At 37.2% G+C, this 60,948-nt stretch overlaps 1 protein-coding gene across 1 annotated transcript; it reads left to right on the top strand.

The window, feature by feature from the left end:
* The first annotated feature begins 25,386 nt into the window (after positions 1 to 25,386).
* On the top strand, positions 25,387 to 60,171 carry CPB1 (carboxypeptidase B1). Its single transcript, XM_026015727.2, has 11 exons — positions 25,387 to 25,488; positions 25,598 to 25,673; positions 32,488 to 32,612; positions 40,416 to 40,515; positions 40,603 to 40,704; positions 41,548 to 41,649; positions 44,257 to 44,367; positions 44,457 to 44,547; positions 45,223 to 45,425; positions 57,718 to 57,802; positions 59,823 to 60,171. The coding sequence occupies exons 1-11, from the start codon at positions 25,418 to 25,420 to the stop codon at positions 60,008 to 60,010; spliced, it is 1,254 nt and encodes a 417-aa protein (XP_025871512.1). The 5' UTR covers positions 25,387 to 25,417; the 3' UTR covers positions 60,011 to 60,171.
* Positions 60,172 to 60,948: the final 777 nt, after the last annotated feature.

The following is a 60,948-nucleotide window of genomic DNA, read 5'->3' on the forward strand; positions in this document are numbered from 1 at the left end:
TCAACATGAAAGTCAGGAAGACTGGGGAATGTTTCAGACTCAAGGAAACTAAAGAGATCTGAAAACTATATGCAGTGCGTGATTCCATGTCCATCCTTTGCTACAAAGGGCATTACTGGGATAACTGGCAAAACTGGAATGGAGTCTGATTAGATAGTAGTAATGGATCTTTGTTCCTGATCTTGATGTTCCTTGTGGTTATGGAGAAGAATCTCATTGTTTGTAAGAATTATACACTGAAATAATCGTTAAGTGTAGGGCATCACTTACTCTTAAATGTATCAGAAAAAAAAAGTTCTTTATCCCATGCTTACAAGTTTTCTCTAGGTTTGAAATTGTTTCTTACTTAAAAAATTGAAATGTTAGGGGTGCCTGGGTGGCACAGTCAGTTAAGCATCTGACTCTTGTTTTAGCTCATGTCATGATCTCAGGGTCGTGAGATCTGGCCCCATGTGGCACTCAGCGTGGAGTCCACTTGGGATTCTCTCTCCCTCTTTCTCCCTCTGCTCTTCCCTCCCATGCTTGTGCACATGCATGCACTCCTCCAAAAATATATATATAAATAAGTCTTTTTAAAAACTGAAATGTTAAAAAGTAAAATAGGCAAAGCTTATAGTGAATGAATGTTTGGAACCTAGAACAGAAATTATTTTAAAACAAGGGGACTTCAATATAGACAAAGAAAATAAGGGAGAGATTTCAGAGTTAAGGATTGATATTGGCTCAGAGGAGGATAGACGTACTATTAGAATTTTTTAGAATTATTTAGAAATTTTTAGAATTATTTAGAATTTTTAAAGACACACCAATATTGAAAGGTAAAAAAGTAGAAAAAGCACGAAAGGGCTCTCCCTTTGAGGAGCCTGCTTCTCCCTATGTGTCTGAATAAATAAAAATCTTAAAAAAAAAAAAAAAAGAAAGAAAAGAAAGCTGGATAAAGAATAAAGCCATAGAAACTGAGCGTTATTGAAAAAAAATAAGTTAGCAACACCATAGTAAACATCCTTGGATATAAAATGCTACATACGTGTGTGTGTGTATGTATGTGTGTGTGTGTGTGTGTGTGTGTGTGTGTGTATAAAATCATGTGCTTAGGGATCCCTGGGTGGCGCAGCGGTTTGGCGCCTGTCTTTGGCCCAGGGCGCGATCCTGGAGACCCGGGATCGAATCCCGCGTCGGGCTCCCGGTGCATGGAGCCTGCTTCCTCCTCTGCCTGTGTCTCTGCCTCTCTCTCTCTCTGTGACTGTCATAAATTAAAAAAAAAAAAAAAAAAAAAAAAAAATCATGTGCTTAGAATCCTTAGAAATGGAATAACTGTGCTAAAGTTTATGAAGACAATTTCATTATAGATGCAATAACTTGATTTGTGAACAAGCAAACTAAAGTTTTACTTTACAAACTATTTTGTAAAAATTTCTTACCTGTGTATCTCTTAAACTCCACATTGCCATGCTCCACCCTGTCGATAATGCCCCAGCCACGCTATTCGACTAGCTCCTGGACCGTGACAACCTCTTTCTTGCCTGAGGCCTTTGCATATGCTGTTCCCTCTGCCTAAACTGGTCTGGCATTTTCCCCCACATCCCATAATAAATGCTCCTTTCAGCCTTCCCCCAATCCGCACCCTCCCAAAGGAGTCCTCTCTTAATTCTTCTTTAGGTAGCCTCTCCTGGAAGATCACCTCCCAGATGATCAGCTACACTCTGCAGAGAACTTTCCACAATTTTCTCTCCTAACACTGAGAAGTGTAGTGTCACCTTCTCATATTAATTTTTACAGCCAAGTCTTTCTCCTTTGACACACTATATTCAATTTTTTCTTTCATAAATCAACCAGCTAAGTGCTAATAAAACATGTAATAAAAAGGTAAATGGCCTCTGTATTAATCTTAAGTACTGTCACCTGTAATATGATTTTTAAAACTATATTCTCAAATTACATAAACCCTGTGGGGCTGATTGTCAATGTCTTTCACACATAAGAAAGCCTCATTGTGGCTGTCATAGGACTTATGCAAAATCTGTTTTCTTCTCTTAAAAAAAAATACCTTATTATAAAGAGACTTCTGTGAAATTAGTGTAGGTGAAAAACACACACACACACACACTAACAGTCTTTGTGACCTCATTGTAAGCCTAGGAGAAACACTTTCTTATAGTGCTGATATACCTCACAGGAACTTCAGAATATCCAGTTTCCTGTTAACAATCATCTAACACTAATCAAAGTTTTTGTCATTCATGTCTTTGCCATTTCCAGTAGGAAATGACCTGGACTTCCACAAAGCACCTGGCTTTAAGGGTCTGGTGATGGCTGCCAGGCGTGAGCTGGTGAATTATTAACATCACCAGACGTTACCATAGCACTTTGGATTTTCAGAGTGTTTTACAATCCTCTTCTAAGTCATAACTCCTAGACCTTGTGAAAGAGGCAGCTTCTGTCATTTTTGCTTTGCAATTTGGATGCTGATCCATGGAAAGGTTAAATAGCGTTTCCAGGGTCACCACGAGTTTTCCTGACAGGGCCTACTTAATCATGTATTGCCTCTGACATCAGGCTCTGGGGAGAAGGCAACTGAAGAGCTGAGAAGCCCTGGGCACCAGTGAGAATGCAACAATATAAGCACAAACTGGCGACGATGTGCTTCTCATAAACCGCTAAAGACAACTATGCCACAAAATGGCCAACTATGTCCTATTCTTGCTAATATTAAATAACATCCTCAAAATCCCTGAGGAACAGCAAAACTATAAACTGATATAGAACAGGAGAGGGGATGAAAGGAAGTAAACTGACTTTGTAAGTATGTGCCAAGATAAACTAATTTTCTATTTATACCTTGTTGGTGCTGACATGGCAGTTTCTATTTACAAATACTAATGTAGACCTGTTGTATGTGCTTGGAAGCTTCCGACATCGTTTGGTTTTTCTGTCCAAGGGTCACAATAGAATCTTATTGTCAAAGGAACCCTCTCACTTTTCAGAGTAATGCACTGTGTTCAGAAAAGTTAAGTGCCTTGTCCAACATCACACAGTTACCCACTATTCCTTGCCCCCAACTCAATGCTCTGTGCCCAAGCCATGCTGTCCCCCTCTGGCCTTCCTCTGATGGACATTACTGATTACCTTAAATATATGGAAAACAAGATCCATGAAGACATTTTAATTTGGGGGAAAGGCTCGAGTAGAGGAAATCAATCAGAAACAAGAGCTACTAGTTAATGCTGAAAATACCATGAAATCATATGATCTAAAGACCTTTAAGGAGAGGAACTCATCCTTGCTCAGTAATCATCATTCCCTGTGTCCTTCATCCTAAGGACATGGACAAAAAGGAGGTTGATTAGCTCTGGAGGCAAGCTATGATCCCAATCCTAGGTTCTTAGCCCTTATAATCATTTGTTTAATCGGTCTGCCTTTTGCACAATTAAAGGTACAATAATGGCTAGTTCTCACAGAAAACGAAGTAAAAGTGTACAAATCAAATCTCTAGTCTTTACTCTGTTATCCCAGATACTAACTTCTTTCCATTGTACTGTGGCTCATGAATACAGTTGATCATAAGAACCCGGCAGCTCTTGGGAGTCAATGCTGCTTAACCTGGAATAGAATGGATGTCAAGGCAGGGCCTCAGGCTACTGAACAGATTTAACAGATTTGGACCTTTAAGAAATTCTTTTCAGTCGCACCATCCTCTTAGTCCAAGCATGGCCCTTTCACTCCTGCCTTCAGCAATAAGCCACAGACTTTTTACTATGGGATGTGGGAATTTGGTTTCCCTTAGCCCTGTGATCACGACTTTCCTAGCATGTGAGCAAGTTCACTGCCTCTCTGCTAAGTTCCCCAGCTGGTCCCCACAGAACCGACTTGGCACCCATGGCAACATAGTTAGGCAGACCACATAGTCTCCAGAATAAGGAAATGTTGGAAACAGATAATATATTCAGCTGAGCATTCTTCCTGGCAGTACGAGTGAGAGCCTGATTTGGATCTTAAAAGCTTAGTGGCAACAAAAAATGAGCATTGGCCTGGAAAATCTGCTTTCTCTCAGGCAAGACAATGTAGGTAATATGAAAATAAGTTTGATGTTATTTGCTGAATCTATCTGCATTTAATAAGGGGGGAGGAGTGTTACACTCCCAAAGAGGCCACTTGCACGGAGTCATTCAGCTCTGCATCCCTTGTGTGCAATCCAAAGCTCTTTGCATCTCTGACTGCTTCCCAGTACCTGAGGGTCAAGTATCCCACTGACAGCTTGGAAATAGAAGCCAAAAAGATTTGGAGCTGGTGTGGGTGACTGTCGAGCACAGATGGCCGGTTATCAATGTAATCTGTGTATCTGGGAGGCAAGTGCTATAAGGAGGCAGCTGCTAAACCAAATGAATCAAGCCATAGTTTTTAAGAAGAGAGATGTGTATTGGAAAAGGACAGAAGTTATGGATGCATGACTGTGCAGGGCTATGATCTATGGTTAAAAATCAGGATTATATGCACTAATTGAGAGTTCCCCAAAGAACAACCCTATCCTATGGAGGGTCAGAGCAATAATCTATTTCCAGGGCAGGGGATGGGGTGGGAGGAATGTCATGAGGAGTAATTATGCAAGTTCAGCTTTAACTTTCTAGGTTCATTGTTTTCCTGATATACAAGACTTTCTTATATTACTACTGATGCTCTGTGCTTTAGGATAAGATAGCAGGTCCAGGTTTAAAGGATGGTATTGACTTGTCATTTTCCTATGGAGGGAGAAGAGGAAATGCTTTTACTCCATTTATTGATCAGTTAGTTCTGTGACTTAATCTGTACAGCTGGGTAAATTCTGAATTTTCTATCTATGGTATAACCCATAATGTTTGTGGAAAATGAGCCAACATTACTTTGTTCTGGCTATGTGAGCAGCACTGAACTCTAATTGTGTTGCTCTATCTAAACCCCAGAATGGAAACTGCCAAGATCAATTCATTTTGATAAATCAACTGTTTCTGATGGCCATCTACACTGAACTACAGCTGCTGCGGGTTTTTTTTTTTCTCTAACAAAATGATTATGAAGCAAGTGTGTTCCAACTATTATTCACATTGTTTTACTGAACTAATGAATTGCTCTGGGAAGCCTGTTACGAAGACTTTTGATCAATTATTGCATACAAACTGGTTAAAAGAAAATACATCATAATTAGGCTAACAAATCTGCTGTGATGCTGCCTCTCCTGATGAATGAATTCTTTGGAAGTGGGGGAGGGGAGGCACAAAGGGGTACTTTGCATTTTTCTATTTATTGGTTTTCATACTTTATAATATGATGGATTAACCAACACTGGCTCACAATTGCTCTTTGTCCAGAGTTTAATGAAGAAAAAAATACCTTTTGGTTCCTTTAAAAGAAAATCTTCTCCTAGACGTGTGAGAGGAATAAGCATATGGTCTCCAGCAATACTACTGAGAACATTCACGTAGATCAAAATGAGGAAATGCATTTCAGCTGTCACTACCATGTCATTACAGCCCCTCTTCAACTGCATTTATGTTGCCAACAAGAATCCTCACCAGATCAAAATGATTGGAATCAGGCCCAAGACAGCTGTGGCCTAGATAAAGAAAACCAAATGATTTTCAGTCTCCTAGATACCGAGAAACTAGATATGTCATCGATGGGCAGTTAGTGATCTTGTTCTATACTTCAGTACTGCTCATCTGAGTGTGACACTTTCAGTAGAGTCCTTGGACTATCATTGTTGGTTAAAGGAAAAGATTCCCTTTTCTTTAAAGCCTTTTACTGCAAAGTTGGGGACTTAGACACCAAGTGATACAGAGAAAACTTCAGGGGTGCATAAAAAGACCCAACAATCCAATCAACTACAATGCCTTTTCTTCTAATAATTTCACTATTCAAAAACTGAGGAGGCATTTTCTGCAAACATATTCTAGACTAGAGACATCCAAATGACATCTGGAGCCTGACTATGGATTTCTTACAATTTGACCTTACATATTACATAAAAAGAGGGAAAATAACTACATGAAGACAAAGTCACCAGTCAAACCTCTCACAAAAAGTTTTGAACAATAAGAAATTACTTCTTTTATAGCCACCTATATTTCAAGACACTGTTAGCATTATGCTCTATGAGATACACAGATTACATTGATAATTGGCCACCTGTGCTCAACAGTCACCCACACCAGCACCATGTATGATATAATTTGAACAAGTGAGATGTCTTTGAAGGACCAGTTAAAAGAATGAAATCAGGGCAGCCGGGGGTGGCTCAGCGGTTTAGCGCCGCCTTCAGTCCAGGGCGTGATCCTGGAGACCTGGGGTCGAGTCCCACATCAGGCTCCCTGCATGGAGCCTGCTTCTCCTCTCCCTGTGTCTCTGCCTCTCTCTGTGTGTGTCTCTCATGAATAAATAAATAAAACCTTTACCAAAAAGAAAGAGTGAAATCACTAGTAATTTAGATCAGTGCCTTCCAACCTTTCTCATATCACAGTATACTAAAGTTAATGTTTGTACAGACAAGGCTGTTCGAGGTCCTGCCACGCTGGATGGAGACTGAGAGCATAAATAAATACCTTGGGCACACTGTAAATTATTCCTGTGGGAAGCTCTGCTGTCCAGCAGAGGTTCTTAACTTTTTTTGTACCACAGATCCCCTCAGTATCTAGTGATGCCTAAAGAACCTTTCTCAGAATAATATTCTCTAAATACATAAAATTCATAGGATAGAAAAGGAAACTGATTATATCGAACTACAGTTATAAAATATCTAAAAACAAATGTATGGGGCAGCCCGGGTGGCACAGTGGTTTAGCACCGCCTTCAGCCCAGGGCCTAATCCTGGAGACCTGGGATCGAGTCCCGCATCGGGTTCCCTGCATGGAGCCTGCTTCTGCCTCTGCTGTGTCTCTGCGTCTCTCCCTCGGTCTCTCATGAATAAATAAATAAAATCTTTTAATAAATAAACAAATAAATAAAAATAAAAACAAATGTATGATGTAGTATGTGTGCTTTTTTATTAAAGCAGTACAAAAGAAGATCTAGTGGTAAATCCAGTAACTACCATAATTTCAAAGTAGTTAAGAATATAATACTTTAAGATATCTATAATAATTCCATCATGATATGAAAATATTTATTTCTATGAAAGACAATGCCATTAATGATGCTGCTAATACTACAGTGATTTATGGCCTATATTCACAGTAGAGGGAAATGTCAAATTGTTAGAAGTAAGAGAAAATGAGGATGTAATTTTTTCAAATCCTAACTCATGGTCCCATTGAGTTTTCTCCATGGATCTCAGGGTGAGAATCTTGCCTTAGAAGAAAGGGGGATCCCTGGGTGGCTCAGCGGTTTAGTGCCTGCCTACAGCCCAGGGCATGATCCTGGAGTCCCGGGATCGAGTCCCACATCAGGCTTCCTGGATGGAGCCTGCTTCTCCTCTGTGTCTCTGCCTCTCTCTGTGTCTCTCAAGAATAAATAAATAAAATCTAAAAAAAAAAAAAGAAGAAGAAGAAGAAGAAAGGTACAGGAAGAAGAGCCTTCTCTGTTTCTTTCCATTCCTCTCCCTTTCCCCCAACTTGTCCTCAATCTCTTATTCCCCTCCTCTGTGCCCTTTTTCTGCAGTTTCTACTTCTTGTCTGTATTTATCCGTCCTTACTTCCTCCTCCCATTCTCTTCCTTCATTTCATTTTCTTCTCTCACTTTTCATAATCCACTTCTTAGCCCCCGGAGGAAAAAAAAAAATCCACTTCTTAGTATACTCAGTACATGATCATCAGGAGCAGGCCCTTGAATTAGTCTGTTCATGGCAAATAGATAAAGTTTGGGCAAAAGGGGAAATGTACCATGACATGCAGCCAAAATATAAGATGGATGCAGCTTGCTCCAGGCCAGACCTCTTCATAATAAGTAAAAGAAAGAAAGCAACTTCCACAGCTCAGAATGAAAATGGGCAATTATTTGTTCACTTTAGTCAATATAGAATCAATAAAGTTATCTAATCTCCAAAGTAGAAAATTTACAGGCATGATTTTCATCACTTAAATATCAAATCCTTCTGATAGATATTAAGGTTTCATTAGTTACTCCAATATCATAATAGAAATTAATACTAGCAAGAATAAAAATATTTCTGGACAGTCAGACTGTAAGGAAGCTTACAGTCTTTTAAGCTTATACTTAAAATTATTATCCACATGCTCAAATGCACAACCATAGACTGGCACTCAAAAATATAATCATACTTCACACACACAATTACCACCCTGCTCCTCAAATAATATTCTAGAAACATCTTATATGATTATTCTCTTAGAGGCCACTGAATTTTCTGGTTGGCGTTCTGGACCACTGCTGAGTAATCCAGAAAACCATTAAGTCACCCAATAAGTAGTTAAAAAAAATACTGAATAAATATGGAAACAATAGGAAAACAAGAGGCTCATGAATGAAATTTATTTTTAAATTGTACTGAATAGATTAGACTTACCAATGAGGCAGGGGAATTCATTAAATGTTTAATATTTCATTTCAATAAAGCACATGTAACAGCATTTCATGTAATTTTGTGTAAGACCATCTGAACTAATTTTGCAACAACAACAACAACAACAACAAAAAACCCAGCCACCTGGGTAGAAAACTGAAAAAAATAACAATAATTCATAAGGATGCCAATTGGTGAAAAGCACTTAATACCATGTCGTCTAGCCAAAGAAAATGAGAACTATTCCAATTACTTCAATGCTCTGACATGAAGCTTTTTGCATTATTTTATTCATAATTCCTCATGAAGAAGAGCCAATCAGGAGGGAGGCAGAAGCATCTGTGTCAAAGTCACAACTAAATTTGCATGCTTCCTTCTCCTATGACTCATTCCTTCCCAGACTACATAAGTGTCCCGGCTTGTTGTTTCAAGTACAAATAAACATGATGTCTCTGATTCAAATCTTGGCTCCTGACCAACTGTGTGACCTTAAGCAGTTACTTTTTCCTAAGTCCCAGTTTCTTCAAATGTAATATAGGAGTAATTCAAAGAGCAATTATGAGTAACAGTATAAGCAATCCACATTTAATTGTTAGTTCTGAGCCTGGCACAGAGTAAGTTCTCAATAAATAATATGGTGGGGGTGCCTGGGTGGCTCAGTTAGTTAAGCATCTGCCCTCGTCTCAGGTCATGATCCCAGGGTCCTGAAATATAGTCCCACATTGGGCTTTTTGTTCACCAGAGAGCCTGCTTCTCCCATGCCTCTGGCCTGCCTCTCCCCATGCTTGTGCTCACTCCCTCTCTATCTGTGTCAAATAAATAAATATATTTTTTTAAATAATAATAATATGATAGTCTTCAGCTGATCCACTCAACTGACATAATATATTCAAACTATGAAAAGGAAGCAGAGCTAAATTTAGTGTAATGTGGAATGCCTTTTACTTGTATAGAAATCTATTTTGTTCCTCTTATATTTGGTGAAATATATACCAATGGCATGCAAATGCTATGCCATTTTTCACATCAAAGTTGGCAGAAGTATGATTTTAATTTCAAGCAGCTCTTATTGTGCCTAGGACTGTATCATCTGCCTTGATGTAACATAAAGAAAAATCACATCCGCCTGGAGAGAGAACAGCTATACCATTGTTTCTGTTAGAATAAATGAAATTTTGTGATTTCTGTAGTTTGAAATACAAAGTTCATTGGCTTAGCCTGAGGATTTCCAAAATAATATTTTTTTAAAGTAATAGTAATCTTTAAAACTAGGAAAATGATTAAAATTCCATCTCCTTTATTCATCCCACTCAAACATAATATCTATAAAAGCTTTGTGTTGTGATAATAATCCTTTACTATTGCCTCTGTCTCCTTGTTCTTTTCATTTATTCATTTCCCATTAATCGTAAAATTGAAATAAAAAGAGAATGAATTTTTTAAAGTCACTTTCCATTCTGGAGCTTTGTTAATTTCTTCTAAGTGCACTTTAGTGCTGTTTAATTTGTATCTAGGGGTAGTGCACTATTACGGCACTATTTGCTTATTCCTCCAGATAGAAGCAATTAGTTGGGCTAGCCAAATCCTCCACCTGGCCACCATCAGCATATGCATAGCACCAGGAGAAAACAGGAGGCTGAGTGTTCCTTAGGGCCTGTTTCCTTTGGTATTCAAAAGCCCCACTTCCTCCAGTGGGCCTGCAGTTGTAGAGGTATATTTATGGTATTTAGATCTCTCTGATCCTAATCCCAGCAGACGATGAACATAGCTATATTTCCATTCTAATGTTTCAGTACTAAATGCAGTTTTTCTATTTAAAAGCTAAACGGACAAGGAATCTTTAAAGTGCACTTACTAATTTGGCATTCATTGATGTTTCTAGGGGGTCTGTATGTGCATGTGTGTGCAGTGTAGATGTGTGTTGTTAACACCATCAAGCAATTTTCTATGACACCATCTGGGTGTCCTACAATTTAACTCAATTCTGAGACTATCTACCTGGAGATAGCATCAGATCCCAATATGGTTCTAGTGCTAATGGCTAGGTTAAGGGCTTAGTCCCACAAGACTGCCCCTACACCAATTCTAAATCCAAGCTGTCACTTGTGCTTCTGGCCAACTGGCTATAGACCAAAGGTTCCCATTGCCTCCTGCCTTGGGTTCCATTAATTTGCTAGTTCTGGCTCACAGAACTCAGAGAAACTTTGTACATATTGGATTACTAGTTTGTTATAAAAGAATATAACTCAGGAACAACCAGATGGAAGAGATGGGCAAGGTAAGTGGGAAGGGCCTCAGAGCTTCCATGTTCTCTGGGCAGGCCATTCTCCCTGAATCTCCACTTCTACACCAACCTGGAAGCTCTCCAAACCCTAACCTTTGGGGTTTTTATAAAGGTTTCATTACATAGGCATGATTGATTAAATCACTGGCCATTGGAGATTGATTCAAGCTCCAGCCCCTCTCCCCTCCAAGAAGGTCAAGGAGGTGGGAATGGAAGTTCCAATCCCCTAATCAAGCCCCTGGGCAACCAGTCCCTATCTTTAGGTGCATTCCAAACACCTATTTAGCCTAAACACAGATGTGGTTGAAAGGGGCTTGTTCTGGTATCAAGACATCTTTTATCAAGACATCTTTATCACTCTTATCACTTAGGAAATTCCAAGGGTTTAGGAGTTTTGTGCCAGGAACAGGGACAAAAACCAAATAATATTTCTTATTATAAATCACAGTACCACAATATGGAACTCAATATTTGCTAATATTATATAAGAAAAGTCAGAAAAAACAGGAGTGATCTTGGTGTGGCTCAACCAGGATTATAAATGTCCACACTTTGGAAAATATAGATACTGTACTATGGTAAGATTGTCTTTATAAGGTCCCTGGACAACTCCATACCCCTTTAAATCAGAATTCGGTAAGTCTGAAGTGTAACTTGATATACACCTATTTTGAAAATGGCTTTTCTCTTAGATGATAGCATCACTTGTTTCTAGGCTTTCTTCTCAACACTTAGACTAGCATTTTCTCTAATTTGTAAGAAATTTCACTCCATAGTTGTCACCTGAAGTGTGCTTGTTGTGATTCAGGAAAGTCTGAATTTAACAATTAAATATGCTTTATCTGGGAATCTGGTAGCCAAGCAAGTAGCCATTTTCAACTAAAGATCTATCATGTCACATTCAACTGAAGCAAGCACTAAACATCTAACACAATATCAACAATGTTAAAAATGTGCAAGAATTTTAAATGTGTAGGACACAGCACAATATTTTTTATTCTGTATGAAGTGCTTGTAACTAAGCTCATATTTTTATTTTTGAGCAATATTTATATCTTTCTCCTTAGGTTTCAACAAGAGGTACACCTGGGTGGCACAGTGGTTTAGCATCTGCCTTCAGCTCAGGTCATGGTCAGGGGGTCCTGGGATCGAGTTCCGCATCAGGCTCCTCATGGGGAGCCTGCTTCTCCCTCTCCCTATGTCTCCACCTCTCTCCGTGTGTGTCTCTCATGAATAAATAAAATCTTTAGGGGAAAAAAAAAGTTGTCATCCAGGTTCAAAAGAGCTCATCTTGGAGGTTTTGGAACTTTCACCTTAGAGAATGATTCTTCTTGTTCTTGAGCACGTCTTTCCTGGTCTTAGAAGCTGCTAAATACCAAACCTACAGGTTATTCAGGAAAAATGCCCACCAAGTTATTCCACCAAAGAAGCAAAGGGAAGCCCCAAAGATCTTTAAATCAAGTAACCAAAAGTTGCAAATTTCCTCTCCTAAGGCAAATTAAGTTTCCTTAAATTAGTTGGCAAAATCATCTGCTAAATAGCTTCTTTACCATGTACAATTTAGACTGCTGTTCACGTTTGTCATCTAAGTACCTGGCTTAGTGCCTTACACATTGAACATTCTACATAAATGTCTTTGGAAATAATAAAAGGCTAGTTTAGTGATGACTGAATGAATACCATATTCTGAATTTTAATCGATTGCTCCTAATTTAGCAGAAATGTCCTGAGAAGTGCTGCTAATATTATTTTAACATTCATTAGAAAACAGTTTCCCTCTCCATACTATCAAAAATGTGCAAATGTGGAGTTAGGCTCTACCTTGCTCTGCAGTGTAAGAGGTAAGGAAACAGAGCAGATCACGGGGAAATTTTTCTAATCTCCTAAATTCCCTGGTAAATTAATAAAATATCCTGCATGTTTTTCTGGATTTAGAAATGTTTTAACTTTTTTCCTCTTGGTCCCTTTAAGAATCTATTTAAATCCTAGTTTTTCAAATGTGAAATGCCCTTCAACCATAAAAGGACAAAAAGGGAGGGGATAAAATGATACACTCAAGGACACAGTTTTAAAGAATTAGATTGCTACATCACCTCACAGCAGACAGTCTGGAAATGACAATTGCTAGGCTTTTTGATGGTATTAGCAGAGTAGTAAATATAATGTATATGTCATTTTTATTCCAGACAGGAAGACTGGAGGTAGTTACCAGTGAATGACAGTAAATTGTACCAGATGCCAAGTAAATTTTAACAGCCTTTTAGCAGCACTTCTCATATTCACATACTCATTAGTATTTTAATTTTTAGGTATATAACTCAAGGTCTCAATATAACCCCACGTAAAAAGAAAATTTCAAAGATGTCTATAGAACAACATCCTGCTCTTGAGACAAAAATCCATAGTTTGATCAAGAAATTATTCTGTCTCTACCCAACAGAAATGAAAACATATATCTACACAAAGATTTAAATGTGCATGTTCTTAGTGGCATTATTCATATTAACCAGAAAGTATAAGAAACCCAACTGCCCATGAACTAGTGAATGTATAAATAAAATGTGGCCCATTGAGACAATGAAATATCATTGTCTATCGATGATGGATGCTACAATATAAATGAACCTCAAAAACATTATGCTAAATCAAAGAAACCAGGTGCAAAAGACCTATTTTCTATTATTCCATTTGAAATACCTAGAAAATAAAAATTTGAGAGATAGAATACAGATCAGTGATTACCTGGAACTGAGGGCAGGAGCAGAGATTGTCTTTAAAGGGGCCTGAGAGCTCTGTCCGGGGAAATAGAAAGGTTCTACCTAATTTTGAGTTTTAGTGATAGTTACACAACTTTGTAAACTTACTTCCTCATCAATTCTTAGTTTACATGACCTCTCAGTAGTTTGGGCCCTATGCTTGATACTACAATGCACTAAGATCTGGAGGGACGTTGAGATGGGTGAATACATTTTGTACTTTTACCTCTCCAAAGACCCCATTCACTTCCAACAGCTTACTGCACATTTCCACTTGGATAACACATTGGCAGTTTACATTCATATACTGTATTTCATCAAATCTAAATCACCACCATTTAGAAAATCATTAAGAAAAACGTCACCAATTCAATTATGACATGGTATTCATTGTAAGGACCACAGTTAATTGAGACATATTAAAATTGGGTGGGCAGGGTCGGGAGGTTTCCAGGAAACACTGTGCCCTGAGTTCAATGAACTATAGTAAGGAGGTAAAAGAGTCCCTCAGCTGGATTTCAGAAAGGAAAGTATTTCAAGCACTGAACAAAGGGATGAATGTTTGAAAACATTTGGTCTGTTTGGACAACTATGGCATCTGGAATGACCAAAGACAACTTGAAATAGATCTATTATCAAAAATATCTGAACACTTAAGCAGGCTTTTGACAACTAACCATAATCTACCTCTGAAACGTACTTCAGCATCTACATTCCAACTCTCACTAAAGCAGAGTCTCATTTCAAATGAAAATGCACCATTCACTACAGTCTTGAAAGTACCCTCTTTTAAAATCACCTAGTGAGCAGTTATACACTTTTAAGAACTCCATAACTCAGGGCAGCCCAGGTGGCTCAGTGGTTTAGCGCCGCCTAGAGCCTGATCCAGGAGACCTTGGATCGAGTCCCACGCCGGGCTCCCTGCATGGAGCCTGCTCCTCTCTCTGCTTGTCTCTGCCTCTCTCTCTCTCTCTCTTTCTCATGAATAAATAAACAAATAATTATTTAAAAAATTCTTTAAAAAAAAGAATTTTTTTTAAAAAAAAGAATTCCATAACTCAGAAATTAGCAAATTATATTAGCTCTTTAAAATTCTAAATAAGGAGTTTTCTTTTTTAAATATGTGTTAAGGATGAAAGGATTAAAGAACGTAGTAAGGACAAACGTCTAGTGCTTGCATAGATTTTAACTAACAGTATTAAACAGGCCAAAGTCCAGAATGTTCCATAGTCTATGGGAAAATGTCAAGGATAACAAAAGTCATTTACTTGGATCATAAAGTGACAATAATTAGCAAGAAATGAGTCCCTCTTCTTCACTTCACTTTTGGGAGATAGTATCATAACTAACAGAAAGGAAGGAGACATTAGTACCCAGGTCCTTGTTGTTCCTGTCCCAGCTCATCTTCACCTGGAAAGGGTAGAAAGAATCAAGCCCAGGAAAGATGAGGAATAATAAGAGGCATACAGTCTATTTATTATGGTCACAGCCTCCAGGCTCAGCTGGACTGTGCAGGGAACTCAATTTCCCTGAGGGACTAGAAGGAAGCACTTGTAGATGTTTAGATGGAATGAATGCATGGCATATTGAAGAAATCGAAATAGCTCTATTCAAGAAAAGCCTCTCACTCAATAACTTCTGCCCTCTTTGTAGCCAACTTGTCAGTCTCAGCTTCCACTCTTCAAGCCATGCTGCAAGATTTCTTCTAGCCTGGGTAAAGTTGTTCCATTTCATCTCACAAAACTGCAGCTGCCTATAAGGCTGCCAAACTCTCTCCCTGTTCTGCACAACTCCAAGAATAATCTATTGGAGCAAGCATAGTTTTCATGCTAGCATGTAAGTACCTCATTGTTGCTGATACTGTCTTGTAATTTAATGCTTTAATAGGTTCTTAGGTATGTTGGTGGAGCCATCAAAAAGTTATGACCAATGTTATAATCTACTACACATACAATTTTTCCTGATTTGTTTCTCCATCTAAGTCTACAATCTTACTAAAGCTCAAGGAAACCTTAGCTAGATTTGGAAACAAGCTTATCCTATCAGTGGGCCAATGGTTCTCCATAGGAGAAATTTAGCCCTGAGGAGACATTAGGCAACGTCTAAAGACATTTTTGGTTGCCACAACTCAGAGGGAATAAGGGATGTTACTACTGGCACCTAATCAGTATTCTCAGAGGATAGTACGAAACACCTACAATGCACAGGACAGCCTGAACAACCGAGAATTATCCAGCCCAAAATGTCAACAGTGATAAGAATGAGAAAACCTGCAGTAGTCTAACAAAATCTTACTACTTCCATGACTATAAAGTCATTTCTCATTTGACATATATTCTTGGTGTATAGAGTTATACAGTACCTGCCTTCAAAGATTTAATAATAAATGAGCCAGAATACAAACCTGTACTGCATACCTCCCATGCATACATTTATTTTTTTAAGATTTTATTTATTTATTTGAGAGAGAGAGAGGCAGAGGGTGCAGTAAGCAGAGGCAGAGGGAGAAGCAGGCTCCATGCTCAGCAAGGTTCCTGATGCAGGGCTCAATCCCAGGACCCTGGGACTATGATCTGAGCTGAAGGCAGATGCTTAACCCAATGAGCCACCCAAGCATGCCATGTAATGCATACATTTAAACCACATTCAGAGCTCATCAGCCAACAGATAAAATAATGCATGTTAAAAACACTGTTGACTTTTTAAATATTATTTTTAATATTATTCCCAAAATACGTGTAAGCTATTAATATGAATAAATCACAAAAAATCATTTAATAAGTGCATGAAAAAGCAGTCACTAATGGTTTCTATGCATAATTTTCATCTATGAATCTGTCTCTAGATTGTCGGCTCCTTTAAGCTTTATTTGCATTAAACATCATATCCCCTCACCCAACCAGGAAGAATATAAGGAGTGCTTCTGTCATATCAGGAGGTCTGAGCCACACACCTAACCCTACATGGCTGGAGTACATATTCTGGATCTGCCTAATGCCCATCATGATGTTCCCACACGGTGGTATTGATTTATGTGAACAGTTTCTTTGTTGGATAACATGCTAAGTAGAAACATGAGCAGATATATGGTTTTAAAAATGTGTATAAGGGAGAGAGTGAAAAAGGAAGAAAACTGGGAACAAAAGAGAGAGAGAGAAAGAGTCTGGCTTTTTTTTTTTTTTTTTAATCATCAAGGTTTATGCCAGAGATGTTGAGGATAATTATTTCAACTGTGCCCTTGCTTTGCCTCTGAAGCCCTGCCATTTTCCACAGTTTGTGACCTGCTCCTGTATTTCTCTTGATCAACTTGTCTGTCAGTTAAAATTTGCCATCAAACAAAACTTTTACCAAATGCTACCCTTATGCCCATTGGACTTAAACCAGCTACTCTTCCCCACATTTTATACTCTGAATTAAATTGTGTGTGAAAATTACCTTTTATTGACTTTACTGAGAGCCTTATACAAACAACTGAGGGCAGATTTCAACTGCCCACTGCCAAAATAGCCCTCTGTCCCATCTGTTGGATGCACATATCATTAAGACTTTTATTAGCCTCAGAAATAGAGAATTCATTTTATGGTGTTAGCTAAAAATCTACAAAAGTCCTTGAAAAGCAGCTCTTATTCGTCCTGGTAACCACTGCAGCAGAACAGGTAGGAATAGATATCAAACTAGGTAGGAATAGATATCAAAAGTTTAAAATGCTTCTAAATGATAGCACCAAAAGGTAATTTCATGTCCATAAATTCATACTTTATATTAAACTTCCCCCCAAAAAGTCTGTATACTCCCTCCAAAAGTGGATACTTTTTAAAGTTTAAGTGTTAAAGGAATATTAAAAAAATTTCCTCAGAAACATTGGAAAACCTTAATGTCTTACAGAAACCACTATGCAGTAAAGACATGTCATAAGAGTCACCAGCAGAAGAAATCAAGAACTTTCTTGGCAATGAAAAAGTTGTAAAAGGCTTAACCATTAGAGGCCCAGGGAGAAGTAATGACCTTTTACCAGAAGAAGAGAATAAAATCATGGAAGCCTAATATGGCTGTTTACAGTTCTGCTTACAATTACGCATTAGACAATTTACCCCTTGTGGATGAGTTCCTAAAGCCTGCTGAGATGTTGCACTCGGAGAAACGAATACATGCTGTTTTTTCTTCTGTTGTGGTTCATTTTTATTAAAACAAAAAACTCACAACAACTAAAAAAAAATCACTTTTGCTGAATTTTACTGTTTCCAAGAAGACTGATATCATGGATGAACATTTGTCCAATATTTGTAGTAAGTCCAACAGTAAAAGACAATGGCTTATACATTCATGCCCAGTCAATGTCCTATGGGCTGGAATTCATAAAACAAAGGCAGCAGATGGCACACCTAATTTTAATTTGCTATTTGATTTATCCTTGTGTTACCATTCTGAAATGCAGACACTGAATGTTTCTAACAGTGTTCGAAAACACAAGACCATACTTTGAGCAAGTTTATCTGATGCTGGATCATCAATCCTGAAAATGAAAACTATAGCCCAACCACAAAGGCACTCTCCTCAAATTAAGGAGGACCTGTCAACAGCCAATACTCCACGTATCAGGAATGGCATTTCATATAGTTTGGAATCACTACTCAGGGCAGTAAAGCAATACCAGACACCATCAAAAGGAAGAATGTGCTTTCGATTCTGCTGGTCTAATTTGAAGTTAGCAGGGACATTTCATGTGTTTCAGTCTTACCTTCCAATATTTTCCTGAGAAAACTGGTGTTTTGTTTGATTAATGTGATGACTTTTCTTTGTAGTTTCTTCTCTCGAACACTGTACTACCATCTTTGATTGCCCATTAATATGTATGCAGATCAATATTCTAGGCTACCACATTCTAAAATGAAAACTTCTTGAGCCTTATGTTACTGCTTCTGGCAGCTGTCAAAATAATTCCTGCTGACATCATGTTTAACCGACTTGCCTCCAAGTCAGATCAATGTTGGGGAACAGCATGCAGTGCTGCAAAATTAGGTCATTAATTGTGAAGCAACCTCAACCCTCCTTGCATTTGAAGACCAAAACTTCGAAGGCAAAAGAAAACTGAATAATCAAAGATTCTGAATCTTTTTTAAAATTTCAATCAAGGTGTCAATTTAGGTATTTAATTCTCAAAATGCTTTGGAAGGATTTTATTATTTTAAAGAATGGTGATAAGATATCTAGTTCTTCAAAGGGACTATAGAACATTCCAACATTAAAATATATCCCTCTTAAAGAAAAAAAGAAAAAAATATATATATATATATCCCTCTTAAAGGGTGAAAATCCAAGTGCTAATCCAAGTACTGATTATCTTTCTAAGCACTTAAATGCCAACTTTTTCAAATGACTCCAGGAGAATCTACTGTCAACCTACCCTCAAATGTCAACCAGACTGGTCGTCATACGGTTAGCCTATCAAATGACTTCATAGTAATATAATAGAAACACAAGAGTCTCAATGAGTTAGAATCTGGGAACAGAAAAAAACAATCTGGTAGTTAGAACCAGACTGCCAAATGACAGCATCAGCTGCATTATCTGTGTCTCTGGAGGCTGCCCTTCCAAACTAATTTTAAGAATAAATTGAAATTGAACTGGAGCCATGCAAAGTAGAACACAGACATTTTTGAAGATTCATATCAGGTAAATATTAAACAGCTTGTCAGAAAATATCGATATTTCTTTTTTGAAATGATTTTATGCTTTTATTTCTCTACCCATATAGCATTTTATATTATTAACATTTATTTATTAAAATCTTGCCATTTCCTCAAAAAGTTTTGAAGAACTTTAAAGTGTCACAGCATTTTAAGAAAAAGGTAATTCCCCCACTACCTTACAAACTAGCATAAAACAAACATTTCTTGTATTTGAATTAAAGGTACAAATGTACATCTTCTTACAAGTTTGTTTCCAATAAAGATGTTAATATAGAAATACAATGTTTAATTTATTCATTTAATAATTAAAAGGCCTTGGAATTTCTTCCTAAAAATCCATAATCTAATACACAAATATCAAAATATTAAGATGGTCTATAAGAATTAACAAAGATAAATGTAGGTACAAAAACAGGTTGATTTATTTGGCACCATTCCAATTTACCTCCCCACTCTTCTGTCCTGATTAATTGCCCTCAGCAAGGAGCTGGAGCCTAGTTATGCTGTTTCCTTAATTCTTGTTGATGGAGTGTTGACATAAGGATAGAAAGAGAACCAACTACCTTTGAACTAACCCATTCTTCAAGAGTTAATCAATCATAACCTGTCCATTTTAATTATCTCCCAAATTCCAAATAGAAATATGTTTGCAGTTTCCAAATATTTGCTTGATTAAAGATGTTTTCCTTGTTTCAATAAGGAATCTCAAATTGATGAGTCAGGTGGTAAGATTTATGGGATGAAATAGTCCTGTTTATCTTTCAGCTTTCAAAAATACTGGTCTGCAATTCAGTAACAAACACTATTTCCCCCAGAGATATGTAGACAATACCCATTAATGATGATAATCATGTTTAAAAACATATATATAAACATATATCAACATCAGTAGATGCCAGAGAGAAAACCTGCCAAGAAAATGTTTACTAGCTTCCCTCTTCATATCCATAAAAAAGCAGTTTATTCGAATATTAAATATAATTACACAAAGCTAACAGGCCATTGGTGCACCTGGATAGCATTTTCTGGTTGTTTTTGCCCTCCTTGGGGCAATACCAAAATATCAGGTCATCAATCAGTTTTACCCATCAAGTTACAGGGAAATTCTAGTTGCTTCACAACCAACCAGGCAGTTCAGTTAAGATAAGGATTTAGCAGAATTTTCCCTAACTTGACTGAACTAATCAGTTGTCTTAATTAGATGCAAACAAAAGCAAAAGCTAACTCTTTCTGGAGCTTTCAGGAGCTTCCCCTCTATCACCTAAAATCCCATTGTAACATCAGAATGGAAACACCAAAGTTCTCCTTTCATTGTAAATTGTCTAGCAATGATGATAGAATATGATAATGTTGATGATGATAATAGAAGATTTCTGAAAAAAATAAGTTTTATATAAAATTTCTATTTAATATCAACAGACACAAATACATGTACAAAGTACTTGGACTCCCCCAAGTCTTTAAAATTGTTTTCTCTCACTTAACAGAAATTACACATTCCCTAATTTATCTCTCTCCCATGTATCTTTCAGTCCGTTAACAGTGAAGAAGAGTTCTCACCCACTGGTTCTATACAGCATGCAAGCTGAGAGAATGATTTACTCAGAATCATCAACTGACCCAATTGTTAAACCCATGCTCTAAAACAAAGAAGGAAGATGTCAAGAAAACTATTCCTTTAATATTTGTGCCTAACCACTTGCATGTCTGGCACAGCAGGGTTTGAAGAGCAGAAATCAAGCCCTTTTCATCTCTAAATACTCCATAGCACTTAACCTAGTGACCTTAACGTTGAAATCACAATAAATTCTTTGGCCTTGTACAAAACACACCAAGAATCCACAGAACCAAACTTTTAAGTTAATGTGATTCCATTTGTGAACTCAGTCTAGAGTTTCCCAAAATGTGTTCCCAAAATCACTGGTCCTAACTGATGCGTTTGAAGAAAGATGTTTCACAGCCACATACTTGAATGTAGCAACGGTCCTAAGTCTTCCAATTCTACCTAGACTTAACAAACCTGGCACTCTATTGTGAGATACATTTGGGAAATGCTATCAGAGTTCCTTTTTGATGATTTACCATACATATTAAAGACTCTAAAAAGCCCTACACTAAAGGAGCTTGTTTGTTTTAGTATAAAGCAAACACATTTGACCTCAGAACCCTTTCCTATTTAACACCATGGAATGTGTTTGGAGAAATGCTTTTCCAGAAACTGTAAGACATCATATAGGATGAATTATAACACTATGGGGCAGTTTACAGACTCTCCAAAATCTCATGCTGTTACATGAAACACAAAGAGACACAAAGGTGCCTCTGGGCTTATTAATCACCAAGCTGTGGATTAAAAAGAATTTAAATATATAAACATGAGATTGGAAGCAGAAATTTCAGTATCTATGAAAAAATTATTACAATTAACAAAAACAAATTTTAATTATTAACTGAACACCCTAACTGCCCTCCACTTGCATTCACAAAGCATCAACTAAAATAAACTGTCTAGTATGCTTAAAGTTCCAAGTACAAGACCACACATCACCCACAAATGATTGTGTCCCCTTTTAGTGTATATCTGTCATTCTTTTTAACCATCCAGATCTCAACTCCTTCTCTAAGTGTGGAGAATGCTCTAGGTAAAGAGTTATACAAGGCTCCCACTATGAAAGTTAAAGTTTGAAATCTTACTTTCCCAGCCTCTCTTGAAGCTAGGGCACTAACATAAGATCTTGACTTTGACTTGGGAGCTGGTGACAAATATAAGTGAGGACTGCTCAAGATTCATCCTGGGAAGCATGGCAAAAGCAGAAGTAATAGCTATATGAGATTTTTTGCATGGGGTGTATGTTAAGGTTCTAAGGGTAGTCAAATGACTTAGGTCTGGCCAATCAGCCCATCCCATCATCCTGACTACAGAATTGCCTCAAGGATACAGAAGTGAATGTGCCAAGTCAGCCCACTGAGATTTAATCTGAAGATCTGGGTTAGAATTTTTGAGAAGAAACTATCTTTCCAATAGAACTGTCAATTAAGTAGTATACAAAACTGAACCTATTAGTGACCATCTTGTTATCACATGGTGGAATTCACCAAAAAGAGAGATCTGGGTAAAATATATATCATCAACTGAACTTGTGAAGCCAGCAGTACTGCTGAGCACTTCAGTTGTATGAATAATGAGTTTTTTCTTTCATTTAGACCAGGATTGTTATGCGTGGTAGAAATGCCTTAGACTCTCTCTTTGCAGGCCATGGTAGAATTTGTGCAGTAGCTAACAGATCCTGTTGTAACTGTAGTATTGCCTCAGGGGAAGCGAAATAGTCAATACTGAAACGGAAGAAGAAAGCTACCTGGCTTTCTAAAGCAAACACTGATGGTTTATGGAACCTGTTCAGCTGGTTGGGTCTGATACCCTGGAGAGGAATAGCTGAGGCCAATGTTACAGAATGGTTTCATCATGCTGCTTAGAGTCCTGTTGATACTAACCTTAATTAAATGTCACATTAGATAAAATGAATTTGGTCCTAGCCACTGTCAGTCAGATTAATCAGGCCGACCAACAGAGTAGCATGCTCATGAGAAAATTCACCAGAAGTCAAGAGTGTAAAAGGGTAGGTATTGTTGAGAGAATTCTCCATGGATCCCTCTGTTTCTGCACATCCTGTGACAGCTTTTATTCTGGACTATCTTTTCAAAAATGTTTACATAGCAAACAGCTTGGAAGATAGAAATGACAGCTCCCTTTGGGGCAAGGGAAAGTTCTGTTAGCCTTCTAGGGCAATAAAGCTAATATCTCCTCTAAGGGGTAAAGGTTGAGCAGATTTGCTAGCAGCCCCCTCATGAGATTGAGAGTTTCCTAAACTCAATATACCTCAACTGTGACACAAACCTCTGTACCCAGTATCCAGCTGAGATACGGTCACATCATCCCCCATGGGACTGGGAAATTAGAGGAGTGACACAAAAGTCTTCACTACTGGGACACTTGGGTGGCTCAGTGGTTGAGCATCTGCCTTCCTCTCAGGGTGTGATCCTGGGGTCCCAAGATCAAGTCTCACATCAGGCTCCCCACGAGGAGCCTGCTTCTCCCTCTGCCTATGTCTCTGCTTCTCTCTGTGTCTCTAATGAATAAATACATAAAATCTTTTTAAAAGAAAAAAAAAGTCTACACTACCTCCTATGTCATGCATAATAAAGCCTTTTGATTCTGGCCCAGAAGTTTCATGTCTTTTGCCAGTATCTATGAATAACTTTGTGGCAGAATAACTTTATATCTTGTAGGTAGGATAAAATTTCAGACTCTTCCGTTTTTTGACAGAGACCTAAATTAATGTACAGAGACAGCATGTGTATGAGTTGAAAGACTAAATATTGTAATTATACCAGTTCTTCACAAATTGATCTATAGATTCAGTGCAATCCTGATCAAAATTCCAGCAAGATATTTCATAGAAATTGATAGGTTGATGCTAAAATATAAATGTAAATGTAAAGTTTTTGGAATCAAACTGGGAAAAGAACAAAGTTGGGGGATTTACATACTATTTGACCTTAAGACTTACTATAATGGATAAAAATCAAGACATCATAATAGTTGTATAAAACTAGACAAATACATCAACGGAACATAATATAAAGTCCAAAGTTACACCACACATATATGGCCAAATGAATTTTGGCACAGAAACCAAAGTAATTAAATAGGTAAAGAAGACTTCTCTAGATATAGTACTGGATCTACCAGATATCCATTGTTGAAGATTTTGTTGATCCCTGCCTTACACCATATGTAAGACCTAAATGACAAAGCTCTTATAAGAAAATGTAGGTAAATATGTTTGAGACCTTGGGATAAGGAAAGATTTCTTGGAAAGAATATAAAAGGCATGAACATAGACAAACTGAAGCTTCATCAAATTTTAAAACTTCTGCTCATCAATAGAATTGAGAAAATGAAAATGAAAGCCACATACTGAGAAGAAATGTTTGTGATATATATTTCTAATAAAGCACTTGTGTCCAGAGTATATAAAGAACTGCTACAATGCAATAATATAAAGCCAAATAACCAATTTCTTTAAAAAGGCAGTGACGTCAATAGATGCTTCACAAAAAAGGATTTACAAATGGTCTATAAATATACAAAAGATATTAATATCAGGGAATACAAAATAAAATCACAATTATAAACCACTGCACATCCACTAGAATTGTCAAAATTAAAGACTAATTAATACCAAAATGTTGGAGAAAACGGAGAGCCACTGCGTACTGGTAGGAGCTTAATATGGGACAACTACTGTACAAAATGTTTGGCAGAATCTTATAATGTTAAACCCTCACCTACAATAATATTTAGCAATTCCACTCAGATCTTTACCTCCTGCAAAGTGAAAACATGTGTCAAAAAAAGTTCTGTACAAAAATATTTATTGCAGCTTTATTCATAAGAACACAAAATTGGATACAACACAAATAGCCATCCACAGGAAAATGGATAAACAGATTGTGGTATATTCATAAAATGAAATGTTACTTATTATTAATGAAGAATATTATAATAATGCAAATAAAAATATTAATATATCTCAAAAATATTATCTTGAATGAAAGAAGCCAGACACAAAGAAGTATTTATGACATAACCTTATTTACACAAGTTTTGGTATAAGCAAGATTAATGTACGAAGCTAGAGATCCAAATAGTGATTGCCTGAGGGGAATCCAGAAAGAGACTGGAAAGGTGCTCAAAAGAACCTCTTAGAGTGATAGAAATGTTCTATACCTTGACTGGGATCTTTGTTACATGAGTGTACGCATTTGTCGAAACTCATCAATTGTTACACTTAAATCTATATAATTTATAGTATGTCATTCTCAATTCAAAATGAAAAAAAAATACTACTAAAAAAGACTACAAAATGGATTTTATTTAAAACTCATTTATCACCAAACTATTCAAGGTCTGACACCCACATTAGATAGGCTGAAGTTGAGATTATTTGCTCTGTATTCACAGGTGTTGAGAGAGATATCCTCCCAGACTTTACAGAGCTACCAAGGCAACAATGCCAGGAAAACCATTAATCAAGATTTGATAGTGCCTATCTGCAATCAGAAGAAGAAAACAAAGAACACTTTGGATTATAAAAGCAGGTAAAAAACATCCAAAGGACCTAGTCAGTCAGTCACAATGTTGGCGTTCTTGATTCTTGTGACTTTGGCCCTAGCATCTGCTCACCATTCTGGTGAGCACTTTGAAGGGTAAGTAAGAAACTCTTTAAATGAGCAAGTCCTCTTCCTTGCTGTCCCCCAAATTTGAATGCATCACCCAACTATAAATTGTCTCTTCTTCTACTATCTCACCATTCAGTGAGAAGGTGTTCCGCGTCAATGTTGAAGATGAAAATCATATCAACTTGCTCCATACATTGGCCAGCACCACCCAGGTAAATAACGATCCTGTAATATAGGTTTGCTTGACACTTTAAAATCTTAGCGTGCACTGTGACTCCATCAAAGGAAGAATGACTAAAATACTAACCATAGCAAGAAATAACTTGAAAAACATTCAATGCCACAATACCTTCTTTTTCTGCCTAAATTAGATTGCCATAGCCCTATAGGATTATAAATCCATGGCAACTTTTTAAGGAGCTGACAGGACATGACAACTGGATGAGTTGGAATTGTCGCAAAGGTCACACAACATCTAATGTACAGTCATTTCCCTTCTAAGGCAAAAGTGAAAAATGATCAACTTGGATATTACTGAAAAACTGGGCTTCTGTCCAACTTGAAATTCATTTCCACATCCCATGTATCATCTGTTCCCTTTGATTTTCTTTCATTCCAAATCAAACAGCTTGAATTTTCATGACCTTGATTCAGGCCCTCTTAATGATATGACATGAAGGGTGGGGGCAAAAGAGGTAAAAAGCCATGAGTGATTTCCATATTTTTCTTTTACTTTCAAGAAACCAAAATCTCTATGCTACGTAAAAAAAAAAAAAAAAAAAACCCACTGTATATGGCATGAGAACTGATATTTTTAATTATATATCTAGTTAGCTGGAAGCTATTGCTGACCACAAATAGTTCACTTGGGCCAAACATGTATCTTCATAAAATATAAACCAAAATAATTTGCTAGTCCCTAAATATCCAGCTATTTATATCTATCCATCTACCTTTCTATCTTTTTATAGAATTTTTTTCTTTTTGCTTTTAAGATATGGGAGAAAATGGGGCACCTGGGTGGCTCAGTGGTTGAACATCTACCTTTGATTCAGGTCATGATCCCAGCATCCTGGGATCAACTCCCCACGGGAGCCTGCTTATCTCTCTGCCTACGTCTCTGCCTCTCTCTCTGTGTCTCTCATGAATAAATAAATAAAATCTTTATTTAAAAAAGATATGGGAGAAAAAAGAAGGTACAGTATCATAATCTGAAACATTCGAAAGTTTGGAAATGAAAGAAAATAAAGTCATTTATTCTAGCTTTCCCCTCAAATCTGGAATTTACTCCATAGAAATACCATCTCTGGTGGCTAGCCCTAATATAACCTGTTTGAGTATCTCCAGGGATGGCAGGAATACTGCTTTTCAGGGTAGAACATCTGCCTTATTAGTCATTCTAATTGTTACATGAAGCTGAAAGCAACCTTCTCTTCTTCTCTTTGGTCCATTGGACCTAGCTAAGCCAAGTATGTTCTCACCTCTAAGATTTATTTTTTCCAGGCTTTCGATAATTTCTCTTAACACTGGTATATAGACACCTGATCATTCTGGTCACCTCTGGATATAGTTCAATCTTTCTGTCTGTATCTCTTTTTTAAAATGTGGCTTTCTGAATTGACAAAAGACTTCTAGGTATGCCCTGATTAATACATATTACAGGACCATTCCCTGTCTTCATCTATAAAGCGCACATTTATTAAAGGGGCTTGAGATTCTTTTCAACATCTTGAAAATTATAGAATAATTTTAGTTTATAACAAACCTATTGTCCCATCGAAACCATTAGGTTATTCTTCTTTCACACGAATCACCCTCAAACAAGGTATTATTTTTTCTTGCCTAATCTATTTTTTACCTAAATGCAGGATTTTTAGATTTATCCTGTTAAAATTTGTCTTTATAGCCTGTTTTCAGCATGTTGGGATCATTTCAAAAACAAATCCAGTCGTCCAAGGAAATAATTCTTCCCCCTAACTTTGCATCACCAGCAAGTTTGACAAGCATGCCTTCCGACTTTTATCTTTGTCTCTGAGAACGAAAAATATTAAGTCAATCAGGGGTTACCACAGAAGTAGAAGCCTCCTTTATGGTTCATTCATTCAATACATATTTATCATGAGTTTCCAATGTGTTAAGTATTGAAACTCATGCATTAACCAACTATCCGCAAATAAGTTTGCTCAACTACCCACATTACTGTTAGCTGTAGCTAAAACTGTGCTTTCCAGCTCATAAAGAAGATTATAAATGCAGAGACTTGGTCAAATGTTTTGCTAAGATCCAGATTCAGCATTCTATCAGGCTAGTGGTCTCTCTCAATAATAAGATGAAGTTAATTAGGCCTGACTTACTCTTGCTTTAAACCATGCTGGCTCCCAGGGATCACAGCTTCCTTTTCTCAGTATTCACAATCCATCTGCTTCCAGTTTACTCTGCAGCTTTGCCAGAATCCATGCCAGGCCCCAGGAGCTCCTGCTTCTGGAATTCACCTGTCTTCCTATTTATGAAATCCAAGATTCACCCCCCTCTACTCCTTAGTGATTTCTTCAAGCTCTGGTTCCTCCAAGAGTGCTGAGAAAAGTTCTGCAATCAGATGTGCAGTTATTTTTTTTAGTTACCTAAAGTTCAGCATTTTACAATAGGCTAGAGCAGAGAATCTGGACTCAGATTCCTGGGTTCAATTCCTGGTTCTACTACTTGCTAGCTGGACCTTGAACACCCCTCTGGGTCTCAACTTTATCATTTGTCAAGTGAGAGGAAGAATAATATTTGCCTTATAGTATTGTGAGATTTAAAAGACCTAATATAAGTAAAGCACTTAGAAAGAACTTAAAAATAGTGAGACCTAGGTAAGTATTTATTATTACCATCTTTAGAACTGGAAATTTGAATGCAATTTCCATGGCCAGTATAATCTCCTCTCTCTTCATTTCTTTTAGGCCTCAATGTTCTCTTTCCAAAGATGGTATTCCTGCTAAAAATCATAACATGTGACAAATTCTTTACTTATGGTAATTTCATCTCTCCTGAGTAGAAGAAACAAAAAACAGTATATCCCTTTGGAAAAGACAAAGGCCAAACAATTGTTAAATAGGGTGACTTTCTCTCTTCCAGCTGCAAACATCATGCTTTAGCTCCAACAATGGGACTGCATGTTTCTTCTTCATTCATTTTATTTCCAACATGAATGAAAAGAAGATTTTTATTCTCCTCAGCAATCTTGCAAGTGCAGCATATTCTGGACTGTAGCCTTCCTGATAAGATCATTACAAGGGCATCTAGTCTTTGTATTCATCCTTGGCCATGTGTCCTTCCTCCCAGCTTTTGAACATATCCTTTTACAAGCTGAGTGTAATGGAGAGCTGTGACCACATGGGACTCCAGCAACCTCCTCTTTTCATCTGTAATTATATAGTAAGAGTTTTATTTCATCTCCTTGCAGTCAGAATTGCACTTGTTCCTTTATTAGATACATTAACCATAAAACCTATTCTCTTTTCTCTGTACTTTCTTGAACTCTATTTCTCTATGGTAAATTGCATGTTAATCTATGCCCAGAGTAACATGGCTATAGTCTTCCAGTGTTCCCATCGCTCCCATTGAACTTTACTACTGAGTTCCTCCCTGCTGTCTGGAACTAAGCCTCAATTAGAACTCACTTCTTCCAAGAGGAAAAGAAAATTCCATAAGATAAATGAAGAGTCTATCAGATGTTCCACTTATAGTCAAATGCAAGAAATGTGAAGAAACAAATTTGTATAAATTTATAAAGAACCAAAGATCCCCAATACCAATATTTACTCTCTTCTAAGCCCAAAAGAATTTATAGTATATATACTACTTTGTCTTGCTTTTGTGCTGGTTTTTAATATATTTTAAGAAAGATTCTTCAGTTATTAGCCAGATGGCTGATTAAGTTGACATTCCCACAGTATTATCACGTAAGATATTCCTTTATCTTCCAACAAATGTTATGATTTTTTTTAACTCAGATTCCTGGATTTATAATTTTATAACCTCAGTTTTGTAATTTATTAACATATAATTCAATTCCCCATATCTCATATATGTTTTGCTCTATTTCCACATTTCAGATATAGATCTCAATCAGAGGTCTTGGTAATTACTGAAATATATATTTATCTCCTTATGATAATACTTTGAGTTTATTATTTGTCTCCATAATTGATGCATTGGTAAACATCTATGAGCCTTTAGAGTTGCTCCTGATTTTTGGCTCCATTTATCCTAAGAAGCACTGGGAATTAACTCCAGTATAGTTAGTATCATACTAAGTGGAGATCATAGTGATCACACCTGGAGAACTTCATAGTGTTGGGTGTTGGTATACTTCCTGACCAATTTTCTCCATGTCAAATTGAAACCTGAAGGTACCTCAGATTAGGTCTGCAAGTTTTCTGTCAAACATTTTCATGAGATTTCTCTACCCCATTTAAAGAATCACTGCATAATCTTAAAAGTCTCTCTCTCAGTCTCTCTCTCTCTCTTTCTCTCTCTCTTTCTCTCTCACTCTCCCTCTACAGATAGATAGATGATATAGATATAGATATAGATATAGATATAGATATAGATATAGATAGATATAGATACACACACACGTGTGTGTGTGTATAGATATGTATGTAGAAATGCAGATAAATATATAGAAAGAGATCGACCTCCCAATATTTAGGAGAGTCGAGACCAATAAGCAAGAAGTAAGAGATTAGGAAAGGCAAGTTTCAGCTTAATATTGCAAAGAAAACCCATTTAAAGCAATTAAGCTATTCTGAAGTGTACGAGATGTACTCAAGATTGTATTACAACCATCACCAATATCCTGTGCAGGTATATGCTGCTCTAAGTGAAAAGCTATCATTTTAATATAGATTCTTCAAAGCAGAATCTTAGACAAAGATTTGATGGCAAAGATTTTATTGGGGAAGTACATGGAACACTGGTAGAAAAGTGAGGAGTAATGTAGAGAAGAGAAGGCAACCCAACAACGCTGACACTATTAAGACACCTACCACGGAGTACAACTAGAGCTTAATCCTACAGAGAAACTCTAGGAAAGGGTGTAAATCATACATCTTAGAATTATTACACCTGAGAAATGAGAGAATTGGAGTATTCAGACATCCACTTTCCGGGCTCTCTGGTTGAGCACTTCCCTAGAAAGAGTTCTTTGCCACCTCCTGCCTGCTGCAAGCTGTTAAGCTTGGCTTTTTCCAGTTCTAAGGGAAATAGTTTTAAAACACAGAGATGCAGATATTAACAGTGGGGAGTCCCCTGAGTACACGGAAAGGTCCCAGCATTATGTATGGGTGGAGCACTGTCAAGTTGCCTACAAATGTTTGGAGGACATTATGCACTTTACCAATTCTAAACCTCTGTGCCTATAATAAAGATACACATCCTTGTTCCATCCTACCTTGGAATGACAAGCATTTATTAGAAGCACAGACTTAACTTTTAAAAACATGCTTTCTCCTATTACGTGCTCGTCTTTATTGCCCTCCTTTTTACAATGTTGGCTAACTAGAATTCATCACCAGCCCCTTGCTTTCTCTGTTATTATCATGGCATGTCTTTATACTTTCCCCACTATTTTTTAACTTTTCATCCTTATCCTCTCATCTTTGACTCACTAAATCACATTGCGTAGCCAATCCATATCAAATCATCAATACTGTCTCCTTTCAACACATTAGTGACAACCACACTCACATTTTTCTTCTGGAATCCCTTCTGATATTGTCCTAATGTCTCTGCCTCCTACTGCCCTGATATTCCCTATGGCCCCGACTCATGATTCAGCACCCACTAGACATCTACAGTGGTCGAAAGATTACCAGAACAGGATATAGGTTATTGGATTCTTCACAGGCAAGTGCATCTGAAATTGAGTCCTCTTAATATCGTATCTGATTAGTTTCTACTAAATGACCTCTAAGTCTTTCCCAAACTCCCTTATAAGTCTCCAAGCAATGGTCTTAAATATCACCTGCCACATCTCCAACCTGAGACTAGCTTATAAACACCTAAACAGGGATTGGGTGAGACACAGGGGCAGAGAAAGACCCACCATTAAGCTCACCTCAAGCTTGCAGGACTTTCTCCTGCTCAAGGAAGAAACAAGAAAACAGAAACCTGAGAGAGGCAACACATCCTTGGTTAATTTTTTTCCATGGAAAAAGGATATTTGAAACCACACATCAACAAAGAAAAACACTAGAATTATCAAATACGTTATTCGGTTATTTTTGTGCATAATTTTCTCTAAAATCTCCGCCAAAAGGACAGAAGCTATATTTGATTTGCTCACTAGTGTATTCCTGGTCTCAGGCACAGAGCCTAGCATATTGTAGGTCCTTAACAACAGCTGATGAATAATTGAACAAATAAAAATGTCTGGATCTTTGAGAGCATTTTGTTTCTGGTCGTGATGCCAAGATGACCACTGGGGAGAATACATTTTCCTTTCCAAAATATCTCCTCCACAGGTCAGACATGCAGATCCTGGTTCTGCACATTACTATGACATTCACAGTGCTGAGTTCCAAGTACAAATTAATTAAATAAATCAAATAAAGGAAAAAAGGAAAAATCAGTTCCTTTCTATTAAATTTTGTGGCTCCAGTTAATTCATCATCACCCATTCAGCATATTTATCCATTACCACAAACACTGCTATCACAATAAGTAACTGCTCTAGAAAATCAATAAATAGAAAAGAATCATTTATAGAATACTGAAATTAACTAGCATTATGGGAAATAATTATATGTTTTTCATGCTTGATGATAATCAATTAAGGCCACGTATGTATGTATAAACATTTTTATTGATATCTGCTTGGTCCCAATTCTTGTTCACTCAAAGGAGACATTTTTAAGAGATTTCATGGATAATTTGAGTTTGAAAAGAACTCAATGGAGTAGAGTAATAGTGCGCTTGCTGATGATAATTCACCCATTGAATTAGAGGTGTCAAATACAATGTATCTTACTCCTTATTCAGATTGACTTCTGGAAACCAGATTCTGTCACACAAATCAAACCTCACAGTACAGCTGACTTCCGGGTTAAAGCAGAAGACATTTTGACGGTGGAGGATTTTCTGAAGCAGAATGAACTACACTATGAGTAAGTTTGTTTTATAGCTATTAAAATTCTCTCCCATGTATGCTCTCATCTGAGCCTCTGAATAATCCTGGGAAAGTGAAAGGAAGACCAAGACCATGGCTCCCCTGGAGCCCACAAATAGATTGTGGCAAAACTGGCCCGGGATTCCAATCTTAAGACTTTAAGCCTGATAGATCTTGTATTTAGTTCTTGCTCTAATAAAAAAAAAATGGATTTGACTCTTGAACCCCAATTCAGCATGATATCTGATTTACTACTGGTTTACAAATGATATATAGACCATAGGGCAACTCAGTGAACACTCTATTATCAGCTAGACACAGTTTCAGTCCCAAATCATATCAAGTCTTCTTCCCAAGTGAGCAGCCAAACCTATTATGAGCTCTAAGGACTCCCCACGCTCCTAATTTTGTGTGTGTGGACTCAATAAATATTTATTTCAACTTAACCAATTATTCATATATATTTTTTTTTTATCATTTGATTTTTTTCATCATGGTAAGTATACTCTTTAATCCCCATCCCCTATTTCCTCCATTCCGCCACCTACCTTCCCTCTGGTAACCATCAGTTTGTTCTTTATAGTTAAGAGTCTGTTTTTTGGTTTGTTTCTCTCTCTCTCTCTCTTGTTTTTCCTTTGTTAGTTTGTTTTGTTTCTTAAATTCCACACATGGTATTTGTCTTTCTCTGACTGACTTATTTCACTTAGCATTATACACTAGCTCTATCCATGTTGTTGCAAGTGGCAAGATTTCATTCTTTTTATAGCTGAGTAATATTCATATATATATATTTGTGTTTATGTGTGTGTGTTATATATAGATATATAGATACATATGCCACATCTTCTTCATCCATCATCTATCAATGGACACTTGGGATGCTTCCATAATTTGGCTATTTTAAGTAATGTCACAATAAATGTAGAGTACTTGTATCCCTTTGAACTAGTATTTTTGTATTTTGGGGGTAAATACCTAGTAGTGTGATTTTTAGATCATAGAATAGTTCTATTTTTATTTTTTTGAGGAACCTCTATACTGTTTTTCCACAATGGTTGCAGTAATTTGTATTTCCATCAACAGTGCAAGTAGGTTCTTTTTTCTTCATATCCTTGCCAACAATTGTGGTTTGTTACGTTTTTTATCTTAGCCATTTTGATAAATGTGACATGGTCTCTCACTGTAGTTTTTATTGCATTTCTCTGATGATGAATAAGGTTGAGCATCTTTTCATGTGGCTGTTGTCTATCTAGATATCTTCTTTGGAGAAATGTCTGTCCATGTCTTCTCCCCAACTTTTAATTGGATTGTTTGCTTTTTCAGTATTCAGTTGTATCAGTTCTTTATATAAATTGGATACTAACCTTTTATCGGATATGTCATTTGCAAATATCCCATTCTCCAGGTTACCTTTTAGTTTTGTTAATTATTTCCTTCAGTGTGCAGAAACTTTTTATTTTGATACATCCCCAATAGTTTATTTTTGTTTTTATTTCCCTTGACTCAGGAGACATAGTTAGAGAAATGTTGCTAGACCCAATGTCAGAGAGATTAATGGCTATGCCCTCTTCAAGGATTTTTATGGTTTTGGGTCTCATACTAGATTTTTAATCCATTTTGAGTTTATTTTTGTGTATGGTGAAAGAAAGTGGTCCAATTTCATTCTTTTGCATATAGCTGTCCAGTTTTCTCAATACCATTTGTTGAAGAGACTTTTTCCCACTGTATATCCATACCTCTTTTGTCAAAGATTAATTGACCATATATAATTGTGGGTTTATGTCTAGGTTTTCTGTTATAATCTATGTGTCTATTTTTATGCAAGTACCATACTGTTTTAATTACTACTGCTTTGTAATATAACTTGGAAACTGGAATTGTGATACCTCCAGCTTTGTTTTTCTTCCTCACGCTCCTTTGAGATTAAGGACAATAATAGGGTCGGACTCAATGGTTCTTCTGTCCTTTAACCCCCTACAGCTCTCTCACTATCTCTAATGGTAGAAGTTATGGAGAGAAGGACTGAAATAAAGGCAAGTGATTCCCTAAAGGCCTAGACTAGAGTTGGCTAAGCTGATCAGCCCATGTCTCCTCTCCCCAAATACCACACTGGTCCATCTAAGACTTTTCAGATAAGAATGCCTTCCTAAGTACAAGCAGTTGTCCATTGTTGATTCAACAAATAGGTTGGAAGTGCCTACATATACCAAGTACCAAAAAGGACAGATATGGCCCCACTTCCTTCAGAAGAAAACAAACTTTATACAAAAAGTAGCAAAATAATGTAATACATGTCATGAAGAGTAAAAAGCTGGAGATAAGGGGAACTGACCAACTCTAAAGAATCAGGGAAGGCCACCAGAGGAAATGAGGCTTCAGCTGAGAACCTAAAGATGAGCCAGTTAGCCAAAGAAAAGAAAAAATCATACTCTAGGCAGCAAACAGACTATGGTAAGCTTAAAACTGGGAGAGACCATGCTAACCTGGAAGCATTTGCACTAGAGGGAAGAAAGATGAGATCTCTCATCTAAAACAGAGTTCTTCCTCCAGGAAGTAGATCAGTAAGAAGCAAAGAGGCAATGTCAAGCTCCAGTTCTGAACATTCAAATGTTTACCCAACACCTCAAGACAAGTTCAAGTCTTCATTTTATTTTGAGTAAACGTAACTTAAAATTTTTTAACAGAAATTTTGTCTTGTTTTTCACATCTTAAAAATATAGAATCGTATTTATGCTAGTGAATACATCAGAATCATTATCTATAAAGTCTGTGCAACATCACACAACAAGTAAATGCCCTGGAGAAAAATAGACCAGATTCAAATCCTAGCTCTGCAACTTCCTGGATGTGTGACCTTAGATAATCGCTTAATTTTTCTGAACTTCAGTTTCCTTAAAGATATAATGCTTCTCTCAAAGGACTGTGAAGATGAACTAAAACAATATATAAGTAAATTGCAACTGATATTACCATTACTGAATGCTGCTATGGTTTCCTACTGTACAGAGAGAGATAATACATTTTTTAAAGGTCAAAGGAAATTGCCTTGTTTAACCCCATTATCATGCTTCATATAGCTTAGCTATCTGCTTCTGCCTGAGGGAAGTGTCAAAATATGACCTTAAGAATTGACTGTCTTTTTAAAACAAAGATATAATACAGTTAAGTTTCAAAATTTGATTAAGATTCATGTCTGTGACTTTTTGCTCTTCTTACAACACTAGGAAGAACGTCTAAAATCCTAGCCTGTAGGAGCCTTCAGTAATAGTTTTTAAATGACAGTTTCTTTATAATTCTTTGAAGAAAAACAAAAGGGATATCAGAGACCATAAGCTAACCCTAGCTACCTGAATGATGTCCTAATTCTACCTATATCACAAAGTAGAAAAATGGCTTCTAATCATGTATCAATCTCCCTTTATCAGATGGAAAACTCACATCCTTTTTTAGTAGATAAACTTTTTTGGAATTGGGTGTGAATGTTGTCTCACCTAGAACATAGGCTATTCCCCAAGAGCTAAGCTTTTGCTAATTTTTGCTTCTCTGTTCACTGCTTAGCACTCTTGTAGCACACAATTTTCTAAATATTAAATAATAGTAAGTCCCTAGAAACCCTAGAGAAACACACCAGCAATATCCTTGCTGGGGCTGCAAGTAGTCCCTGTGTATTCCATTATTACCTCATATGGTAACTAATTTGTATTTAGACAGTTTCCTGCTGGCAAGATTTTGTAGTTGTGTTTATTTCCAACAGGAACCATCTACTGCACTAGTTCCACCAAAATAGCTTTGCAGATTTTTCCATGGTTCTATCCCTCTTCACCAAGACTTGTATCACTTTGGCAGCTTTAACCAGTTTGAGCTACCATGGGAAAAAAATTTCAAAATGTGTTGCACCAAGAAAAATAACTGCCTTCTTACGCTTATGTCTCACCCTTAAGCACAGACAGACTAGGAACAGGATGGTGCAAATCTCCAACTTACTGTTCTGAAGCCACACTGACAGGCCTTTTGGTGGACAGGCTTTCACAGAATACCTTCCTACAAACTGCAGGAAGGTTGTCTTTGCCCTATCCAATCTAGGGAGAGACTGTTAGTAACTTTCTATAACATTATTTTCCTGTGTATTTCAAACTAAGGAACATGTCCTTGAACAGCAATGGGTACATAACAGTGTTCTTCCATAGCGATGGGAATGTAGGAGAGGAACTAACCAAATACTCCTTTTTCAAGAATCTATAAGGGGAGAAAAGTGAATCATTTCTCTCCTTCTCAGATATCCTGTTCCTTGTTTTGTTGGGAGTTCCTGTTATCTAATTTGCCTGCATGTTTATAAAAAAGAAGTTGAATAGCACTATAAAAAGAACATATAAAAGTATAAAATAGTATACGTGCCTCTGTATTTTGGAGCTGTAATACAGTCCTATTACATTAAGAGGCATTGCTTTAATCTCCTAGAATAGAAGCTCATTATTTAGTAATAATATTTGTAATATAGCTAAAGTAGTGCTTTGTCCTAAATCTAATAAAATCAAATAATCACAAGGCTGGAAAGGATCGTTTGAGGTCAATCCCCTGGCTTCAGGCAAAAGTTAGCACCACATTTTAGCCTCAATCTGAGGTTATTTTGCAACTTTCTAGAGAGTACTTTTACTCCTGGGTGTCAGCTTAAATTAACAGGTTTTTTTTTTTTTTTAATGCTTCTTCATCCTGATTATTTATGTAAAGGTTTAATAGTTAAACAGTAATAATTCTAACAGAATGTCTCATCTAACTACCAAACAAAAGATTAATCCCTACATAGTCACTGGTTCTCCTAAAGAATGTGAATTTAAATATTAGGTGCAGAGAAAGGATAGCAATATGCTGTGGAAGGTCAATTGCCCCCTCTACTCAGCTGGTTCCTGATAGATCAGAGCTGGCCATGGTTATGGTCTTGGATACAGTTGTCTATTGAATGTCTTGAGGCTGTGAAATGCCTGGGAGCATTTAAGTGATGATTTCTTTACTCTGGGCACCCCCTAACAAGCCATGTGAGACCTAGATGATATTGTACTCACTCACTGACAATGAAAAATCCTGTTAAGTGAAAGTAGATGTCACTTACCATTTCTATTTTTTTTTAAAGATTTTATTCATTTTTTCATGAGAGACACAGAGAGAGAGGCAGAGACACAGGCCAAAAGGGGGACTCAATCCCAGTTCCCAGGATCACGCCCTGGGCCAAAGGCAGATGCTCAACCGCTGAGCTACCCAGGCATTCCACGCTTACCATTTCTTCTTGGAGTTTAAATTCTCTCATTCAGCCCGAGAAGTTCATCTTTGTTATGCAGGATTTGTTCTTTCAAACTGATGATTTGGGAATATATCAGTTTTCATTAAGATTTTGGCCAGTTGAGGGGCACCTGGGTGGCTCAGTGGTTGAGCATCTGCCTTTGGCTCAGGTCATGATCCCAGGGTCCTGGGATCTAGTCCTGCATCAGGCTTCCCCCAAGGACCTGCTTCTCCCCCTTCCTATGTCTCTGCCTCTCTCTGTGTGCCTCTCATGAATAAATAAACAAAATCTTAAAAAAAAGAAAAAAAAAGATTTTGGCCAGTTGGCTTTTTTTTGTTTTCTTTTTAAGGTTTTTGTTCTTCTTGTTTTGTTTTGGTTTTAGTTTGTTTTTAGTTTTTATAAATGTCATATTTGAAAATCATTTTCCTGAACTATCTATTCTAGGTGTTTTCCTGGACTTTATGAAGTTTATGGTAACCAGCATTTTAGTTTAAAAATTTTTTTAATAAGCCTCAAAAGACATCCATGACCAAGGCCTACAGATTTGAGTCAAGCCACTGCATTTTAGAACTGTAAAGGAGACTTAATACCAGTTAATCAAATGCCCCATTCTAAAAATTATAAAAGTAAGACCAGAGATTAAATGATTTATCTGAAATCAACTTACAAGTTAGGCAAAACTACTACCCCTGACCTTTTGATTCCCAATTCTGGATTCCTTCTACTTCTGTCCTATCCCCTAGCGATCCAATCTGGGTGTCGAATATAATTATAGCACTTAAACTACAATCTTTGGTATTACGACAATGCCTAACTATAGCAGGCAGAATGATGGGCCCCCCAAATGTCTATATCCTAATCCCCAGAACACCTGAATATGTCACATTACATGGTAAAGAGGAGTTAGGGTTGTAGATGGAATTAAGTTTGCTAAGCAGTTAAAGTTAAAATAGATTATCCCAGATTGTCCAGATAGGTCCAACATGATAACAGGGTCTTCACAAGGAGCAGAGGGCGGCAGAAGAGGAGGTCAGAGTGATGTGACAGGCAAAGGACTGGAGCTGCTGTTGCTGACTTCAAAGTTAAAAGAAAAGGGCAAAAAGCCAAAGAACATGGGCAGCCTCTAGCAGCTGGAAAGGACAAGGAATCAGAATCTCCCCTAGAACTTCTAGAAAGTACATCCCTACTGCCATTCTGATTTTAGCCCATTGAGACAGGTGGACTTCTAGCCTGCAGAACTGTAAAATAATCAATTCATGTTGTTTTACACCACATCTGTGGTAATTTACAGCAGCCATAGATACTAACACACTAACAAAATGCTGATGGCTGCGCAAGGAGAAATTTTCTTTCTACAAGCTAAATTTTTAAATATCCTCCTTTTCCCTTTTCTTTTTAATACCACCTTAAGACAGTTAAGACTTTAAAATAGTATTTTGCCTCTTGCTAGGAAGCAAATATCATTTAGCATTAATTTATTGCATTTTTCCATAAACAGACAAGTTCATTCCCAAGTTAACCAAATGAAGGAGAGTAGGAGGGAGGTTCAGAGGATGTCCCTGACATACTTCATCAGAATGCCCTTGGGGCAGCCACAGGAGAAGTAGACTTTTGATGTGTGGCTACAATTTTCTGTGTGTCAGATAAAAACATTTCAAGGCTTGACTGTGGATAATAGAAGTTTCTGCAAACTAGCTTCTGTACGTAATATTCACGATGCTGTGATCAAGGACATTAATGTTCATAAAATTTTGTTCCTTCAGAACATACTTTCCACTCAACAGTAGCAAAGACAAATGAAGTCACATATATCCACACCTTCCAGCCTGCCTTTTTTAACAGAAACTTTCACCTGAACAATCTAAGAAATAAGCAGGCCTCAAAGATCTGTCACCAATTTTCATATTACCTTGCTACAGAATCACTCTTTGGTTACTTTAAACTAGCCAAAAGACAGGCAAGCAGAAACTAGTTCTTTAAACCCAGCATTTTTTGCCTAATAAATGTTTAGTTTATTAATATTTCTGTATTTCCATCCATCAAGATATTTTTCTCAAAACCTGGAGAAAGACCCTCAAGTGACCAACTATCCCAGTTTACCTGCAACTGACTGGTTCCAGGGACATGGGACTTTTAGTGCTAAAAACAGGAAATTCCTGAGGAAGAAAGACCACAGATAGGGCTCAGTTGCATATTTTAGTGTGACAACCTAAGGTCCCCATCCAACCTAAGGTCCCCACCCCATGTACCAGAGAAAACCATTTTCTGAATTTAGGATCTAAGGACATCTAAATATGTCCAGTTTAGGCTGAGAAAGGGCCTGCCTTGCTTGCACTCTCCAATGATATATTCACTCTTTGTGATGAGCAGCTCAGGTTAAAGGGCATCAGGAACAATAAGAGGACACATGTGACTCAGTGGAGAGTTTTTTGCACCATTTACTAAAGCAGTGACTCTGGTTTGTTGCATATGTTCACTGTGAAATACTCTTATGTTCAAAGGAGCATCTCCTTTGGTTTATTACAGGGTATTGATAAACAACCTGAGATTGGTGCTGGAAGGTCAGTTTGACAGCCAGGTCCGTGCAACTGGACACAGTTATGAGAAGTACAACAGATGGGAAACGGTATGACGTGCATATTATTTAGACAGACATTTCTTGGGGAATTGAACTAAGAATGGCACATTAATCCACAAATGGTTGCATTGGTAGATAGAGGCTTGGACCCAACAAGTCACCAGTGAGAATCCAGACCTTATCTCTCGCAGATCCATCGGAACCACATTTGAAGGACGCCCTATATACCTCCTCAAGGTAATTATTTTAACCATGACCTTGCCATGTCTCAAGGCTTTAAATCAATGAATTCTAACACATTAACATCTGTTTCCCAGACATGCTCATCCCAAACATTGTTATAACTCTTTCCCTGCCTATATGCCCCAGGGAATCAAACAGATTCCCCAGCTTCTTTTATCATATGTGGATTTTTAAATCATTATTTTGATTTATTCAAAAGGAAAATGCAATAAAATAAGAGAAGTCCTATAAATTTAACCACATTCCTGTAAGCAATGTAAATGATCACCTACCTTGATGAAATTCTTCTCTCCCAGATGTTGTTTGCAAATCCATTTGCTAAAGAGGTTCATAAACTTCACGTCTATCAGACAACATTACAAAGCGTATCAACGATTTGTTTCTGTCATCCTCTAATGCCATTTTTGTCATGTAATTCTAATGAAGAAAATAAAAAGACAAGGAGTAAGTGGGAGAGAAGGAAAAATTCTTACAAGATTAGCAACAATCATGATTACTTCTAATTACTCATCCAGTTGTCTTGGTCATGTCACCTAATAATAGCAGCTGAAAATAACCTCCACGTGAGTACAATTAAGCAGGGTAATCAGCATCTTCTGAAAATATGAGCTTGTCAAGCTTAATAAAAATAATAAACAGCCATGTAAGCCTTCAGCTCAAACATTGTGTCTAGAGGCAAGAACATACTGTGCTAGTATTATGTTTTAATTTAATCATGGGATATATCTCTTGCTGCTGTCAAGTTTCACCTGTTGAATCCAAAGCCCAGAAGGGTTGTGAATGTTAACCCCTGAATGTGATAAATCACCATTTCCCTTTTCCTTTTGTTTGCAATAGGTTGGCAAAGCTGGACAAAATAAGCCTGCCATTTTCATGGACTGTGGTTTCCATGCCAGAGAATGGATTTCCCCTGCATTTTGCCAATGGTTTGTGAGAGAGGTCAGTCTATGTAGAACAATTTTTGGCCGAGGGAAGTAGAAAATATTTTTTATTTAAGTCAATTTCTTATAATCTAGCTATAATAAGAGAGAATAATAACACAGAAAAAACTCATAATTCCAAGTTTCCATTTCTGGGTATTAGTTTCAACTTTCACAAGAGACCATTGTAAGGTAAGATTTTAAGACAGTTATCAAATTGTATTTATTTAGATTTGACTCATCTGAAACCAGCAGTATACTACATAGATCATTTAAAAGTTAATGATTGTGGATAGACCACTAGCTTGATCATTATCTTCTGAACAATAATCATTGTGTACTTCAGAAAAAAAAAAAAGAAAACGATACATGGCTGTCCCTACTGCAAATGATACTGTTTTTCATTCCTTATAATTATAATAATAAAAAATATGTAAAAGCCCTTTAGCTGAATTTTTAAAATATCCATGAACCCATATTGATACAGATAAATTATTCAATAAATAAATAAAAGGGAGAGAAGGAACAACTTTCTCTTAAAGAACAATTGCAACTAAGGATGTACAAACAATGAACAAGCCAGAAAATTATCATTAGAACATGAGGGCAAGAATCATTTCCTTAAAACCTACGTATGTTTGCAAAAATTAAGGAGTGAAAGTTCAAGACAAATGGTATATTTGCAGTCTCCAAGTATCTCCCCAAAAATATGTACAAAATTACAAAGGCAAACTTTACAGTGGAGAAACTTAGCAGAAACTTAACCAAGGGGTCAAGATTAACATCATCAATAACATCACCAGCATAAAGACAATCAGTATCACGAACTCCCTGATATTACGTACTGAAAAGACACATCATCTGTATGGTATCATTCCTCAAAATTCATAAAGCCTTCTTCTAATCATAAAAAAATGAGACAAATTCAAATTAAGGGACTTTCTGCAAAGCAGACAGACCAGTACTCCTGAACACGGTCAAAATCATAAAAGACAAGGAAAGACTGAAGAACTCTCACAGAAAAAAGGAGACAACAGAGACGTGACAACCAGTGCAATGTGGGACTGTATATTGTATCCTAGAACAGAAAAAGGGTAACAGTGGAAAAGCTGTGAACTTTAAATAAAACCCATAGTTTAATTTATATTATTGTACCAATGTTAATGCCTTCCCTTTTATCATCGTACCATGGTTAAGTAAGATGATAACATTAGGGGAAGCTGAATGAAGGGTATATGGGAATTCCTTGTATTTGCAACTATTCTCTAAGCCTAAAATCACTTCAAAATTAAAAGTTTAAAATACTGGAGTACTTCTAAAATATAAGAATATTATTATACACAATATACTGTCTTTTGTGTGAAACACTTCTGTATCTATTTGTCATGGTCTTGGTTTCTAGACATGTTTTGTATCCAATTCTAACCATTTAACTTCAATGGATATCTCACCATCTGCCGTACAGAAGGAAAAAACTTTTACCATTATTTTGGTTATCACCAAGATTAGACCACTAAAAGAACATGGTTCTACAGCTTTTCCAGCCTAAAAATCATGCATTTTAAAAAGTCATGGAAAGTATATAAAAACTATTAATATATAGAAGCCTTAAATATTTTTAAGTCTATTCAGGAAAGCCTAAGAAAGAGTTGAATTTAGGTTTAATATGATCCTGGAGCTGAGGAACTATGAGTGAAAGAACATAATAAATGTGCATGAGTTCCTTCCTTCATAGAGAAATGTCCACATTGCTTAGCAGAGAGGACTAGTCTCTTAACAGGGTTCCTTACTCAATATAGAGGAATAAGAAGGAGACTTTCATGATTATGCAGCCTAGAGCCTTAGTGAGAGCCACCCAAAATCCATCAGTGTGAGCTCACTTCATAATGGGAGGCTTTCTCATTCTTCTTCCTTTCTGGATACTCTCTAGTGAGACTATCTACAGGAGGTTTCACAAAACTTAAATAAATTTCTAGATGATATCAGAAACATGCACAGCCATCCATAGACATTTTTTACTTACTAAAAATAAGTCTTGCCCTCATATCCTACTGACTTTGAAAAAAAAAATATTGCAGTCACTACTACAAAGTGAATATATGTTTCTTAAAAGTATTTCATTTTATTAAATCTTTGGCCATCTTTATAGCAAAAAGTTAAATAAATAATTATGTGAGTTATATATAGATATAATAGAATATCCTGGAAACAGAGAAGGATTAAAAACAACCATTTCGGGGTGCCTTGGTGGCTCAGTTGGTTAATCATCTGTCCTCAGCTCAGGTCATGATCCCGGGGTCCTGGGATCCAGCCCCATGTCAGGCTCTCTGCTCAGCGGAGAGCCTGCTTCTCCCTCTCTCCCTGCTATTCTCCCTGCTTGTGTGCTCTCTCACTCTCTCTCTCTCTCCCTTTCTGTCAAATAAATAAATAAAATCTTAAAAAGAAACTATTTTAACCAAAATTATGGGTAATATTTTGCTAACTGCCTCTTAAATATCAATAATGTCCACTTCAATAGGGGATATAGCTGCCATTACCAAAGTGAACATTCATCCAGTCTGTGTAAATTTTAGTAGCCTCACACATTCCATTTTACCATGAAATTCTCTTCCTAATTCACACATAGGCTATTCGCACCTATGGACAAGAGATCCACATGACAGAACTTCTCGACAAGTTAGACTTTTATGTCTTGCCTGTGGTCAATATTGACGGCTACGTCTACACCTGGACCAAGGTATACGAACCAATACTCAGAGGGGCTGATGAAATTAAAACCAATCCACTTTCTATTATACTTGGCCTAACCACATCATCCACTTTCAGAACCGAATGTGGAGAAAGACCCGCTCCACTCAGGCTGGAACTACCTGCGTTGGCACAGACCCCAATAGAAATTTTGATGCTGGTTGGTGCAGTAAGTATCTGATTGACCATTCTGCAAGAATCTGTTGAAAAGCATAGGAGGAAAAATAACACAGGAAAACACAACAGTGTCTAAAACAAGAAAAAATATCAAGTTTCATATTTTAGCATTCTACCTTTCTAAAAGCACAGAAAATAAACAGTTTATTTATTCACTCAAAAAAAAAAAAAATGTCATGTGCTCTATTGTGTTCCCAGCTGTGTTAGATGCTGGAAACACAAGACTGAGCAATCCAGACACAATCCTACTACTTCGAAATGTATAATCTAGAGGAGACAGTCGTTTAAAAATTATTTAAATGAAATTGTGATATAATTCCAATTTTATGATTCAACTCTCAGAAAATGATTACAGTAATAAGGAAATTTCTCATGGATATTAGCTTGTCTCCTACTTATAATTTTCTTCTATATTATTGATCTCATTGTATATTACTACACAAGAACACACTGATGATTTTACATGCAACTTTTATCCTATTAGCTTTTAACTAACATACCAACCTAATCTTGTGACTAAATGCATGCATGCTTTATAATATATGCCACATTATCATAAGGACTCCTGTAAAAACAGCTTATTTTTAACTTTCTAATTTGAAAGTTTGAAACATGCCTTGTGATAACTTTAGTAGGTGACCATTCTATTAACAACATGTTTTTCTAGAAATTGGAGCTTCTCGGAGCCCCTGTGATGAAACTTACTGTGGACCTGCTGCAGAGTCTGAAAAAGAGACCAAGGCCCTGGCTAATTTCATCCGCAGCAACCTCTCTTCCATTAAAGCATATCTGACAATCCACTCATACTCTCAAATGATGCTCTACCCTTACTCCTATGATTATAAACTCACGGAGAACAATGCTGAGTTGGTAAGTAGTTGTGGTAGTAAATATGGTATTTCACTGTTAAGATTTTTAAAATCCTATTCCTGAGAAAAAAAATTTTAAGAACAATTTCTAAAGGTTCCATGATTCATTTAATAGCAGAAGCAAAAATCTTACTACAGATTTACAAGGAATCCAGAACTGGCTAGATAAATTAGCTAAAAGAGATAGGCTTTTGATACAGGAAACTGTTCCCAACATGTTAAGCCAGTTTAGGCACTAATCTTCAAAATGTGAATAGGTACACTTATTCCTGCTTTTACCACAATACTAACTCACATGCTGATTTCAGATGCATCTGGGATAATCAACAAAGTTGCTTCATCACACACAATCAGAAAGTCAATTTTGTCAAGTTGTCTTGAACTGGATTTGACATAGGCGGAGCATGGCAGATGTCATTAGGAATTTGGCACATTTGGTTGATACTGTGTTAAGCGATGAGATCCTAAAATTGCTTAGTTCGCTGCTGATCAGGAGAGACAAAGAAGTAAACAATCAATGAACAAATGATATGAATGAGTTCTTACTAAATATGGAAAATAATGTAAAAAAATTTTAAGTATCCATGATTCAAAAAACTAGCAATCTTGTTAGAGAATCATGATATAACCACATGAAAAGTTAAGTAATACAAGAGTTTTATAGCAATCACATTAACAAAAATCACATATCAATGCATAATTTTTTTTAAATCAGCAGGTTTGAACCCTTCAAACAATTTTTTTTCTAATTTATGAAACATCTGGCTACCAGAAGTTGGGATTAGTGATCTAAAAGAACAAGTGTAAGATTTAAAGCATTTGAGTTATGCCAAAAAAAAGTGTTGCACTTAGACAATGACATAGATATTTGGCTTACCTAAATGCATAAATTTGAAGACCCAGTAACTTTAATAACTGGAAATGGTTGTTTTGTACTTTCAGTCTTTCAGAGACCAAATAAAACATGTAATGCTATAAATATTTTGTTAAGAGCAAAATGGAAAAATAACTCAGCTTCTTAGAAAACTGATAGCTAATAGTTGGCCACGTCCTTTTCATTTAAAAAAAAATGCTATTTTTCAAAAAGCTTCACATTTTCTCTCTCCAGAGCCAAAAAAACAAAGGAAAACATCATTAGTTGGAACCTTTAACTATTTCAGTTTTCCAATTATGCTCCATCTGTTAAGTGTTCCCAGTGGGTGCTCAAAGTCCTGTTATCCCAGAGATGGGTGTGGTCAGCTCCTCATTTCAATCCCAGATTTAAGTCCCAGAGGAGGGAAGGTGGAGCTATGTTGTTTGCTTTATTCATGTGAATGTGTTTAAATTGTACCACATCAGAAAAGAAAAAGACAAAGCCATAATAACTAAGCACCAATGAGTTAAGAAGTAAAATATTAAAACTAAAATTATAAACCACATTAAGTGTAACAATAATATATCCAAATTGCTTAATATAACTAGTATCAAACATAAATTCTACAACAAGTGCTAACAGAAAAACTTAGAGTGTTCTCTGAAAATGAGCTGCTTTACAAAATTTCAATACCTTTTCTTATTTGAGGAATAAGTTAATTCTAATTAACAAAGAAGTAGAATAAACAATTATATCACAATAAAATATTCATAATCTATTCTCAACAAAAGCACAAACCATAGAATAATCTATCTTGGATGTTTAATTTTGTATTCACAAAACTAATAAATTCAAGAAGTACATGCTACTCTTTATCGTTTCCAAGCAAAATAAAATAGGTGGCTAGACTGCAAAATTTAATTGCACGTATATCACACTAATTGATTTAAAAGTTACTTCAATTTCCAAAAATAAAAAATAAATAAAATAAAATAAGAATTACTTTAATTTCCAACAATTTTTTTCTATGATTAAGATTTTGCCTAGCATCTTAAAAGAAATATTTAAATCCCACTAGTAATATCTAAGGTGAATGTTAATCTGATTAGTTGATTCACAGGGAATCTGAATTTAGTTCAGCACCCCAAAGCAACTTAAATCTTTTGAATAACTAGAGATGCTTGCCATTTTTTTCTTATTTTGCATAATTCCAATTCACTTCCTTCCTAAGCACATTTTGCAAGAACAACTCATAACCATAGTGTTTAATGAGCGTGTGTATATATATATATATATATATATATATAGCCAAAAGAGAATAAGTCTCTCATAAAGAAAAATATTATCTTTTTCATGGTTTTTATTTTTAATGAAGATATCAAGAAAAACAAAGTAAAAGACTTTACCTAGGCACAATAAATGTTCCATCCAAATCTAGTGCTTCTGTATGAATTCTCAGCTAGAAATATGTGACCCGGCTATAGAAAACTAACAGTAGGAAAAGACTAATAAGATGCATTCTTAGTATATCACATTATGGATAACTCAGAATTTCTTAAAGTAATGCAAAGTGGGCTTTATCTTATCCAGAATTCCGTGCATAGATACAGATGTGATTCTTACTTATCTTTACACTTACAAAAATTTTCAGCTTATATTTGTAGCAAAAAAAAAAAATGCTTCAAAAAAATGCTTCAAGGAGAATATGACTCTAAATTGAAGGAAATTATTCTGTACTTATATTAACATTGTCAGCCCAAAGTTAGGACATATATAGCAATATTTAATATCTGAGTCATGATAAAAATGTATGTGGCTTCATTTATGAAAAATCTTACATGTACATCATCTAACATTATTCATATCATAAGACAATCTTCAGAGGGAAGAAAGGCAGAGAGAAAAATGCAAAAGACCAATGAAGCAAAAGAAGTAATAAAGATAAAAATAAAAAAGAAGTAATAAAGATTACAAAGAAAGCTACCAAAAAATATATCTGCAGCAGATCAGTAAAAAGTATGAAGAATTGTAAAAATACCTTACATATATAATGCTTTTCAGTTTGCTATCTGCTTTTATATTATTTATACTATATTATTTAAAGAAAGAATACAAAGTTTCCAGTGGCTTCATACACCTTCCAGCTCCTCAGTGTTGACTTCTTCAATATGAAGGTATCACTATCTTCAAAGGAAGTTGCAAGGCCCACATAAAGAATATACTTACATTTTCAAAATTCTGAAGGATAATGAAATATTGAATTGTATGACCTCATTATTGCCAGAGAAAATAAAAACTAGGAGACTTAATTGAAAAGGCTCCTCAATCTATCCATATTTTTGCATTTATTTATTGAGCATGGAAGGAGCTCCAAATCCTTGGTCTACATTCCTCCCAAAAAGGTGTATGTAGCACTTTTAATAATTATAATTATTACCATAATGCTATTTCTAAGTCCAAAAGCAGGAAATGCAGAATAATAACTGGCCAACCTAATATTTTGAACCATTCCTCAGAATGACCAAATTAGAAGCTGATATGCACTACACACTACACCACAGTGCTGATTCAGGGCATACATCTCACACCACATTTCTACATAAGCAGCACAAAATTTTACAGCTAGAAATCCTGGAATTTCTTTGGTTCCGCTTTCTCACTTTCCAGGTGAAACAATGAAGGTTTGGCTAAGCCAACACCAGTAGTACAGGCACTGTTGGGCCCAGAGCTATTGGATCCTGAAGAATTTCCTAGACTGCCCCAATGTCCAGATACCCATATACACTTGTGTGACCGTGTTCCATATTGGTAGCCATTTTGCAGAACATTCATCAAATGGTCTTTCATCACACAAATACCTTATTATCTCTGTCCCTGGACATTGCTAAGGATTTCCAGTGGTCAGCTGAAATGCCTAACTTCTCAGGACTCCATCTTTATGATTCTGGCCCTATACTTTCATGAGCAAATATTCATTAACCAGGAGAAAGATGACAGTCCTTCTGAAAAATTCTTAAACTTTACCAGAAGATAGGAAACTGCTTCTAAAGTCTAACACCTTCCAGGCAACTGGTACCTCACTATCTCTTAATTAAAATTTGAGTTAATGAGCCACCAAGATAGAAATCCACTGCTCCACCCAAGCATGTGAGCATAAAGCAAGACATGATTAGAGACAAACATAAAAATCAGAGGGAAGAAATGTTGTGATTAGAAGGTGGATAATTGCAGGGCCATGTGCACACCCAATCACAGCTGTCCCCATGTCCCTGCCTAATAACAATAATAGCAAGCCATAGTCACGCTGTCAAGCAGGCTACCAGCAGCTTAGGAGACAGGACCTGCAGCACAAAATATCCATTTCAGGTACTTTTTTCAGAATTTTTCAATTTCACTTATAATATTCTAAAATAAAATGCAGAATTTATTTAATTAGAGAAACCAGTTGTTGCTTTATCACTATACTTTTTAAGTGACTTCTTCGCCTGTTAAAATTCTCCTACAGGGGCCTGGTCAGTACACAGCTCATCAGACAATTACCAAAAATTTCACTGAGTACCTATTAAGTGCTCAGCATAAACCACGGTCTTTGCTACTAAGAATGCAGGACCTTACTGAAATGGTAAAACTCAGATACTGGAAACCATACAAGAGAAGTACAAAATTGGGAGTTTCAAACTAAGCACAGTAGTAGGAATTTAGGGCAGGAAAATAAATGGTAATATGTAATGAAGCTATTTGGTGAAGGTTATAGAAAGGAGAAACCATTTCTTCTGCGCCCTGAAGGATGGGCAGGATTTGGGCAATAGAGAACAGAAGAGTACACTTTAGGCAGGGAAAAGAGCCAACAAATGTGCAACAAGAGGGTTGAAAAATGGGTATGGAAAGAGAAGGATCAGCCTGTTTTCTAGTGTTCTTGTAAAAGAGTGGAAGTGAAGTAATGAGATTATGGAGAGACTTAAAATGTCACACTGAGTCCTGTGTTGTAGCAGGCCCCGGAGCCAGTAACCTGGTAAATAGGATTGGCAGGTCAAATACCAGACTCCCAGTTAGATTTCAATTTCAGATAAAGAACAAGTAATTTTTAGTATAAATATCTTCTAAATATTGAAGACTTATACTGAAAAAGTATTCACTGTTTATCTGAAATTTAAATTTAACTGAGTATGCTGTGTTTTTTGCTAAGTCTGGCAATCCTGCTAGTAAAGTGTATTTTAGCAGAGATGACCTAATAGCAGTGGTTAAGAGGCACTTGTACTATCATCAGCGAAGAAGATAGGCATTCAGAGCACCTTCAAAACCAGTTGTCTTCCTTTTTAATTCTTTTTCTAAAACACACTCATGTTTACCATAATTATGTCTTTTATCTGATTTCTTTTATTTTTTTTAAATTAATTTTTATTGGTGTTCAATTTACCAACATACAGAAAAACACCCAGTGCTCATCCCGTCAAGTGTCCGCCTCAGTGCCCGTCACCCATTACCCCCCACCCCCCGCCCTCCTCCCCTTCCACCACCCCTAGTTCGTTTCCCACAGTTAGGAGTCTTTATGTTCTGTCTCCCTTCCTGATATTTCCCAACATTTCTTTTCCCTTCCTTTATATTCCCTTTCACTATTATTTATATTCCCCAAATGAATGAGAACATACACTGTTTGTCCTTCTCCGATTGACTTATTTCACTCAGCATAATACCCTCCAGTTCCATCCACATCGAAGCAAATGGTGGGTATTTGTCGTTTCTAATTGCTGAGGAATATTCCATTGTATACATAAACCACATCTTCTTTATCCATTCATCTTTCTATGGACACCGAGGCTCCTTCCACAGTTTGGCTATTGTGGCCATTGCTGCTAGAAACATCGGGGTGCAGGTGTCCCGGCGTTTCATTGCATCTGAATCTTTGGGGTAAATCCCCAGCAGTGCAATTGCTGGGTCGTAGGGCAGGACTATTTTTAACTCTTTGAGGAACCTCCACACAGTTTTCCAGAGTGGCTGCACCAGTTCACATTCCCACCAACAGGGCAAGAGGGTTCCCCTTTCTCCGCATCCTCTCCAACATTTGTTGTTTCCTGCCTTGTTAATTTTCCCCATTCTCACTGGTGTGAGGTGGTATCTCCTTGTGGTTTTGATTTGTATTTCCCTGATGGCAAGTGATGCGGAGCATTTTCTCATGTGCTTGTTGGCCATGTCCATGTCTTCCTCTGTGAGATTTCTCTTCATGTCTTTTGCCCATTTCATGATTGGATTGTTTGTTTCTTTGGTGTTGAGTTTAATAAGTTCTTTATAGATTTTGGAAACTAGCCCTTTATCTGATATGTCATTTGCAAATATCTTCTCCCATTCTGTAGGTTGTCTTTTAGTTTTGTTGACTGTATCCTATCTGATTTCTTTTAAACCAATTTTGCCCCCTCCCCAGCCCCTTCCCTACCTCCAACATTTAGCAATGTTGGAGAGACATTTTTGGTTGTCGTAACTGTGGGAGTACCACAGGCATCTAGTGGGTAGAGGCCAGAAGATGCTGATAAACATTCTACAATGCACAGGAGAGCCCCCACAACAAAGAATTATCCAGCCCACGTGTCAAGAGTGCCAAGGTTGAGAAACCCTGCTTTAAGCTTAGATAAGAACAGAGTCACATTCCTGGCTAAAGGCCCCTGGCTTTCACCCTCCTCATAAATACTTTACAGTGTTCTATGAATCTGAAAGTGCAAGAGATCTAGTACATTCCCATCATAAAGCATTTATTTTTTAATAATTTATTTGGAAGAAGTATCACCTCCACACACATGTACACACAAAAATTCTCTAGACTTTGCAACTTTGGCTGACTCACGTTTCACATTTTCCCTGAATTTTAAAGAGCTTAAGAACATGCATGCAGACCAGCCAAAGAAAAAAATTGCTTTACATCAGTGAAAGCATTCCCACACTCCCCAGAGGCTCTGCCAAGATGGGCAGGCTCTGCTCTCCCAAGCCAAGCCTCTCCCCTAACTCCTTGCCTTTCTCTAATCTCAGGCTTTGCAACCAGAGCTTGTGCTTGTTTATCCTCCTGTTTTTCTCAGAAACGTATTTGTTTTTTCCAAATCCCAAAGGCTTTCTCCTCAGTGCCTGCTTGTAGGCCTTGCGGGCTTCTCCTCTTGCATCAAAATTATAAAAGTTAAATTCCTCATTGGTCCCTTGGTGTAAGTTACCCATTATCACAGAACAGAAGGAAGGAAACTGCAGTTAAAGATCATTTTGATGCTTCCATTATCACATGTATTCACCCAGAGGAATAATTAAACTCAGAACTTCAAGTTAGAAACAAAGTTCTGGAGAAAATTTCCTTCGAATTGGCTTATAACCCATAGTCAGTTTGGAATTTTTGTTTTCTTGTACTGTAATAATGGACCAGTGGAAGATTAGAAGAGGCGGCCCCCCACCTCCCATGACACTGGCTTGCAACGAGGACCATGAGCACAGCCATGAGGCAGGGGTTTCCTGATCACATGTTACCTGGGAAGGCAGGTCAGCGGAAAAGAACACCCTCACCGTATTCATCTTACCAGCCCCCTGGAGCTCAGAGCCTGGGAAACATTACACTAGTTGGTCTTTTGTCTCTTGGGCTTTGAGTTAGATGTGACATTTTAGACTCTCTCTGTCTTTTGCTCTATGACCAAGGCCTCTTTTTAAGAAAACAGGTGACAAAAGAGAACATGCATAAGACATGGTAGGAAACTCATATCTAAGGATTAATAAAGGCTGGCCATGTTTGGCCTTGACTGAAAGCAAAGTTTTCTCTGAGGCTGATTTATATTTAGCTTCCTTCTGTTCTTTACAATTGGTAAAACCAGCTCCAGCAACACTTCTTTTGAAGTATTCGAAGGCCACAAGGAGAAGTGAAAAAGAGCACAGGATTTAAAGCAAGAAGAACCTAGCTCAAGTCAGCCACTTATGGGGCTGCATGCCCTTGGGAAAGTTCTTTTATCCTCTCTGAGTTTCAGTTCTTTTATCCGTAAAATGGGGATAAAAATATCTAGCCCTTATCAAGAGCTCTTTGTAAAGTCTAAGGTTTTATGTAAATGTTAGTTCTTATTTTGAACCCATTGAGCAAGGATGTAAGATGTCCCTCAAATGACAGGTTGTATAGAAAGTGTCTTTAATTGGAGTTTCAAGATGTGGATAACGCTTTCTGATGTGCTATTGCTTCTGCGGGTCTTTCGTCAGCTGTCTTAGTCCCTTTTTAGAGAAATGTACAAGGGGAAGGAGTTACCACTCTAACATTTTAGCAAATGCAGGAATTATCTCTCTTTTACCATTCCTGCCTGGGGTCAGTCACCCAGCTTGGTTGGAACGTTCCCACTGAGCGTGCTGCCCCACGTGGCATTCCATTCTGCAAGAAAATTCTATGCCGATGAAATGTGGACAGATAGTGTTGGAAAGATAAATGAGTAACATTTGTGAAACTATTTGAACTCTTCAAAAGAAAAGACCCACACTGATTCCAGGGAGTTTTGTTAAGATCATTGGAATTTAAAATATGATATTTTGGTCAATTAATGTCTGATCTGATTTTTTTTTTTTTTTTGGTCTCTTGACCTCAGAGGGGCAGAGAGAAAGGGTCCACAGACTTCATTAAAAAAAAAAAAAACCTTAATGGAAATAAGCAAAATGCACAGCAGAAGTCATTGTGTAAATGTGGCAACCCAACAACCATCACTACATGGTATCACCACCCTCCCTAAAACATCCCCAATCTCCACTCATATTCATCACAGCCTTTGCAGCACTCAGTATCAAGAACACCCACCCAAATCAGGCCATCTATAATGCCTCAGTCCTAGGATAAGACTCTATCAACCAACCATGTGCTAGATGCTATACAATCTGTTGAAAATACAAAACAAATAGCCAAGAGTCCCTTCCCACAATGAACTCGCCTGGGAGGCAAATAGATGCCAAAACAACTGATTATAGAACAGGATGACAGGAACTCTGACGGTGATGTTAGCCTCCACAGAGGAGGGGGAATCAATGCTCCATAAGAGAGTTAGGGGCAGCTTCAAAAAAGAAAGTGACACTAAAACTGAATCTAGAAGAACAACAGTAAATCTCCAAATGAACAAAGATGAGAAGATTCCAACAAACGGAGAAGGACACTCAAAGTGAGGGAGGTAAGAGGCAGGAACAGGTGTATAAGGAAGAAGTTCGGGGAAACCTAGCTCAAACGGAACACAGAATACACAGCCCATAATGCAGACTGAAAGAGATGGAAGGGGCTAGATCATGCTCTTTATGCCCGGAAAGGAAGCTGCACTTCAACTGAAGGTGAGAAAGCCACTGAAAGATGTGGTGATGAGATGACGCTCAGAAGATGAGTGATGAGGTAGGCAGCAAGATGACAGAGCAACTGAGGACAAGGAGAGCAAAGGCTGACACAAACTAAATGTTCCTGCAGTGTGCACCAGTGACAGGAACATATTAACATCCTTTGTAAACTAACATCAATCTTATATATTATGGTCAGCACCAAAGGCATAACAATTGCTTCCAGAAGATGCCTATGAAGTATCAGAAAGCACTTGGTTATCAGTCTGAGGAAAGGCAAACTGAACATTTTTGTGTGGCCCTAATGGTAGTTATGACTAAAATGATAAGTTGATATGTCAAAAGAGATAACAGATCACAAGTAGGCCCCTTTCAGTTTTGTCAGATAACCCCTATATTACGTTACACCACTGAACATACTGAGACGTGAAGGTCAACAGACACACAGGAGTTTAATAGATAACGATGATGATCTTCTTGTCTTAAATCTTCTCTAGTCTTCATAACTGTTTGGAACTAATCCTGAAGAATCATACTTCTTTTTTTTTTTTACAGCTTTATTAAGATATAGTTGTCATATAACATTGTGTAAGTTTAAAGGGTATAATGTAATGATCTGAAATGTTCACTACATTAGTTAACACAACCTTTACCTCACATAACTACCACTTTGTTGTTGCTGCTGTTATGTTGTTCTGTTACGGTGATAACATTAAAGCTCTACTCTCATGGCAACCTTCAAGTACACAGCACGGTACTGCTGACCATAGTCATAATGCTGTACCTTAGATCCCCAGAACTTAGTAGAATTGTATTTCTAACTAGAAGTAATAATTCAAAGCTTCAAGGGGAAGGGGAGGAACCAGAACAGATGAAAAGCCTCAGAATGGTAAAGCAGGAAAGGAATAAGAGTTCTTTATAATCAGAGTTTCTGCCTTACAGAAAAATAACTACAGATGTCCTGAGATGAATGGCAAGTTAAAGAAATTATGGAATAGTAAAAAAAAAAAAAAATGTACTATTTACTTACTAAAAAAAATGAGTACCTCACCATATTTCACATCCCCACAGGATGGTTTTGAATATATTCTAGACATTCTGCAATTATTGACTTATTATTTTCATTTCAATCTGCAACAGACCCTATACTAAAAGGTGGAGAGAAGACCTAGCTCTAGTGCGTTGGTTAGAATAAGATTAAAAAATAGGAACTATACATTTAGATCACAACAGTAAAGATTTAGTGCAGTAAGAGAAAGCAGATATTAATTTACCAGATGGGGGAAAAAGGGGAAGTAAAACCCTAACATTTTCAAGTTACTGTTCCAAAACTCTGAGAATAATAAATTAGTTCCAAGAAACTGATTACACCATTTCAGTGGACCAGACCAGAAAATCATGACTTATATTTTAAAATTCTTTTTAAATTTTCTAATTTACCACTTGGATGGGGAAGCATTAACAATTTGGGAGCTGAAACTTTGGAGTTTTATAGATATGCCCTTGTCAATTTGACATAAGATACTACTAAACTGATTTTGATATTAAAACAAGGACTAAAGGAAGCTGCTACTTTGTAAAACGAGGAGTATTTTGATTTCATCACCAACCTCATAGCTTTCCAAGCATATGTACAAGACATAATCATGATGCCAAAGTATGAAATATAGCTAGTTTCATAACCAGAATGAATTATGGCTAATTCTCCTGTAGTAAACAATCAGATTTTCAAATCTGTATTCCCAAGATAGTCAAGTCAGGCCCTACTTTTCAAGTGATTCATTTAAATATGCAGTATATGTCAGTGGATGTTAGAAAGTCTGCAGCACAGGGGGGATGGAGGTACAGAGCCGTTGTCCCTGAAGAGTTGGGGGACAGGGGTACAGAAAAGCAATGGATCTTTTGAGAAAATGAAACTGCTTCTTAAAGAAAAAAATACACATAAGATAATATTTGCCTTTTTTTAAAAAATTCTGTAAATCGAGTGTTCTTCATTTTGAAATAGCATAGATGTTGTCTAATTCTTCAGTGTAAAATCTTCCAAGCTAAAACCACCCTCATCCCTGGAACTGCCAATTCCCAAATATCCCCATGCTGGCAGTAACCACAGTATTGAGTATCCAATCATTCATATGTGTAGCTTTTAATACTCCTCCCCCATTTCATATAATCCTATCTTATCCTGGCTTTATAACCTGCCACATTTCCAGGTAGTTTTTGTTTTGTTTTGTTTTGTTTTGTTTTGTTTTGTTTTGTTTTGTTTTGTTGGGGGGGTTATTTTGCATGTATTTGATTTTTCTTTACCTGTATTAGGTTGACAACCTCTTTGTACAACCACAGAGACTCTTTGTCTCCTGCTTTTCTCTTATAAGCTCCAGAGACAATATGGATTTGCCACACTAATTCTTAGACATAACCTAATTCTTAATACACAGTGACATTTTACTATATCAATGAATGTGATATCTGGGACAGTTATAGATTGCTATAGCCTCATTTCTTGAGCCTGAACTAAGGTTTAAAAAAAAAAAAAAAGTTTAACAAGCCTAAGTAAGAATATTTGGGGGAAAAAAAGACACACTAAGTTCTATGCAAATAAAAAAGAAAAGAAAGTAAAAGATTGTCCTCTGACTAAAATAGAAGTTATTGCTATGACCCACACTTTACTCCGATGATTATTTAAAATGAATGTGAAGACCTAATTCTCAAATAAGAGGGTAAGAAGAGTGGTGATTACCCTCAGAGTTCCAACAAATAGTTCCTGGACAACCATTAAGTGGTAAGCCTTGGTGTTGACCCTGAAGAATGAGATAAAAGACAGAAAAAGTCCCTGATAACTCAGAGGCCAGCCCATGGTGTTGCCACAATCTGACACATTCTGTGTGCTACAGAGGGAAGCTCAGAGCGAGTGCCTGAAGAGGGCATTAGGGAAGACCTGTTTTCACAACACTCACTTGGATCACATGACTAGGTTAGCTAGAAAAATTGGAATGGGCACTGAGCAGGTATAAAACTGACCCAAAGTGTGTCTTATACCTCTTCGAGGTCTTAAAAATAACGTACAGATGTTTGTTTGTTGTCAGCATGTGCTTTTATTTATTTAACTCACGAACTACTGGTTCTTTTGCAGAATGCCCTGGCTAAAGCTACTGTAAAAGAACTTGCCACCCTGCATGGCACCAAGTACACATATGGCCCGGGAGCTACAACAATCTGTGAGTGTTGGCTTCAGAATGGTGCAAAGAGACCACATGCCTAAAAAGGCGACAAATGGTGCCCAGAGCCTTTCCGTTCAGATCATTTAAAGCATGTGGCTTTTGCCTGACAGTGACTTTTTTATACGGCATGTATCAGTTTTCTGTTCAGAAAAAATATCCCTTTCAACCCAAGAAACACTTGCTCTCGGTAAACATCCATTGAGCATCCACTACTATGTGCCAGGTCCTCACTAGGTGCTAGGGAAGAAAGGGAGGAAGAATGGAGAGAAGGCAAGAGAAAAGGAGAAAGGGAAGGAGGGGAACCAGCACAGTCTTCAAAGAATACACACTAGGGCAGCAGGAAAACTAACTATAAGAAGTGTTAGATGTTATAACAGGATACACAAGGAAAGAACAGACTCCAGCACCAACCAGCCCATCCCACAGTATCAGGGATGACTGCCCAGGATAATGACACAGAAGCCTTACCTGAAGGACAACTACCGAGGAAAGGCATAAGAAGGCATGTCTTCCTGACTAAACAGACTGCAGGTGCCAGGGCTAATTCAGGCTTAGGTCACTTTCCAGGGGTAGATGTCAACCCCTTTGACCAGTGACTCGGTGTGTTCAAGCAAGTGGCAAGAGACACATAGCAAGAGAGTTAGGTAGGGACTAGACCTCAAAGTTCAGATTTCACTTAGATGCTACAGAGTTTAAATTTACTGGGAAGACACATCCTGAAGGCCCTCTTTTAAATTTCTACTTACATTTTCCTTTGCCTTTGCATGATTTCTTTTTGCCCCAGATCTCAAAGGACTAGAAATACAAGGGAAAAGGCCCAAACCTGTCATTACAGAGCCTCCCATGCAGTTGGAGAGGCTCGAATCCTGGGTTTTGTTTTTTATTTTTGTTTTTTAAGTTTTATATAGAATGCAGTTTTTCTATATCCCGGTCCTTTTTTCAACCTGTTCTTAATCATATGGGAATATACTGTTTTCCTAAGGGGGTTCTAGCAGAAGTAGCCCACCTATTCATATACTGGGAACTCCTTATATGTTTTATTCCGACTAGTTCAGTGAAGATTCTTTTTTTATTACACTGTGAGCCGTTGGAGGGCAGAAGTCACGTCTTTCCTCTATTCTGGCATCTACAGAGTAGAGCCAATGGCCTGCTGCTCAGTGAGGGCTGTACAACTGTTGACTGAATCACAGGTGAAAGAATGAATGAATGAATGAATGAATGAACGAACGAACGAATGAACTAGTGACTGAATAGATACAAAATCCACAAGGCAGTGACATCGTAACTGTTACTGAATGGAGAACTAAACAAATGCCTAACCTATGCCAGACCATCTGCTAGGCCCAGAGGAAACATAAACAAAGACATAGCCCTGACCTCAAGGGGTTCCAATTTCATCACTCAGCACTGTTTCAGTGGGGTTTGGAGTTCTCTCCTATCACCAGTCATCATGTAGCTTTCTCTATTTTCCTAGAAAACAAACATTCTCTTCCCAGAAATTATACATCTTTTGCAAACAAATTATATATGATATTGCGTACCACAGCATTCAAGCACAGTGAGAAGCTTATATTATAAATTACATACTTCCTGGGGTATTAAATACAACATTCCCACTAATTAGGCTTAGAGGTAAGACTGGACTGATTTTTTTAAGACTTTATTTATTTATCCATGAGATACAGCAAGAGAGAGGCAGAGACAGGCAGAGGGAGAAGCAGGCTCCTTGCGGGGAGCCCAATGCGGGACTGGATCCCAGACCCTGGGGATCACGCCCTGAGCCGAAGGCAGATGCTCAACCACTGAGCCACCCAGGTGTCCCTGGACTGATTTTTTTAAAACAGCCCCCATATCTTTTATAATCCAGTTTTCTACAAAATTGGCCTACTGAAAATATTTTGCCCAGTAAAACAATTGTAATTATAAAAGATCGCTAGCTTTTGTTTTTGTTTTTAATTTCCTTCCTGGATTTAAAGTTTTTTGGTTTGTTTGTTTTCTTGCTGTTTGCACCTTTCAGATCCTGCTGCTGGGGGCTCTGATGACTGGGCTTATGATCAAGGAATCAAATATTCCTTTACCTTTGAACTCCGGGACAAAGGCAGATACGGCTTTGCCCTCCCCGAATCCCAGATTCGGCCAACCTGTGAGGAGACACTGCTGGCCATCAAGCACCTCGCCAGATACGTCCTGCAACATCTGTACTAGTAGAGAATGCTGACAACCTTATTTCAAAGTGTTCACTCTCTTTTCTATCCTAAAATCTTATTTTTGTCTGCTTGGATATTTTCCAGATCCCAGTCTTTTTATAAGCTTCTACTCTGTTAAACTACTTGGATCTTTTAATACTGATCATAATAAAAATGAATCATTATAATTAGAGACCTGACAAATTGTCTACTTCTTTGGGAAAGAAAAAAAAAGTTGCAAACCAATGACTAGGCAAGCCATACACAGTTAATGATGTGGATCAGCTCTACTGGAGATAGAGTCTTCGGGGTGTTTGCCAATACTAGCAGAGTGCAGAGATGTACAGGTTGTAATGGGGGCTCATGAGGAAGAAGACAAGTAAGGGGAAATTCAGGAAAATATAGCATAGGTAAAAACACCCCATCTTGCTTTAGCTTTCATCTCAGCTCATTTATTTTATGAACTAGGTACTACATAGCAAACACTTTGCTAAGTAATTAGGGACAGAGCAATGAAAAAAAAAGACAGTTCTGGCTTCAATGGACATTTGGGAAGACAGACATGAAAAAAGTAATTTTGCTTTTTCACTAATTATTTAATCATTCATCATTTAATTTATATTAAGCAAGTAAGTTCTAGACAAATGACATAAAAAGGCCACATACGAGGTCCACCTCCCTGATGGAGAGATGGCTGTCTTCCAGGGAGTGCTGGAACCTGAAGAATAAGTCACAATTAGCTCAGGAGTGCCCCTTCCAAGCCTTGTAACTATGCAGAACCAGTAGGAAGAAAGCCAGAGAGCAAAGAACCTAGAGAGTTGAGGGCAAATGGGCTGGTACAGGGGCTGAGGAGGGAGGGAGGGACTACCAGGCAGAGCTTAGGGCCTAAGGATTTGGAAAATTGGTCTAAGAACAATGGGAAGCCGTGGAAATGGCTTCAGTTGCAAAAGAGGTGAT

Source organism: Vulpes vulpes, chromosome 11 (genome assembly GCF_048418805.1).
Source record: "Vulpes vulpes isolate BD-2025 chromosome 11, VulVul3, whole genome shotgun sequence".
Classification (NCBI taxonomy): Eukaryota; Metazoa; Chordata; class Mammalia; order Carnivora; family Canidae; genus Vulpes; species Vulpes vulpes.

Excerpts from the sequence above, each read along its gene's own strand:
- CPB1 (XM_026015727.2), top strand. The coding sequence starts at position 25,418 with ATGTTGGCGTTCTTGATTCTTGTGACTTTGGCCCTAGCATCTGCTCAC. Across the intron at positions 25,674-32,487 it reads CATTGGCCAGCACCACCCAG|ATTGACTTCTGGAAACCAGA; the intron begins GTAAATAACGAT and ends CTCCTTATTCAG. Across the intron at positions 41,650-44,256 it reads GCCAATGGTTTGTGAGAGAG|GCTATTCGCACCTATGGACA; the intron begins GTCAGTCTATGT and ends ATTCACACATAG.